The sequence below is a fragment of the Babylonia areolata genome, chromosome 4 (assembly GCF_041734735.1).
Source record: "Babylonia areolata isolate BAREFJ2019XMU chromosome 4, ASM4173473v1, whole genome shotgun sequence".
NCBI classification, from domain to species: Eukaryota; Metazoa; Mollusca; class Gastropoda; order Neogastropoda; family Buccinidae; genus Babylonia; species Babylonia areolata.
In genome coordinates, this window is record NC_134879.1 from 30,801,291 (window position 1) to 30,873,379 (window position 72,089).

Sequence of the window (72,089 nt, forward strand, 5' to 3'; positions counted from 1 at the left end):
TTTTTTTAAAAATATTATTTTAATGGCGTCCCTCGGCGTGTCGCTCCACAGTCTCGATTTCCCATTGAAGTGTCAGTTTCATTCTCGACCGCAGTCAATTTTCATTTTTCTTACTGTTCAGATCAGGATTTCGTTTCAAGGCCTGACACTCATCACCCGGCTTTAATTGCGAGCTCATGATAAATACATATCTTTACACACACACACACACACACACACACACACACACACACACACATATATACATATAGCCTATATATATATATATGTGTGTGTGTGTGTGTGTGTGTGTGTGTGTGTGTGTGTGTGTGTGTGTGTGTGCTGATATACATTTATTCGAAAGGAAGGGAAGAACTATGTATGTACGAAGATGTGTACACTTAGCCCGCATATATGTACATCAGTATACTCTCTCTCTCTCTCTCTCTCTCTCTCTCTCTCTCTCTCTCTCTCTATATATATATATATATATATATAATGATATATATATATATATATATATATATATATATATATATATATATATGACATACGCTGTGTAACATGTAAATATATGTATTATACGATAATATATAAGACGAAAAAAAAAAAATTAAACAAAAAAAAACCCGCGGCAATACAAGGGCATCCAACAAAAGAGGATGACACCCGTGAAATACTGAAGCGGTTGGACGAGCTAGTTGCCTCAGCCAGGATGAACTTCAAACCAAAGAATTCACGGAGCCTCTCACTGCGTAGAGGAAAGGTAGCTGAAACAGTTGTCTCGTTCGTCATTTATCAGATGGATTTCCTCGTCTCCTCGACAAAGGTGGCAGTTCGTTGCAGGTCCTCCAGTCCTCCGTAGAGCTTCCGGGCCGCTGGGATTGGGTCGGGCCAGGTTTTCTCTCGGAGCGCTTGGTGGTGCGGGCAGGACTGCAACAGATGTTCTGTTTTTGGCTGCCTGTTCTGCAGGGGCACTACTCTGTGTCGTCGATACGGAGTTTCGTGTATAGGTGGTGTTTCAGGCAGTTGTGGCCCATCCTGAGCTTGAAAATGGCTACCTGCTGTCGACGAGTCAGCAGGTAGTACGGGTCTGCTCTGTTCTGGCGTGGATGCTGCTGCTCCCACTTGTTCTGCAGCTTGGCCTTAATGATGGTCCTGGATTCAGAGTAGCCGGTAGACTTGCCCGTCTGCTCTTTCTGCTGAAACAGTCACACTCACTGTAGTCAACCAAGCCATTCCAACGGTGTCAGATGAACCAGTCAAGAGCCTTGGAAAATGGTATGACGAGTCCCTGAAAGATACAAAAAGAGGAAAGGAAACCAAGCAGACAGCAGAAGAAGGCCTGCGTATCACAGACCAGTGTGGCCTTCCTGGCAAATACAAAGTGTGGTGCCTACAGTCCATGCTGATACCAAAGCTCCTGTGGCCTCTCCTGATATATGATATCAGCTGTAGCACAGTCGAGTCGATTGAGGCAAAGATTAACAAGTACACACGCAAATGGCTTGGTGTTCCGCATGGTCTCACTGATGTGGCACTCTATTGTCGCCAAGCAAAGTTGAGGCTACCTCTGAAATCCCTTGTCGAAGAACACAAGGTAGGGAAGGCAAGACTTCTCAGCATGCTCGAAGACTCCGGAAACAGTGTTGTGAGATCCAACCAACCCAAGCTGAAGACTGGCAGGAAATGGAAAGTCGGGGAGGCAGTCGTTGCAGCGAAAGAAAGTCTTAAGACAAAGAAATGATAGGACACACCCAAACCAACAGACAGGGCCTGGAATCGACAAAGATGGAATGGTGGTCCAAGGCAAAGGGGAAAGCAAAAAGAGACATGGACATACAGGAGATCAGGAAGGAAGTGGATGATAAAAGAGTCCAGAAGGCAGTCCAGCAAGGCCAGCAAGGGCAGTGGACAACATGGGAAAATGCACTCCAAAGGAGCCTCAGTTGGAGTGACATGTGGAACATGGCCCCTCTGAGGATCAGCTTCATCCTAAGATCTGTGTACGACCTCTTCCCTCGAATACAAACTTGGTGAAATGGGGGAAAGCAGATGACCTTGCGTGTCCACTCTGCTATGGCAAACAAACAGTGGAACATGTCCTCAGCACATGCAAAATGCAAAACGGCGTTTAGCCAAGGACGGTACACATGGAGGCACAACCAAGTGCCAAAAGAAATTATTGCACACGTGGTGAACACTGTCCAAGAAGCACCATCCCCAGCAGAAGTTCCAGTAGAGTTCCGCTCTGCAGAAGGCAATAACGTCTGGCCAGGAACAGCTGTAACATCCAAAGCATGGAAACGTGGGCTGCTTGATGGTGCCGAAGATTGGGAATGCACAGTTGGCCTACCAGACGGCAATGAACACCCGGAAATCATCAGCAAGAGCCGCATAGTACTCCACTCCAAGGTAACGAAACAAGCGATTCTGATTGAGCTCACTGTGCCATACGAAAGCAGATTGGAGGAAGCCCACATCTACAAGACCGAGAAGTATGCTAATCTAGCCAGCAGCCTGAGAGAATCTGGCTTCCAAGCCAAAGTCCCGGCTTGCCATTGAGATTGGTGCAAGAGGGTTTGTGAGCACATATGTCTACCGCCTCATGAAACAGCTGTCGATTTCTGGCAGAAACAGGACACTGGCTCTCAATGTAATGGCAGAAGCAGCAGAAAAGAGTTCCAGCTGGATCTGGTCGAGGAGGAATGAAACTAGGCGTACGGTAGCTCAGTGGTTAAAACGTCTGCCAGAAAAGGTGACTCAGTCCTGAAGTGGCGACCAGCCTGGATGCGCGGGTTCGATCGAACCTGCTGAGGACCAGAAAAAAAAGGGAGGGGAGGGGGGGGGGAAGCGGCAATACAAGGGTATTCAGGAGTCATGACCTGGGGTGCGGCCCGGCTCCCTTAGAGTGTAAGCAGTTATGGGTCGAAACACTTGACTGAGGGGGGCTTCTTCTCTGAAGACCTTGTACTATCCAGCTCTCCCTAGAGTTTCTCATCACTGTATGCAGACTTTGACTGATGAGCCGTGATGATCTCAGGGAATTTGACTATGACAAATGCACAAAAATAAACGCATATACAAGCATGTGTGTAACATACATGCTGGTTATACCCAAGTAAATGGGCCAACTAATTTTTAATGTGCGTGCGCGTGTGTGTGTGGTGTGCACGGTGTGTGTGTCCGAGTCAGTGTGCGCGCACGCTTTCACTAGTGTGCGTGCATATGAAAGTCCACTGATCGATGCATGATAGGTTGTACCTTGTTCTAGTTATTATTATTATTTTTTTTTTTTTAATTTGTATTTGATTTGATCTAATTTAGCTGAAAACACATGACAATGGTTGTTATGAATGTGCAATATGTAGGATGAACTGTGCCAGTGCAATATGCAGGATGAATGTTCAATACAATATGCCTGATGTTAACTTTCATATCATAGTTTAAATATATTTATCAGTGTTAATAATTACTACTGACGTTGTAATGAGTCACAGTTAAAAGGTTGTTTTTGGCTTTTTAATTAAAAAAAAATTTTTTTTTACAGGAATGGTCTCCATGTTGTGTACTTGTCGTGATAATGCACCTGACCAAATTTCTCTAGCTGGAGATAATAAAGTTATTCTTATCTTATCTTAACGTAGGCCGGTTCGGAAGCTACAGCAGAACTGGAGAAGAAAAATAATAGTAATATGTAGCGTCTCAGTGCATGCTTTGACGCGTTCGTGAAAATCAAACTGAAAATCAGACGATCCCTGACATGAATGTAAACTTGTTCGAAGTCAGATATTTCGGTGTAGTCTATTGCACAACGAAAGCTACCCGGGTTAGCTTCCTGCGAAAAAAAGCTCTGAGTGTGTCTGCCAGTGTATTTGTGGGTTCACAGATCTCTTCTACTGGTGCTTCAGTCTATGTAACGTTAATAGTTAATTGCTTATGCTTCATCCCCATGGTGCCTGTTATTTTTGTCTGAACGCAGTGACGCCTCCTTGAGCTATAGTCTAAGAAAATTAAGAAAATACCTAAAAAAAAAATTGCAAGAAAAGTTTTTTTTGGCTCTATGTATTCGGGATTTTTCACACTATCACCTGTACTACTGAAACTGAAATTATGCTTCAACACAGTTAAAAATAGATAAAGGAAAAACCAACACACAAAAATAAATTGCTGACCAATGCACCGGAAGTACTTTGTCGCATGTCAATTTTCACAGAGACGCCATTTTGTTGTCAAATGCGCTGTCTAGAACTGAAAGCCACAAGTTTGAAAGCAAATCAAACTCTTTGGAAAGAATGCAGCGCCAAAACAACGATTTTTCCATCACAACTGGACGGGATGGGTCTCGGACATTTGGAGGTACTGTGATTGTGGTCTTCAAAATCCATTTATTTGTATTTTGTGGCAGAACGATTCACGGAACTCCCCACGTTTTAGAAAGATCATCCCGACTCGGTTAGTCTGGCAGTCAAAAACAAATATTTTAAAGATTTCGCAAGGTATTTCACATGTTTCAAATGTTGGATTCCTACCGTTGTGGGTAATCCACGTGCATATGTAGTTTCTATAAGCCGGTGATATGGTAATAAATAAGAAATTTAGTATTCGTTTTTTTTTCTTTCAGTCTCATGTGTTTCCCTTTTCTCAGGTTATTGTTCACAGCTTTCTTGCACACCCAGATGAAACGACAGAGAAATAATCCAGTGGACTGGCCGTGTAATGGATGAAGATAAAGGGGTTAAATGATAACGATTAAATCCCATGAAACAGTTTTTAACACTGAGGGACAAGGGACACAAAGTGAAATTAAATTAGAGAACATACTTATAAATTCAAGGTACTTTATTTGTAGTTTCATAGCAGTAGTGACTGGAAAAGTGGAGTGAACATAGTTTCATAGCAGAAGGGACTGGCAATGAGCCAAAGCCCCATTGCAGTGTCACATTTAATGATTTATTCTTGAAGATCTAGAGTGGGACATACTAGATACAAGACGACAGGAGATCCAATTAACAGAGCTCAGTAAAGTGCAAGCCTGAAAGGTCATCAACAGCATTGTGGACATCAGACCAGCCAACTACTCAATACCAGCATAACAAGAACTAGGGCAAACCATAGACAGAAATTGATTTATTCTGACATTTTCCATCCATTTCAGAATGAGAAATTAAAAAAAAAATTCCTCCAAATGTAGAATTCCCAACCACTACCAGCTGCAGTGCTGAGGCTCATTACTTGGCATCTTTCAAGCAAGAACTCCACATTCTATATTTTGATTTACTATTCTCCCCCCACTTGTGGGATCTATCATTCTATGAAGACTAGGGCTGTGCCAATTAGGGCTTAAGCCCAGGGACTGATACAGTAGCCAGATTGGCCTGAATGGAGTTGTGAAACACTGGGCTTCTAATTATCTGTCTTTTCTGAGTTTCTTCTCACCCAATTTGATTTATTGCTGTCTCCTTGTGGGCTTGCTTGCAACACAGAAAAGTATAATCATCAAAACGGATGGCACACTGTGCTTTTGTTTCTCTTTCAGATATATAATCAATAGTATAGGGTTGTGTTTCCGAACTAAATGTAAATTGTAGCATGGTGAAAAGACAAAACAAGTCGTGAAACTTTTAAATGGTATCAGTGACACCATAACACTATGATTATAAATATTTTTTATCTCTTTTTATTTTTCTTCTTCCACAGTTCCAGTATCAAATGTAATCTCTTTCACTAGTTCCAGTCTTTGCTCTGCTTTCACAGCTGCCTCATTTAGCTTTCTCAGTTTCTGTCAGTTTATGATGGTTTATCCACACAAAGCTTTGCATAGACCTTGTCTAGCTTGGTGAAAGATTGGGGTGAAGGGGAAAGGGTGGTTATAGAAATGTCTTTTGGTTAATATGCTTTTATGCTGTTTGTTGCTCTGGCAGTTGGAGTTCCTTGGCAAAGATCTGTAGGTCTATTCTAGGCCAGGAAAGTTAGATTAAAATTTGCGTTAGGTCAAAATGTCTGCAACAAAAGCGTTCTTTTTACGATAAAATAGAATAAATCATACTGATCACGCTGATATAAAGTTGACCACTATAGGGGGGTGGGAACATAGGTAGATTTTGATTTTTAATGTCCAGAATCGAATATTTTTATTACTTCTGCCTGTGTTAGAGCGCCTTACAAAGAGTCGCAAGGCAAGCACAGGCGAAGGTTACGCAAGCGCGGTATAAGGGGTCGCCAGAGGAAAGTGTTCAGCACGGTACAGTACATGTGACTGACTGCTGCCGCGCTGATGCTGATCTGTGAGCAGGTCACTGCGGCAGACAACTGATTCTGAACAGTAAGCTAGGAACAGAGCTCTTTCGGGTCAAAAGGAAACAAACATTTTCAATTTCATGTATTTTATACTAAGTGGTAGAAGACGCAAATCCGCTTTTATGAATGTTTTCCAGTTTCCTACCATTCATGACATATCATAAAGAATGAAATCAGTATTATACCGATTGCATAGGTGAATTTACGAAGGCAGCACGGGATCATTTAGTTCGTAAGTACAATTTTGTTGATATTTTACACAATGCACGTGGACCGGATATACTCCATGCTCTGCTTATTAACGTGTAGAATATAAATATCTAAATATGTGTTAACCCGTTCCGGTTTCAATGAATATTATCGGCGCTCTGTCCAGACAATAAATTGGGAAAGCATAGAGGGCACATGATGGCAAAATTGAACATCATGTCTTGATGTGAAAAGAACGGTATGAAATACATATTTTTCTTTGGAAATGAAGCAGTATTTGCAAATGTGACTCATGAACCCTGGCGCAGTAGACGTCGATTTAGCTTGGGATATAAATAATAATCATAATGATAACACTGGATCATAAATTTTATTAATGATTATGTAAAATGTTGTTGTAACATGTGTAACATTGAATCCAAGTTACCTAAACTAACTTTCCCAACGCAGATGTTTGTATTACTGGATTTATATTAATGATAGTAATGAATCTATCATGCGATCAAACAAAGCCTGTGCAAAATTATGTATTTTATTAATGATTACCTAAAACCTTATGACATATGTAACATGGAACCCAAAATACCTGAACTAACTCCCCCACCCTGGATGATTTTATTTATCAGAAACACTGCAGGCACTCCATTTTCACATCAATTCTCCCCAGTGTTTAACTGTTTAAAGTACTACCGTTCATCTTATTATGAAATGGAAATTGTATTATTTTTTCACTTGACAAGAGTTTTCCTCTTTATCTGAAGAATTGTGATCAAAACACCGGATTCTTTGTATCTTTCTATTCGGTCAATCAACAGAAAACTGATTAGCGTTATCCTCACAGTGAACAAATATGTAGGATTGCAGTAAAACAAAATGTAATAAAAGTAAGACTTTGAGAAAAAACAAAAACAAACAACAACGACAATAACAACAACAAACAACAACTAGAAATAAGGAATTTTATTACCTGTGTAAAGCAGAACCAAAGAACATGTGTTCCGTGTCCGAATGTGACACCTGACTTCATCTCAAGCACTACTAAACGTGAAATGCTTCAAACTTAATTAATTTTAAGAAATTCATTCACAGTCAGTGTATACTTTGGTTTTTCAGAACTTGAGTGATGTAAAATGTGGCTGTTCTAATCAAATTTTGCAAAACAATAAGCGTGTAGGGACTGACATTTTTCGGATACAACAATTTTTTTCGTTCCACACTTCGTCTGGCTTGTGAACTGAAAAACTACATCATTTCGTGATAAAACTTCACCAGACAGCAAAAGCCAAAATCAAGGTAATTTAAGGGGGTGATTTTCTACTTTGAACTTTGTTGTTTGGAACTTTTGATGCAACAAGTCTTCAACTGAAAACAGTCTAACTGAACTACATGCGTTGACTTGGTTCGAAATCTTACGCCAGATGGCTAAGGGCAAGGGCTACGCCTGACAGGCAGCATAGTCCCAGCTCTCATTTCTTTCGTCAGTTGTGTTGGAATGTGATTGTGCGTTGACGTAAAAGTTGTGTATGTACTTTATGATGGAGTGGAGTATACATTGGTGCTTGTTTTGTGCGATTCTGCCACCGGAACTTCAAGTTATTTGGACATGTTTTCTGTGTAACCTGGCAAGTATTCTTGCTTGTCAGAGCACGCCATTTCTTCACCATCCCCTTTCGCACGCGCAGCCCGCTCCGCGTGTTCCTGAAGCTGACCTCTACCACAGGCCCTTGCTTAATGCTCATTCTCCCCGTGTGTCTTACACACGGGACCAGCTCCTGTCCGTGCCTCCTGCAGCACTTGACCCTTCTGTCATCGACGCCATCAGAGGTGTGGGTATAGGTTGTCACCTCCCCCGTGTTCGCACTCATCGTGCAGGACGTCGCAAGCAGAGGAAGATAGCTGTTGTGTGTGGTACTGGACGTGTAACTTCCACTGACCACCCTGTTAAATGCATCAACTTTGATAACCATATTCGTGTACCTCTGTCCTGCTTTCCCTCCCACCGCTCAACTCAAATTTCTCTAGGTCTGTTCAACGCCCAGTCAGTTGGTCCTCGCCTCAAACGCTCAGCGATCAACGAACATCTGCTCTCAATCAGCCTCGACATCCTGTGTATCACAGAAACTTGGCTTCGCAGTACTGGGGATGAAGCTAAGTGTCGAGATCTCGCTCCCCCTGGCTACACTACCACCTCCTTCCCTCGTGTTACAACAACTTGCGGGGGAGGAATCGCCTTCGTTGTGTCAGACAGGCTGCTCCCACACACAACGTACACATCTGCCTTTCCCTTCAACCATGCCTCATTCGAACTGGCCCAGCTTTCACTGTCGCTGCCACATTCCCACCTCAATGTGTTCTGCCTCTACCGTCCGCCACCAAACAAGAAAAATAAACTTTCTGATACGATGTTCATAGAACAGTTTCCGGACTTCTTAGAATACGCTAATAGTTTACCAGGCTCCCTACTTATTGTTGGTGACTTTAATTTTCATTTTGATTCACCCACACAGTTTTATACCTCTAAATTACTTGAAATTGTCAGTTTGTTCGATCTTAACCAGTCTGTAACCGAGCCTACACACAATCGTGGTCACATCGTCGATTGGGTGTTGCACAGAAATGAGGACTGCCTCCTGAAGTCTACCACCGTCGATCACACCCTGTCCTCCGACCATCACAGTGTGACGTGTCAACTGAACCTCACCAAACCTCCCACGCCCCGTGTGTATAGGGAGGTGCGCACACTGACCTCAATTGACTTAGACTTACTTAAAGCTGACCTGCTGACTAATATCCCTTTTGAGCCGACTGCTGACCAGCTATCCACTGTCCTACGCGCTGCACTCGACAGGCACGCCCCGTCGACTCGGCGCCTGATCTCCAATCGTCCCCCGTCGCCTTGGTACAACACCGTGGGACCAGAGCTGTTGGAGGCCAAGCGGGAGAGAAGAAGAGCTGAGAGGCACTGGCGCGCCACTAGTTTGACCATCAGTAGGGACATTTTTCAGACAGCCAGGAATAATGTAACAAACATTGTTGACAGGGCAAAGTCAAAGTTCTACTCTTCTAAAATACTTGCATGCACCACAGCCAAACAGCTTTTCAACGCTACGAACAATCTACTAGGTAAAATGAAAAACACTCCTCTCCCTACAACATTTTCGGCGCAGGAACTCCCTCAAAAGTTTTCTGACTTCTTCACCGGCAAAATATCATGCATTCGTGAGAAGCTTGACTCTGTTGTGTCTCCTTCTTCACCCGTTCAAGAACGCGTGTACAGTGGTCCTGTTTTACATTGTTTCCAACCGGTAACTGAAGATTTTGTGAAGAAAGTGTGTCTGAGCGCTTGTCCGAAATCCTGTGAGCTTGACCCTGTCCCGTCTTCTTTGTTGGTTGAATGTATTGATGTTCTACTGCCACATATTACTCATGTCATCAATTCTTCCTTGCTGTCTGGTTGTTTCCCTGAAAGCTTCAAGTCTGCTATTGTACGTCCACTCATCAAGAAACCATCTTTGGATCATAATTGCTTGAAAAATTATCGACCTGTCTCTAATCTGTCATTTTTATCAAAACTGCTAGAAAAGATCATATTGTCTCAGCTCTTAGCTCATCTGGAGCAGAATGGCTTACTTAATTCCCACCAGTCAGCTTATAGACGTGGTCATAGTTGCGAAACAGCCCTTCTTAGAATAGTGAATGATTTGCTTTCGGGATTTGATGAGGATAAGATATCTGTTCTCGCTCTCTTAGATTTGTCAGCAGCTTTTGACACTATCGACCACTCTATCCTCTTGAACAGACTTAAAACTTCCTTTGGTATTCGTGACACTGCACTAGCATGGATCACGTCTTACCTGTCAGATCGTACACAGAAAGTGTGTGTAAATGGTACATACTCTAGAATATCTGCCTTGAAATATGGTGTCCCACAAGGGTCCGTCCTAGGTCCTGTTCTTTTCGTGCTGTATGCGGCTCCTGTGTCGGATGTCATCAGTCATCATGCGATGTCGCATGAGAGCTTTGCTGATGACACACAACTTTATCAGTCGGCTTCCATAGCTGAATTTGATGCACTGGTGACTCAAACACAGGAGTGCATTGCTGGCCTAAAGGACTGGATGACTCTCAACAAGCTGCAATTAAATGATGATAAGACTGAATTGATGATAACCTGTCCAAAGAAGTTTCGTCAACATCCTTCCTTTCCTGACTCTGTTCTGATCAATAGCACACCTGTTTCACTTTCTCCCTCTGTTCGCAGTCTTGGTGTAATCCTGGACCAGTCTCTTTCCTTCCAACAGCACATTTCGAATATCTGTAAAGTTGCCTATTTGGAACTGCGTAGAATCAGCTCTATCCGCCACTATCTCTCAACCGATGCAACCAAGACACTTGTATGCTCTCTGGTTCTCTCAAGATTGGATTACTGCAACTCTCTTTTGGCCGGCCTTCCCAAATACCTGTTAGACAGACTCCAACGAATTCAGAATAACGCTGCCAGACTCATTTGCAGAGCTTCTAAATTTGACCATGTTTCTCCTCTCCTTCAGTCTCTCCACTGGTTGCCTGTTTCTGATCGAATAGACTATAAGCTATCCACTCTGACCTTTTCTGCAGTCAACGGATCTGGCCCCAAGTATCTTTCTGAACTCATCCATATCTATACCCCGTCTCGCCAGCTCCGTTCTTCCTCTGATACTCGACTTCTCAGGATACCTCACGTCAGAAGTAAGACCTATGGACACAGATCGTTTTCTTTTCAATCGCCAAAGACGTGGAACAAGCTCCCTGATAACCTCCGTCACTCTGATTCCCTCGCATCTTTTAAATCTCGTCTCAAAACTCACCTTTTCCCTCAGCAATAAGTTCAATTGTGGCAGGTCCACAACTACATGCATGTATATGAATGTGTATTGTGTGTGCGTGTGTTTATGTAAGTTTGTGCCTGCCTATGTGTGCGTATTTGTTAGGGTAGCTGTTAGATACACATGTATGTTAAAATGTATGTATGCAGTGTGTGTGTGTGTGCGTGCGTGCGTGTGTGTGTGCGCGTACGTGCGTGCGTGCGTGTGTGTGTGTGTGTGTGGTCACATTTTGGTGTGTGTATGTAACATAGATATAATGTTTTATGTTATCAAAAGCGTTTTTGTAAAGCACCTAGAGCAGATTTCTGGATAGTGTGCTATATAAGTATCCATTATTATTATTATTATTATTATTATCCGTATATTACCATATCTCACCATGTGTCAGAAACAGTGATTGTGTCTAAACTTAATCGGATCAGAGATAAATGTACAAACAAACCATAACAATGACGAAATTAACATACACAGTTTTTTTGTTTGTTTTTTTGTTTTTTAAATATAGCAACCACGGGGTGCGAATGAACACATCGGAGATTTCCGTGTAACATATGTACATCTCACACGCAGTCAGAAACAACAGATTCTCTGAATATGTGTTCAAACACACACGATTGAAGGGTGTTTGTCAAACCGATTTACGCTTTCCCACGATGAATCCGCATAATTTATGTGGAAACAGTTCTAATTTTGTTTACATGTATATTTTTATTGGGTCGTTTACATGCACAGAAGTAACACAGAAAAGCGGAACTGAAAATTAATATAGGACGTCGATTGCATTTAAATAGTTAAATAGACTTTTTTTCTCAGAAAATGAGTGTATGTGCTGCAGAAGGTGGATGTGTTGACCACCTGTTGCAAGTAAAGAATGTGTAGTTTATTCATGAATGTGCTTGCCTTTGAATGAATAAAAATACGTCAAGAGGAACGGGTTGTTTTCATCTGTCAGGCGGGTTTTTTGCGTAATATTTCAAACTTAATGTACCATTTTTACTGATGATCAATGTTTTATTATCGCAACGAATGAATATAGATCAGGTCTTTATGTACTGGATTTTAATCAGGTTTGTACTTATTTGTTTCTGACCACTTCATGTTCAGACACATTGCCATGTCACAAAATGGCACCAAAATTTTGGATGTTTTTAATAATTTACAACACATTTAAGACACAAGAACAAACCATATTCTCACAAAATTGTTGCAGACATTTCTCTAATGAATTGCAATCCTCATAACATGTGAAACATTTGGATAATCATTGTAAACACATGTTTATACTGAATCAGACAGAGACCCCCATTTCCAACAAAGTTCTGGAGACTGACCCATTTTCATTTTCCAGGCAGTCTTTGCTCTTCATGACAATCTGATGCACTTCATTTTGCCACATTCATACTCCAGCCAGATACATTTTCTTTCCCACGCTAAACTGACGTGTGTACTGCGCCAGGGTTCGTGAGTCACATTTGCAAATACCGCTTCATTTCCAAAGAAAAATATATATTTCATACCATTCTTTTTACATCAAGACATGATGTTGGTCGATTTTGCCATCATCTGCCTTCCATGCTTTCAGAATTAATTGTCTGGACAGTGCTCCGACACTGTTCATTGAAACAAACCTGGTTAACAGGTATTGAGATATTCATATACTACACGTTAATAAGCAGAGCATGAAGTATTTCCAAGTTGTCCATTGCTTAAAATGTCAACATGATTGTTCTTACGAACTAAATGATCCCGTGCTGCCTTCGTAAATTCACTTTTGCAGTCGGTATAATACCGATTTCATTCTTTATGAAATGTCAGGACTGGTACGAAACTGTAAAGCAATCATAAAAGCAAATTTGCGTTTTCTACCAATTTAATATGTATGAAATTAAAAATGTTTGTTTCCTTTTGACCCCAAATAGTTCTCTTATTTTCTGTACGGTATCTGTCATCAGCCGCAGTGACCTACTAACGGAGGTATAGGGCAGCATCAGCGCGGCAGCAGTCAGCCACAAGTACTGTACCGCGCTAAACGCTTTCCTCTGGTGACCCCATATACCACACTTGCGTAACTCTGGCTTGCTCTTGCCTTGCAGATCTTTGTAAGGTGCTCTCTCATGGCCAGAAGTGTGACAAATAATTATTAAAAACTAAAATCTAATTATGTTCCCACCCACCTACAGCGGTCAAGTTTATATCAGCGTGATCAGTATGATTTATTCTATTTTATCGCGAAAAGAACGGTTTTGTTTCAGACATTTTGACCATTTTTGTATCTGTCCTGGACTATTCCTGGATCATGGTCTTTATGCAGGATCTGGGAAATTACTGGTGTGCATGAAAAGGCAGGGGCTGACCATAAACTTTCACAATGATGTCATATATCAGATGTTGGCTTGTATTAATTATGACTTCTTCTTCCTCGTTGGTGGGCTGCAACACCCATGTTCACTCACATGTACACAAGAGGGTGTTTACTTGTATGATCGTTTTTACCCCACCATGTACTGATGTAGGCAGCCATACTCCGTTTTCAGGGGTGTGCATGCTGAGTATGTTTGTGTTTCCATAACCCACCAAACGCTGACATGGATAACAGGATCTTTAACGTGCATATTTGATCATCATCTTCCCTATACACACGAAGGGGGTTCGGGTACAAGCAGGTCTGCACATATGTTGACCTGGGAGATTGGAAAAATCTCCACCCTTTACCCACCAGGTGCCATTACCGAAATTCGAACCTGGGACCCTCAGATCGAGAGTCCAACGCTTTAACCACTTGGCTATTGTGCCAGTCATATTAGTTAACGTAAAAAGTAGGTTCATACAATCTGGTCTGCATCTGAAGGTATTCACGAATATACTGTTAACTACCTTATATTGTTATCAATAAGTACTCACCCCCACTTTGCACAAATTTCACTCTAGTTGGTGATAGGCACTAGGTGTTTACTAGGTACTTTACTCTTTTCTGGAAATCCATTCCCTAAACAGTACTGGGCATTTACTCTCTCTTTATATATATATGTGTATATATGTTTCAGTAGGAAATTAATGAAATGTGTAATGGATGTATTACTGTACTTCTCTGTTTTAAAATATCTAATGGATGTATTTCTGTATTAAAGTCTCCTCTGTCTCTGTGCATGCACATACTCATTTGTGTATGCTTGAGAGAGAGAGAGAGAGAAAAAAAACAAAATCCTAGAACATGTAATAGAAACAAGACCGTGAGTCATGGAACAAAGCCAAGGCATCACTCAGCTTTTCAAATTGATTGACATCTCATGCAAGGGTTATATTCTTTATGTCAGGATTTGAATCTGCATTGCTTTTTAAAACATCACAAATACTGAATTAGCAGACTAATTTGATACCAGTTAATCTTTTTTTTCTTTCTTTCTTTCAAAGTGGTGGATGGGCATTTACAAAGTATTTCACCCTGTGCATAGCTTTTAACCCCCAAAGTGGTGTTCACATTAAATAGATCCTGGACATTTACAAGTTAGGTTAGAGTAACTGGAAATAGCATATTCTGACAGTGTGCAGTGTTAATGATATGGCTGGTCCCCAAGGGATTTGGAATTTCTTGCCTGAAAACAACATTCTTTTTTCCAGTAAATATCATTATCAAACAAAGTAGTTGTGGCTTTCTTCATCAGTGAACATGAAATTTACGTTGGGTAGATCTGTGTGTTTGTGAAACCAGAATGCAAGCATGTGACAGTCATGATGTTTATGTGTGCTCATGCAGGCATGTGTGATAATATTATAGATTTCACCTAAGTCATTGTTTAAGATTCTCCCTCTATTTAAGAATTTGTCTTGCACTCTGTGTCAGTCCTTCCTGTTGGAAAAAAGAATGCATGAAGCTCAGTTACATCCTCGTAAGTTCATTGCTGAAGATTTTACTAACCAACTTTGTTAACATCTGGATCTAGTAGTGTACATCGCAGATGCCACTTCTGGCGATAAAACATTTTTTGTTACTGATAATTTACGGACAATTTAGTATCAGATATCAGCCACCTAGATCCCCTGGGAAAGAGTGACCATGATATGTTGGTTTTTCAGTTCCACATTTCATTGGTGAAGGAAAAAGCAGAAAAAAAGGTGAATTTTTACTTTAAAAAGGTAAACTATAATGGAATGTGAGAGATGGTGAATAAAGTGGACTGGGCATCAATGGATTGGGATGGAAAAGACGTGAACAAGTGCTGGAATGACTTAAAGACTATACTTCACAAAACCATGAATATATGTATATACCAAAAGTGTCAAATAGGAGAAAAAAATCAAACCCTCATGGATGAACAATAAAATAATGAGAATCATCAGAAAGAAATATAAATTGTATAAGCGTTTCTTAAGAACTAAGTCAGGCCACTCCTATCAATGCTGCATCAAAGAAAGGAATAAATGCTGCAAAATCATTTTTAAAAATCTAAAAAAATAAAAATAAATTAAAAAAAAAAAAAGATTATGAAAGAAATTTAGCCAAAAAATGTAAACAAATGTTCTCGACGCGGTCGGGTGGCGTTAGAAATCACGTGATAACATGCAGAAAGCTGCCACGTTCACAACATTATCATGATTTTCTGACATCTAGGGACATAGACGATTCCAAAAATATATCATAACACTTGCCACTATGAGTGGTACCGATTAACCTGCTGGCTGATGGACTAAAGATTCCGGAGTGAACTGAAAACTTATTTTGTGGAATTTCCGTTCACGTGACATGCGAAACTCCCTTGTGACGTCACGGGGATTACTTGTCCATTCAGTCACGCTTCTCAGCAAGGAGCGTGTTCGTGTTTTCAGTTCTTCAACCATGGACATTTCAGCGAACCCGATCGAAAAGACTGCTGTCCATTTCATCCTCCACTCAAATCCTGAACATGAAAGAAGTAAGGATTTTATCTGCTTGTGGATTTTATTTTTTATGATCGATTGTCGAGTCGGTGGTTCACTAACTTTTTCCGTGATCGACCTCAGTGACAAAAGTGGACCGGTTTGCACGTTACTTTTACTTGTGTTAGGTTCAATGGATCTTTAATGAAAAAATTCTTATGGGTGATTTTTCAGATATGACTGAGAATAATAATCTGTTAAGTGATTATAATCTGTAATCTGAATGTATTTATGTGGTGCTCGGCACTGGATTTGAAACGATTTTTACCCTCATGCTGTTGGGTGTAGAGTCAAGTGAGCGTCTTGCTGAACATTAATGATTAAGAAGAACGAAATTGTATTATTGTTATGTATTGCAATAACACGTTAGACACGGGACACACTTTACAGCTTATTTTCGAGGATTGTTTACGCGAGACAGCCGGTCTTCCCAGCGTGTTTTCCCCACACAGCTGTGGCTTTGTTTTATGCTCGTTCGGAGAACTCCATCCGTCACGTGTCGTTTCGCAACCAGTGCTATTCTCAGTTCGGATCGTTCACAGTTGTGATGAAAAGGGTTCTCTTATTATGGATGGGATGGAAGTGACTCGGGGGAAGGGGGGTGGGGTGGGGGAGCGGGGTTGTGGTGGCACTGATCCGACAGTGATACCGGAATGACGGACTGACGACCGTACTGGGCCGGCGGTGACTGGTACATCCGAGGAAATCTCAATATGTGTCATTGTGTGAAATCCCGATGTACGTATTTGCTAAAGTCTAATGGGAAATGTGCCCCAATGACTCTTCACGGAGTTAGGGAGAAGAAGAAGAAGAAAAAAAGATGATCACAGAATCACATAAACAAATGTTCTCGACGCGGTCGGGCCACGGTGGGGTTAGAAATCACGTGATGTCACGTGATGGTACCAAGCTCAGAGCATTGACTCAAGAATACCAAAAGAAATGCTGTAAATAATGTAAATAGTGCAAATAAAAAATATTTGAAAGTTACAAACAACAAGAGTAATGGTAATGTAAGGGGTGATAGTTACAGTCCTGAAGGTCTGAAGTTTTTACTATTAAACGCTGATAATATTGGAAACAAAAAACAAGAACTGAATGCCTTGGCTTGGGATTTAAATCCTGACATTATTGCAATTACTGAACTGAAGCCAAAGACCTTGAGACCTGACTGGATGGGAACCTGTAACTGATGGATATGTTTTATGTACTAATGAGGCTGGGCGAGGGGTAGGCTTGTTTGCAAAGACGAATCTGAATGTGGTGCGTAATACACAGCTGTAAGAAGTCTTCAGCCCTTCTGTCTTCTGCTCCATTGCACTTGATAATGAGGAATTAAAAGTTGGAGTTGCATATAGATCTCCCAGTAGTTCATTAGAAGAAAATAAGAAATTAATTAAATGTGTATCACTGTTTTTTGAAGGCACAGGTAAGAATGTGTTGATGGGTGATTTTAATTATCCAGAAATTGATTGGGAACAAGAAGTGTGTACCAAACACATAGACCACCCTGCTTCAAAATTTCTGGAAGTATTGCAAGATAATTTTGTGGTACAGTTTGTTACGGAACCAACACATTTTCGTGGTAATCAAACAGCAAATATTTTGGATTTAGTTTTAGCAAACAGAGATGACTTGGTTTATAATGTTTTATATTATCCCCCTATAGGTAAAAGTCACCACTCTAGCATTACTTTTGAAGTTGATACTGGTATTCCACTACCTGATAAGTCGAAAGGCTGATTATTTTTATGATAGAGGTGATTATGAGACAATGAGGCATGCATTGGATGACTTTAATTGGAAAGAGACTTTGGAACTCAAATCTGTGGATGAGTGTTGGTCTTGCATTACTGATAAATTGAAGGAATTACAAGATAAGTATGTGCCATCTAAAGAGTTTTGGACTGGAAACAAAAGTTACAAAAAGACTGTCCCACTTTCTGTTTTGGAAAAGATACGACTGAAAAGAAGAACCTTCAGATGGTATAAGAAGTACAGGATGACTGAAAATCATAATGCTTATGCACATGCTCGAAATCAGGTTAAGAGGGCATTACGAAAAGCTACCAAGGAAAAAGAGATGTCTATTGCAAAGAACATTAAAAGTGACCCAAAGAGACTGTTTAATTATATTGCATCACAAACTAAACCAAAGGAGATTATTCCGAACTTAAGCACACCTGGTGGAACTTTAACTAACAATGACAAAGAAAAGGCTGAGGTCCTAAATTTGTTTTTCTCTAGTGTTTTCACAGTGGAAGATGTCACCAATGTTCCATCTTTTGAGTCAGAATGCAAGGCTTCAACAGATTATGTTGAAGTTTCAGAAAAGATTATTAGTGACAAACTTTCACAGTTAAAGGTAAATAAAGCCACTGGTCCTGATGGAATACACCCTTATTTGCTAAAAGAATTACATAATAGTTTAGCTATTCCCTTAAAGATTCTGTTTGTTAAGACTGTATCACATGGTAAGATCCCACAGGCATGGAAAGTAGCACAAGTAAAACCAATATTTAAGAAAGGTAACAAACAAGACCCTGGAAACTATCGACCAGTAAGTTTGACATCGGTTGTAGGTAACGTTTTTGAAGGTTTCATACGTGATACTTTGAATAAACATTTGATTGATAACGACTTACTGTCTGATTATCAGTTTGGCTTTACCAGTGGTAGATCCTGTGTGACTCAGTTGTTGAATACTGTACATGACTGGATAAAAGACCAGTACGTATCAGTAGGGACTGAGTCATCGTGTCCTGTTAAGGTGAGTAGTGGTGTTCCCCAAGGCAGTGTCTTGGGGCCCACACTCTTTGTATATTATATAAATGACATGCCTGACATACTAGACTGTTTTGTGAAAATCTTTGCAGATGATACAAAGATCTATGAGGAAGTAGATTCTGATGTTGGTAGATTGAAATTACAAGTTAGTATTGATAATTTAGTACACTGGACTGATAAATGGCAAATTAAATTTAATAGCAATAAATGTAAAGTTTTACACGTAGGCAGAAATAATCCACATTATAAGTATTATATGAATGGTACGGACTTGCAGGAGACTTCATCAGAGAGAGAGCTTGGAGTCATTATTGACTGTGGTCTCTCTTTTGATGTTCATGTTAATGAAACCATTAAAAAAGCCAATAGATTGACCGGAATGTTAGTTGGAAATATACAGTGTAAAAGTAAAGACATAGTGGTGCCATTATTTAAGTCATTAGTCAGGCCAGTCTTAGAATATGGGAATGTTGTTTGGAATATGGGTTTAGTGAAACATATAGACAGTATTGAAAATGTTCAACGAAGATTTACTAAAAGAATCATTGGCTTTGCTGATATGGACTATGAAAGTAGGTTGCAAGCACTTAAGTTACCTAGTTTAGAATATAGAAGACTGTGTGGTGATTTAATAGAGATGTATAAAATGACACATAGATTATATGACAGCAGAACTATAAACTCTTTGTTTACATTGAATGAGAACAGTGCCACTAGAGGCCATTCCTACAAACTATTAAAAGTTTCAGTTAAAACTTCCAGATTTGCACATTTCTTTACTATCAGAGTAACAAATGTTTGGAACAATTTGTCACAAGACGTTGTTTCCGCAGGAACAGTGAATACATTTAAAAATTATCTTGATATTCATTTAAAAAAATTTTAAATACAAAACTCATTTACATATTTATTGATTTTTCAAGCATTGCGCACTCAATGTTGAAAAATGCGTCAGACATATGTGGGGACTCTCTTTTTCTTCCCCACTTCAAGCGGGCAAAAGGCCTTGTCAGGCCTGCACGCCTTGATATTGATATGATATGATATGATACATAAATATTCGGCTATAGGCTAGAAGCCTTTTGCCCTCATAATAATGCCCATTGATGTGCTTTTGGATCACTATATAGTGAACTGTTCCAAGGTTTAATTAGGCATTGTGTATACTACATTTATTTTTGACTCAATAAAGATTTAAATCGATGGAAAATGCATGGTCCTTAAAAGTTTTGTCAATTTGGTTTTTGAAGGCGTTTACTGATGATGATGATGTGTGGTGGGTGTGAGTGTGTGTGTGTGCTAACAGTACAAGACCAACCAAGCAAGGAAAAAAAGACAAATACCAATTGTAATGATGAATATGATAATGATAACATATAATTGTTCATGATATGGAAATGGCTTAAAGAGATTTACTTAGTACCAGTATTCTATTTCTATAGAATGGGATTGGGAATATCAAGTTGTTGTTTTTTTCCCCAGAAAGTATCCCAATGATTGTTAACAAGGGGAGAAAGAGACAAACATTCTTTATTATTATAATTATCATTATTGTTATTATTCATAGTCAGGTAGTATAGTCCTTCATCTTATGATGTGATCAGTGAGTGCAGCTTACCATCAGTCATGGTCACAAGAAATAAGTGGCATATTCAGCATGTGATGTGATGGTTTCCTCTAGACTATGCATGCAGCGTCCTTCACAGTCAAAGTTCTCTATAAATTTTCTTTCACTAATGATAATGAAAATGATGATGATATAATGATAAATGATAATGCCAGCATAAACATGGGCTATAGAGTTTTATTTCCCAACTCAGACCCATCCTTCCACATACACCCTTGGGGATTTGTCTGAAAATGACAATCCCAGAAGAGGGACATGCCCCATTTCCCCGCACCCCCCACCCCCACCCCCACCCCCCACCCCAAAAAAAAGGTGTGTGTGTCGGGGGGTTCTTTATGAAGGCAAAAGGCCTTTTTAACCTGCAGTTCATTTGCACTGATGTATTCATTAATTCAGTTGGGGAGAGAGAATAAAAGGGGGCATGCATGTTTGGGACAAACATTCTATTCCAAAAAAAGGAAGCATCGAGATAGAGAAGATCATTCAGTTATAAAGAACAAAACAAAAAAAAGCAGCTGGGTATCCTCAGGTGCTTATGAACTTTTTTTTTCTTTCTTTTTTCTTTTTCTTTCTTTCTTTCTTGTCAAAAAGCATCATCAGATTTTAAACAAGTTTACCTGCCAAGAGGAGGGAGAGAGGAACTTACCTTAGGCATTTACATAAGATAAAGAAGATCATTGTTAACCAGTTGCATACCAGAGAATTTTCTTTAAAAATTATTCTCTCCTTGCCTGGGAATTCTAAGGATTCAGAGGTGATAGATTAAAAAAAAAAAAATTTCTAGCACAAAAGCTGTAGGAGATACAGAACAAAAGTAAATGTCTTGGTGAAGAAAAATGAATGTGGATTCTGAATACAGGTGGTTGTTTTTTTTTGTTTGTTTGTTGTTGTTTTTTCAGTTGTTTGAATCTAGATAACTATTGAGGCATTTCAAAGTGAAGATAATTATTTTTATGTATTAGAACATCTATTTCAAATTTAACCTCAACAGAGTGACACCCAGAAAGAAAACAAACAAAAATCGGATGGAAATACCATGCTTATTGTCTGAAAGTGATACATGTACAGTATATACCAGTTAAATGAAATGGGTTATAAGTATCTGATAACATTCACATACTTGTAGTCATATAAGTGAATAACTGTCCCTGCAACAACACATGTACGTGGGTTTCGTCAAGATAAAGAGTCAATCATGTTCTCAGAGAGTTAGCCATCAAGCTTTTCTTACACCAAACAGCATCCTCCTGTAGAGGAGAGAGTGCATTGGTGACATTGGCTTCTTCCTGGTTATTGCTGATCTGACAAGTGTCTGCTGTGCATCCGGTTTGTCTCCACTACAAATAAATTGTTCAACTTCAACCGATCAGTGACAAAAAAGCTTGAAAAAATAAAGAACATATTCCCATCTATTGTCTGTCATCCCTGGGTGTCAAAAAATCATGGATAATTGGCTGTTGGCATTCCTGGCAGTTTATCACTGTGAAAAGACAGTTCATAATAATTTTCTAACATTTTACTTTTTAGCAATAATGTTCTGATATAACTGAAACAGGAAACTCACAACCAGACATGACTCATTTATTTACTACAGTACTTTTTCAATGTTTTATAATCAGGCCCTTTCACGGATCTATCAATGCTCAAGCTAAATATAGAAATTTATATTATTATAAAGCGTAATAATGCTTGTCACTTCAGCAGTCACCAATTTCCAGTGACTTCAATGAGTAGGGCTTCTTATTTGATTTCCTTTTTTTTAAATTCCATAATTGATGTGGCTGATGACAGTTATAAAAAATAGTTTATGAGCGATAACATTAATAGATAACACAAAAAGGCTTTGTATGGAGTTCTTGTTACATTGATTAGAAGTCCCATTCAGATTTCGTTCGAGAGGTTATAGCACAATACCTTGTGACCAACTGTGAGTATTGATGCAGTTTACTTTTCTCTTGTTTTGCTGTGAAGCCGTGAGTAAAATTCTAGATAATCTGTAAAAAGTGCGTTCATTTGGAAAATGGGTTACAACATTGTGATTACAGACCATGATGACCGATGGATGGGACGTGGCCGAGGCAACAGATGGAAACACAACAAGAACTATGGTGGCCGAGGGTCTTCACGTGGTCGTGGTCGTGGGCGTGATTCAAACCAGTATTACTCTGGTAGTGGTGGCGCCAGTTACTTTGACCAGGAAGGTGATGTGATGATGGGTGGAGATGCGGAACATGGAGTGGCCAGACGATAGTAAGTGGTGGGCTGTTTGTGGATCTGATGTGTTAGTTTGGCCAGTTTACTGTTTAAATATATGTTTTTGAGTGTGTGTGTGTGTGAAATGTGATTTAAAGATTGTTCAAGCTGGATAAAAAAAACACAGTGATTTAAACAAAGAAACAATGAATGGACCACAGTTGTTTGCTTTTTAGGATTTAAGCATTCATCCGCAAGCATCATATTGAGACCATTGGTTTATTGTAAAACTGGTGAATCTGTGTTGTAAAAACTTTGATATGGACTGAATCATTTGTGGCGATCTTAGATTTGATGTCCTTGTTTATTTCCATCTTCTACCACCTGCATCTCGTGAAAATAAGAGAGAGAGAGAGAGAGAAGGAGACAGACAGAGACAGAGTGAAAGAGAAGGGTTGACTGGTTGTGCACATTTCACTAATTACTACGTTAGTAATTTTGTGTGGGTGTGTGAATGTTCTCAACCAGCTGGTGAAACTGAAAGTCAGTGTCTTCATTCAGTAAGTAGGCCTGTCATTGGTATTTAAGAAAGCAACATATTCTATTTGTTTTGGTCACTGCCAGAAAAGGGATAAATATAAAAATGTGCTTGTATCACAGTATACAGTTGTGCACTCGCATGGATTCAAGGCACATAGTACTCTGTATCTTGAGATGTCAGTGTTCTTGGGTCTTGGTTACTCAGTTGGTAGAGTGCTAGACTCACAGTATTAATGTTGCAATTTTGAGTCATGGAACACCTAACATGAACACTCGCATTTTTGAAAACCCACCTTCTTAACATGTTCTTTTAACTGAGAACAATCTTGCCCACTCTCTTTTCTTTTCTCTTAGCCCTAGTATTGTACAACGTGGTTTCTTAGCATTTATTCACTCATGTTCGAAACTGTTAACAGCAATCCATATTCTTCTGATCGTCCAATGTCGCGCCATGGAAGACGAAACCAGTACCAAGGCAAGAACAACCGACCCAGCCAGCAGCCTCACGATGGGTCACGAGCCAGAAGGTTGGGACTTCCATTGCAGAGCCAAGGAAGGAGCTGGTCCAAAGTGTCTGTAAGTAGCTTTCACTTGTTGTTGCACAACTCGTACAAATACAGTAAATTTTAACCCTTTGCTGACCAGTTACAAGTGCATTTGTGACAACTATCAATTTTCCTCCTCCATTAGACTAAAAGTAAAGTTGAAGTATGAAAACCTCACAGGAATGTGTTTCCTCATTCCTGACCAGGTCTGAAGAGCACTTTCCTTCAGCAGTGTGCACTTTCCCATCATGTGCAGTTTCTTTGAAGATGAACAAATTTTGAAGGTGGTGGGGCAGGGTCAAAGAGGGGTTTGGGGGGGCAGCCAGTAGTTTGCAAGCACAGATTTGGTTTAAGTAATCTTCACTTGCTGAACAGTTCATATGAAATGCAGATACAAGCAAAAACAAAAGAGCATCAACATAGAACTGTGATTTCAACACGACAGCTGATGAACCATATTATCATAAATATCAAATAACAAAATAAACATCCATAGACCGCAAAGGAAGAAATTAAAAAAAAAAAATCCTTTGCTGTCTATGGATGTTTGTTTATTTTGTTATTTGTTTATTTGTTAATAAATCAAATGATATAAACAAATAAATAAGATAACACTATTATCAATATCAACACTATTATCAATATCAACACAAAGTTGAATTTATTGTCACCACCAGTAATTGATGAACAGTTGATACCTTTGTATCATTTTGGAGATCAGGATTTCCATTCGACAGAATTCATAACTGGATGCAGTTGGAAGAAAAAATGTACTGGGGTCTTCTCCAGGTATAAGTTAACTTGTACCATGATCACTCTCCTTGTGGGCCAGGCATGAGTATTCTTGTACCAACACATTATTCTAATTGAGTTTATTCTTGCAAGGTACATTTAGCATTCCAAGCTGAACCATTCATGGATTACGGAAGTGTAAAAACGAAGCTTTGTTCAGCCTGTCTCATCAATAATTCTTCATCCGTTTTCGTGGTTTTAGTGAAACGCTCGTTTTGTTGTTGTTGTTTTTTATTGCAATGGTCTCATGTAGCATTGGTCCAGGGGAGTTGTACTAGACATATAGTTGTGGGGTAGAACGAGTTCAGATTGTGTTTGTTCAAAGAAAATTAAGGTGTTGAGAAAATAGCAAATAATCTTTATCAGTTTCCCTGGCAATGCCACAGGCACAGAGTGGGTCATTTATTAAATGGCAATTGAATGTATCATCTGTCAAGTCAATTCTCCTGAGATGAAGTCAGCGGTGAATGATTTGTTTTCCTTTCCATTCACCAAAGTAATGATAACTTGGCACTGCAGCATCATAAGCACTTAGGTACTGTTTGAGCTGGCTTATGGAGTACACATTAGAGTACCAAGCACAGACTTCATGAGGATAGTGTTGATAGTTTATGTAGTTCATCTGTTTTCTTTCAGTTCATGAGTGGAAACAGAACAATACTAAGTTTTACCCTTTTCTCTTTGTATGGATTATTAAAATATATGTAACACAATGTCATGATGCAAAAGCATGTATCTGCATGGCACTGAACAATAGGTGATGTAAGTGTGTATTTTCAGGTTTCAGGTGCGAAGAAGATTGAAAAACAGACCCTGTTGGATCTGTTGGGAAAGCAGGTGCCAGGAAACTTCCGCCCCATTCAGTTCACCTATAACTCAGAGACAGCTGTCTTCTTCTTGAATGACAGGGATGTCGCTGACTTCCTAAGGAATTTGAGATACCTCCCTGTTCCAAACTCCGATTTAAAAGTTAGTACTGTATCTGTGTATGCTTGCTGGAGTGTGTGCTGTGAGTTAAAATTCATTGGTTTGGGTTGATTTTCATCTTAAACTTTATCAGCAGATTTCTATTTGATTGTTTATTGTGACAGTGTTAGATCAGAGAAGTGACTTTTGAATGTGTCTGTTTGTGCCAATAATTCAAAATGATTACCCCAGAATGGTACTTAAAAAGTATGACAAAAATAAATTTACAGGTATGTGGTCTCCTGGCGAACTCAGCATTGTTTATTCTCTGTGGACTGCTGACACAGACCATGGGACTGCGACAGACAAACCTGGGTGTGGCTGTGTATGGGGGACTGGAATGAATGGCATGGGAGTAATGCCACTGAAAACTGTGCAGATGATCAGACATGGAGATATGTTTGTGTTCTTGTATCTATAGGTATGTGAACCAAAATGTATGTGTTGTGTTTGGACAGTTGAAAGTGCACGTGCGTGCCAGCAGTCCCCCATTCACAGTGATGAACGACGAAAACAAGGCCAAGCTGACAACGGCGATGAGCGCTCGTTACGACCCCTCCATCAAGGTGCTTGACCTGACTGCCTTCCATGATGAGCAGTCACTGATTCAAGAAGGCTTGTTTGTCCCCTTGAACAGGACTGTTGTCATCAGCAGTGTGGCCGCCATCATTGCCAAGAATATACCTGAGGTGAGTGTTTTCTAGGCTGTTTAAAAACTGGAGGCAGACTTTTTGTTGTAATGTTATGAATGGAGCTTTAGCTGAAAGTTTCCCATGCTTTGTTTTGTTAATAAAGGCTGAGGTGGGAGGTTTTCAGTTTAATTTAGATTTTAGACATTTTTGTTGGCATCTTTACAGGTTTCTTTGTTGCTTTTTTTTTTTTTTTTTTTTTTTTCATCTCATCTGATTTACTTTGTTTTGACAGTAAGACATGCAGTCCCTGGACCCTGGCCACAAACTTTTTAGTATTACAAAAACCAGTCACTTCCACCATGTAAAGGTGTTTAAAAACTGTAGCATGCTGTTATTTTGTTTTTCGTTTTTTTTAAACCTTTAGTTCTCAACTTCAATAATTATGACATGCAGCTGGTGGGGCTGAACCTGAGCAAAAACCGCCTGCTTTCCCTGAGCTTGCTGCAAGACATGACGTCCAAGGCAACCAATGTGACCTCTCTGAACCTTGGCCACAACCAGCTGAACCGCATTGACGAGCTGGACAAGATCAAGCAGTGGAAGCTGGTAGAGCTGGTACTGGATGGGAACCCCCTGTGTGACAAGTTCTCCTCCAAGGCAGACTACATCAGGTATGGTTCTCCCGTCACCTAGACAACACCGGGTGGCAACTGGTGCCAGGGTTGTACAGCTCTTTACAGCTGGATAGAGCAGTTCACTGTTGCAAGCAGAGAGAGAATAGGGAGGGGGAGGGGGACGATAGGAGCAATGACACGAGCAGTGTGTACGTTGTTTGGTTATGCATCTGAGTCAGAGGAAAGTTAAATGCCAAGTCTATTGTATGTATGTAGATTCTAATAACAATGAACAAAATATTGATAGAATTGATAGGTCTGAGATTATCTTTTGACTGTTCTCTGTAGTTTGGATTCTTCCAGAGTTGGCAAAATGTTAAAATGGTTTTGTTTTTATTAAAAAAACAAAACAAAAAACTAACCTTAAAAAAAAACAAAAAAAAAAAAACCCCAACAACAACAAAAAACAGGTACTTTAAGAGTTGTTTTCCGTTTCCTTTCTGTCAAAGGACCTCACACCCATGTTGTCATTTGATAAGGAAAAAAAGAAAAGGAAAAAGGAATATATTTCCTGATTCCCAACATTACAGAAAGAATTGATCTCGTAGACAGCTGAATTTGAGCTGGCTGATAAGACCAGAGATGGGGCTGACAGGTGGTGAGACATTCTACCACAGACACTGCAGGCTGGAGTTTCTTTGTTTTCCTCTTGTTCATAGTGTCAGGAAAGCTTTAATTTTCTTTTCTTGTGTGTGTGGCTTAGTTTGCTGTGGAAATAATAGAAATTGCACAATGTTTTTGGAGGTCAGCTTGCAGTACTGTAAGAACACAATTTCTTGAGGTTCCTTTCATTCCAGAGCTGCATCTAAAACACAATTACCTGAAAACTACAGAGTGCGGCCATATAGTTTCAACAAATCATTATGGGTAAACTGTACTTGCTGCAATAGACAATACTGCTGTTGAGGGTTTTATTATTTTATACTGAATGTCCAGCAAAATGTTTTGCTTGATCTCCTTAATTCAGAATTATGAAAATCTCAACATCACAGTCTCACACACGCACACACACCCTACCAAAATGCCATGTATTTCATGTTGTAACAGATCACAATTTGTGTGTTTGATAATCTTGGAAAGTATTGAACGAACATCCTCATACCTGGAGCATTGAAAGTCATGTTCCAAAGGAGGACAGAAAAGAATTTATTTCAGTACTGAATGGATGCATTAAGTAGCACCGGTTACTCTTTGCTGGTCTTCTATAATGAAAAGATATGTTTTGTTTTATTTCATTTTATTTTATTTATTTGTTAGTATGCTAAGAGCTATATCTTATCACGTCGGTATCTTTGTTATTTCTCTGTGTGTCTAATCCAGTGTTGTTTGTGAGACACAGGAGGACGTCTGAGTGGGTGGAGGAAGCTGGAGACACTGGTGATTGGCTGTCACTTGTCATCCTGCTTCACTGCATTTCCATCTTAGGACACACCTCTGTCTGTCTTAGTTTACACATGGGTGAAACTTTCTCTCTCTCTCATCTGACTTGAAAAAAACAAAACGAAAAAACCCAGCCGAATTCTGTATAAACATTGGTTATTTTATTTTTAACACATGTGCATTTGTTACATTGTTGGAAAGTCTTTTTGGTTTTGTAGGGTTGTTTCTGGTCTTGTATAGTTACAGAAAAAGCCATGTTTTTGGACTTGGGATTTTGAGGTGGTTTTCTTGTTGTTCTTTTAAGTTACCTCTCCTGGTTAAGAGGCTCGAACACTACACTTGATAGTGATGGTGAATCCTGGCCTGGTTTTCATGATGGTCAGTTTTGAAAGTTGATCACATGCTGATAATGATGTATCATAGTTGTGTATAAAATAACAAACCATGTTTTTGAATAGTGTGTTTACAGCCATGCAGTTTTCCGTCCTTGAGCTTGCTGCAGCATTCTGTAGTAGCATGCATTTTGTGGTTTTAATTACTGATGCGAAAGAACATAAATCAGTTAAAATCGTGATAAAAAAAAATCCCAGAAATTCTTATATATCCTCTCACTGAGCATGTGCATATACTTGTAATATTGAACCTGGAATTTGTGATTCACTCTTCTTTGAAATATTCAGAATTGTTTGAGTACTTGGAAGATTTTACCATTCTCTTCAGTTAGTGTTGCTGTATAGAGTGCTGTAATTTTTTTCAGCAGGACATACTTAATTATGGAACAGCTGTTACCCTTTTTTTTCTAACTGCATAAAAGAACCTCTGCAAGTGGGTTTCTGTCTTTAGCCTGACTACACCTCTGGTCTTTTTAGGTGTGAGTGTTTCCATGAACAGCATTTCTGCTTGAAATATCTCTCTTCCTTTCATCTTCCTATGTGAGTGCATGATTTCCTTATTTAGTTTCTATTGCTGTGTCAGCATAAAGGCCTGCTTGAAGAAGATTGACTATTTTAGAATTGACATACACACTTCCTTTACTCTTTACCCCCTCCCTTAAAAAAAAGGAAGGGGGGGGGGGAGTTGTGAGGCAAATGTGTATGTTTCTTTTGTTTGCTTTGTTTTGTTTTTGTTTTTTACATATTTTAAGTTACAAATCATGCTAGTTTCTCACTTCTTTTGTTTTTTGAGATTTGTGTGTATGTCTTTGTGTGTGTGTGTGTGTGTGTGTGTGTGCACTTCTTCTTTTTAATGTGGTTTATGTTGAGTGAAGTGAATGGTTTCAGATTTTCGTATTCAAATGATTGGTGTCAAGATGTGTTTTATGGGTGTGAATAATGGTTTGACATACATTTAAAGGGCATCCTGCATAAGCTATCTGTGTGATTGAGAGCATGTGGGTGAATGTGGATGGAGTGAGAAAGGTGATTTAGAGCATGTGGGTGAATGTGGATAGAGTGAGAAAGAAGGTGATTTAGAGCATGTGGGTGAATGTGGATAGAGTGAGAAAGAAGGTGATTTAGAGCATGTGGGTGAATGTGGATAGAGTGAGAAAGAAGGGGATTGAGAGCATGTGGGTGAATGTGGATAGAGTGAGAAAGAAGGCTATGCGACTGAAACTTTCGAGTTTGTGTCTGTGTCTGTATATTTGTGTTTCTGTATCTGTATATATATGTTTGTGTGTGTGTATGTGGGTATCTGTGTGTTGAGGGAGTGGTGTAAGTAATGGCTAACTAGCGAGGACAGTATGATTTTTTTTTTTTTTTAAAGAGAAAGACTACTTCTGGACATGCTCATGTTTGATGGACAACTGCACCAGCTGTATGGTGATATGCCTCTGCTCTGAGCTCTGTAGGGTACTAGATGGCACAAGTGGCAGCAGAAGCCCCTGTGGTAGTTCTAAACTCACAGGTGGCAACATCAAATGAAGATGCCCGCACATGCCTGTGTTTGGTGAAGATGACCATCTGTACACAGCCAGCTACCTGACTTGGAGCCCCAGCATGAGAACATGTCGACGAAAACAGGGGTGGTGTGGACAGACGGCTTGAATCTCCTGCTGTTGTGGTGGTCGGGGGCTGGTGTGTGATGGTGGTCAGGGAACCAGGGGAAAAAAACAAAAAACTACAACAAAGTTTGACACAAGGCATTGTGTAGAGTGCTCATCAATCTGCTGAAAAGCATGACTCGGAACATGCTGCCTGTGTGATTGACTCTGTCAGTGTTTGGTACGTTCCTTGATCTTTTTTTTTTTTTTTTTTTTTTTTTTTTTTTATTATCTTCTTCCCCCATGCTCCCTTCTGTAGCTTAGATATAAGAAATTGGGAAGGGAGCTGATTTTGATTTGATAGAATTACTCCACTTTCACTGCCTTCAAAAAGAAAAGTTTATTTGCCAAGGGAAGGACATGTCTTTCAAAGCTTCAGGTAAAAACTGTATTGTAGTCACAAGGTGCACAACGCATTGCGTCGGGGTGCAAGCAGTTACAGGTCAGTTATGAGATTTGAACGGTTTCCAGGATTTGGTGTTATAAGAGCACAGTACATTACTATGTGGTGCTGTCGGTGCAGCATTCAGAAGGACAACGATGCGAAGAGGCATGAGATCGAGCACATTTGGTTTTGGGATTGCAGCCAGAGGAAGGATGTTATTACCAGCAGCATCACACATTGTGATGGGATGCATAGGTGAAGGTCTTTTGTAGGTTAGGCATAGGACAGAGCACAGCACAGCTCATTGAAATGCTGCATATAGACTTGTGTCCATGATTTCGGAGAGTCCAAGACAAGAAATGGCACAACGCATTGCGACGGGGTGCTTAGAGTCTTGTCTGTGGTCCCCTGTTTGTTGTTGTGTATGACCCAAGACCTGCACAACGCATTGCGACGGGGTGCTGTACAAATTCACGGTCTTCAATGGTATCTAATGGAGTTATTTCCCTAGTCATTCTCTGTGTTTTCTGTAACTGTTTTATATGAATTTGCAACAAAATCGAAATTTGATTTTTTTTTTTTTTTTTTTTTTTTTTTTTTTTTTTTTTTTAGTTTGGTGTTGTTTAATCATGGAATGTCAGTTGTACACAAGGGACAAGCTCCTGTTTTCTTGGGATCCTGGAGAAAGTGTAACGCATTGTGACGGGGCACTGAAGGACCAGGATGTATTTGTGTTTGCATATTGTCTGATGTACAGTGAACCAATATTGGTGTGTTTCATTGTTGGCAGATTTTTTTTTTTTTTCTTAGTATATGTGTATTCGTTTGTGGTTTTATTTTTGGCAGACTTTTTTTTTTTTCCCTTAGTGTATGTATATTTGTTTCTTGTCCATTTTTGTTCGCTTTTGTCAGTTATTTGTTCCCATTAACAACAAAAAGTTCTTTAATCTTCCCTTTTTAATATCTACTTCCCACTTTCCTTGTATCTCTTGTCCCCTCAACCATCCAAGAGAATTTATTTTAGTTTGTTTAAAAAAAAAGTTTTATTATTGTCTGTATGTGTTTCTAACTCTTTAAAAAAAAAAAAAAAAGTTGTTATTGTTACTTTTTTTTCTGATAAAGTTGCCAGGTGTGATCTAACAAACAGCATTTTTGTGCTTTGCATATATTGTTATGGATTAGACAGCTTTAAAATTTTGGTTTACTATAGCTGAAAGATGTGTATGTGTGTTTGTTTGTTTTAATTTTTTTATTAAAAAAAGAAAAGGGAAAAAAAAAGCATTTGATGTGTCTGTTTCTAATCAACATTCTCGTCCCACCCCCGCCTTTTTAATTTTTATTATTTTTTTTATGGTAAGCACTTGAGTGTGGATTGTGTGTGTGTGCTTGTTTTCGGGGTTGTAGTTAAATGTCCCCATTCTTTAAGTAAATTGTCCACTTGGAGTCAGATTCATGTTTGTGTGGTGTGCTTTTTTCTTTTCTTTTTTTTTTTTTTTTTTTTTTTTTAAATTGATGTTTGTAATATTCATGTCACTGGGACATGAAAACAATAGATTTTTTTAATCACATGACAATTGTTTTGACTCTCTGCAACATTCATTGCTCAGAGCAGAGTGCACCATCAAATAGATGTGATGCTGTCCAGATGATGTATAGTCTGCTAGGACCCATCATGTATATTTGTGTTAGATTGACAACTGTGCAAAAGATGCCAGTGCATAATTTATGTGTGTGTGTTAGATTGACTTTAATGCATAAAAAAGTGTCAGAGCATGATTTGTGTGTGTGAGAGAGTGTGTATGTGTTATATTTGTACATTGATGTGTGCATGAGTATGTGAATGTGTGCGTACATGTTCATTTTCAAGCTGTTGTATTTGTACATTGATGTGTGCTTGAGTGTGTGAATGAATGCCTATGTGTTCATCATCATTCATGGACATGCCTGTTTTCTGTTTTCTGTTTCTGCGTTAAGAAAGGTTTGGGTTTTTTTAAAGGGGGCATTTGAATTGAAAGAAAACGAATAAGTTTAGAGGTTGTTGCAATGGTCACAAAAGATATCAGTACACTATTGAAAATCTTCTTCAAGTTTTTGTATCATACATAGTCATGGTATTTGAAAATTAGCAGTTGTACTGAGAACCGTGAAATCATGCGCTCACATTTTAACTATACTTCCAGTAATTTTTGTAAATTTCTGTCACAGAGAGTGCCTGGTTTGAGCCATTCTAGTTCTATGAATATGATTTTTTAACTAGTATATTTTCTCATGGGCAAAAGCACAATTGATGGATGGTGACAGAAGAACAAAGTTTCTTGTTTTGGCAACGGTGAAAACTTTTTTAAGCCATTGGTACATCAGTTTGTGTGGAACTGAACAAGGAAGTAGGTAAGTATAGCACATTTGATTGGTCCAGGTTTCTGTCACACGCAGTTGATTTGTCTTTGTTTCACCCTTTTCCTGTTTCTTTCTTTGTTCAAGTTCACTTCTGTCCTGTGCTGTCTGAGGAGTGCAAAAAGATGGGTATATCGTCTCATTTGATCACCTCCACCACTTTCTCTTTCCTCCTCCCCTTTATATTTTTGATGGAACATGTTCAGGGTTTTTATTGTCTTTGAGTTTGACACTTTTTCGTAGCAGTGGATAACTTGAAGAACAGGTTTGTCTGCTTTTTGTTCCTTACCATCTGTTGTCTGGCAGTACAAGAAAGGGGTCTTTTGAGTTTTTCCTCTGAATAGTTATGCTGTTTTCTCATGGAAATAGGGTCAGAGGATCAAGCTGCATGGCTGTAAATCATTTCTGCACAGTTTGGAAAAAAAACAAAAAAACAAATAGCACAGCTTTTGAACAAAGACTGTTTAGATCCTGAGCCTTCATCTTCTCTGATCTTTCTTTTAAACTTTCTATTCTTTTTTCTCTCTCATTTTTTTTTTTTTTTAATTTTTTTTTTTTTTAAGTTGTTGCGGAAGCAGAAACCAGCAGTTATTTGATACTTCCCTTTTTCACTGCCACCCCCTTTTATTTTTCTTCTTTTTTATTTTTTATTTTATTTATTTTTTGTTGTTGTTTTTTTTGTTGTTTTTTTTACTGCCACTTGACACTGGAAACAAAATATTGAAACATACAAAATCTTTCAAAATCACACCTATTTGTTTTAGAACATTTATCAGCAAACAAATTAACATCTCTGGTATATAGTTGGACTCAGAACACTGCTACTTCAGTGGTAAATAAATAGTTGAAACAACTGTTGAGCGAAAGGAGACTGGTCATGTTATGTTGTTCTGTTACTGACCGTCTGCACTGTAATTTTTTCTCCACATGGTGCATCCTTATCCAGTGCTGTCCGAAAACGGTTCCCCAAGGTGGTCAAACTGGTGAGTGAACCTTGAATTTTGACTGTTGAATGTTTTAGACAAGTATGCCTGCTTGGAGTACATGTCTGTCAGTGATCCCTAACATTGTGGATGTGTGTATGCTTGTGTACATATGGTATGAAAGTAAACATTTAGACTCGATTTTGCTAAGTTTGAAGAATAGAAATATTCCTTTAATTATGTTTTTTTAAAAGAAATAGCTTATGGATGTTTATTCAAAAATTAATAACCTGTAGAGTTTCTAAAAAGGTTTCGTTGTACTTCCCCACAACATTTTTCTTTTTCCTTTTCCTTTTCGTTTGATCTTTTCTAAAAATGAAATCAGATGTGGTAGCTGAATGCTTTAAACAGGAAATGAACGGAAAATTCTACAAGGAGGGGAATAGGGCAAATGACAACCACTCCATATGTCTTGTTTGTAAGTCTTGATCATATTTATAGTGTCCTTTGTTCATTTCTGAAACTATATTTTTCCATTTTGATGTTAGTTGTTGGCACTCCCGGCCCCTGTTGTAAGAAAGTGGAGCACATTGTTATCTTTATTATTATTATTATTATTATTATTATGGTGATGAGTATTATTATTATCATTAGTATTATTATTATTATCTTTATTTTGCTGTGATGACCAGGATGGGAACGACCTGCCACCACCCATCACGTTTGACGTGAGCACGAGCGTGGTGCCGGCCTCCAAAGGGTCATACTTTGTGAACAGCGAGGTGCAGGACCTGGTGGTTCGATTCCTCAAGGAGTACTACACCATCTATGACTCTGACAGCCGCCAGCCTCTGGTGGATGCCTACCATGAGATGGCCGTCTTCTCTCTGACCATGGCCACCAACCCCTCCATTGAAAAGCAGCCCACTCTGGCCGACTATGTCTCAGAGAGTAGGAACGCCTTGAGGATCAGGGGAGACGATAGGAGCAAAGGTAAGGATTGGAGGATTGCACTGTGTCTTGTCTGTGAAACTGTCAAACATGTCCCTGTTTTTCCTGGTGGTGGTGGTAGAGTGCGTCGTGAAAGTGTGTCAGATGTGGAGCAGTGAAACAAACTTTTCTCCTTTTAAGAGGGGGGAATATTTTCTTTTGTTTAAGAAATGGTTTGTTTTGGGGTTTTTTGGGTTGTTTTTTTTAATGAAAATGGTTTTTTCATTTGCAAAAATTGTTGAATGTTTTGTTCATTCATTTGCAAAAATTGTCGAATGTTTTGTTCATTTGCAAAAATTGTTGAATGTTTTGTTCATTTGCAAAAATTGTCGAATGTTCATTTGCAAAAATTGTCATTTCCTCATTTGTGACGGGAGACGTGTTGGTGATTTAGCTGACATAAGTCAAAAGGATTAAGTCCACTGTAGGGTAACTGGTGTACATTGTGTGTTTGTATGCAGCTCGTACAATGGAAAAACTTCTGAAGCATGGACGGCTGCAAGTGGTATCTTCTCTCTCATCACTGCCCAAAACAACCCATGATGCAAATTCCTTTGTTGTCGATGTCAGCTTGGTTTCGGTAAGTGGATAACAGTCTTACATCAGTCGTTTCTGTCTGTAGGTTCACTGTGCTTAAGTGAACAGAAGTGTGTTGGGTTTTTAGGAGTCTGTGCTGCTCTGGCATTTACATTCAGGGATAGTCGAGAAGTTTCACTGAAAATGGAGAAGTGTTCATACACATATTTTTGGGGTTTTTTTCTTTTCTTTTTTTTTTTTCTTTTTTTTTTAATTTAGGTTTTTCACTTTCATGTTATTAATTGATTTATTGACAAGCAGTTTGCATGGTATAATATCTTAATGCTTTTGAAAGGTTTGGATAAATTTCACACTTTACAAGTTAGGCGGAAGTGAATCTGGAAAGTTTTTTTATTCATTGACTGTTGATGAAAATTAAATTTTTCTGTTGGAAGTCAGTTTAGGATCTTTACAGAAATCATCAGATAATTAAATACATGTATGTCAGCCTCAGTAGAAAATGACAATAAAATGATAAAGTTTTCCTTGCATGTAACACAGTGTACACACTCAATTATAGTTAAAAAAAAAAAAAAGTTGAGACAACATTGATTGTTATGCCATCACATGTTACAGTGTCTTTTTCTTCTGTTTTGTTTTCAGAGCACCCTCTTGAGTTTTGTTGTGAGTGGCCTGTTCAAAGAAAGTAAGTATTTGGTGTCTTGATGTTTTGGCAAAGAAATGAAATTGTTGACTGCAAATCTAAATGTGGTACAAAATAAAGAAGAGTAATTTTTGCTTCGATTCTTTTTCCATTAACTCTCTGAAATACATAACAAAGATAATGCATGTAACAGTATATCAGTATGAGAATCAGCTTTTTGAATCACTGTATTTTGTGAATAATTTTTACATTGAAAACAGTCTTGCTCTGGCTTTTGGACAGCACACATCATGCATCTAAACAGTGAAAGTGAAGAGCTCAGTTGAACTGTATGACATTGTGTCAGTGACTGTTGTGTGCAGCAGACAACAAAGCAGACAAGCCACCTATACGTGCCTTCAGTCGCTGCTTCATAGCAGTCCCTGCCAACGGCGGTGTCCTCATCAGTAATGACATGCTCACCATCACCAACGCCACGCCGGAGCAACAGCAGGCGGCCTTCAAGAGCACCGGCCCCACCCCATCCTCCAGCCCTGTTTCCTCCAACCCCCCGGCTCTGACCTCCCCTGTCCCCTCCACCAGTGGCGCCACCTCTCCAGTGGGGCCGGTGTTATCCCCCCAGCAGCAGTTAGAGAGTTTGCCGCTGGTGCGTCAGCAGATGGTGGTGTCGTTCAGCGAGCAGTCCGGCATGAACTACATTTTCTCCTTCCGGTCAGTCACAGTGGCTGTAGTTTTGGTGTTTAGTGGGTTTTTTTAGAAGGAAAGTGCCAATACAGTGTGTGTGAAGGTGCGAGTTCAATACCTGGTCTTTGCCTTTCTCCCAATTTTGACTGGGAAATCAAACTGAGTGTCTACTTATTGGATGAAATGATAAACGGAGGTTCCATGTGCAGCACACACTTGGCACACTGAAAAAGAACACATAGCATCATAAGCGTTGTCCTCCAGAAACTGAAATTCTGTAGAAGAAATCCACTGATATGTACACAAATATATATGCATGCGCTCAAGGCCTACGTGCGTTTGGTTATGCTGCTGGTCAGGCATCTGCTTTGCAGATGTTTTGTAGCATACATCGCATTTGTCCCAATGCAGTGACAACTCTTGAGAAACTGAAACTTGTTAGTTACATAGTACTCATTTGTAGTAAGAGGCAAAGCTGTAAACTCCTTACGAACATGGAGTCTTCTGCACAACACGCTGCGCATCTCTGCAGAGCCAGCTGAGAGCTGCCTTTTGGTGTTCATAATTCGTTTACTCTGTCAGTCCAGTTTCAGTCATGCACTCACATGCACGATGGGTGTGATGGTTTGGATATCAGTTCAAGTAAAAAAACATTTCCTGTTTATCATGACATTGTAGTATCAAATCACTGACTGAGCAACATTGCCAGCATGTGTGTCTGAATTTTGTTGGCTTTCATTTGATTAATGTTGGAAATAATAGTTCTTTGTATGTTACAACACCATGACTAGATATTAATGACTGTGATGTGTGTACAGGTGTCTTGAAGACAATGGCTGGGACTACGAGAAGTCTGCCCAGACCTTCATGAACCTGAAGACAGAAGGCAAGATCCCCCCAGATGCCTTCGTCAAGTGAAGTGTGAATCCAGCAAGTTTCTATATCCTGGGAGAAAGCTTGAGACTCTGTGGATTAGAAAAAAACTGGACCTGCAACTGTGTGCTGGTGTCAGAAGTGTGACAAAGGTTCTTTTGACTTTGTTAGTTGTGGTGAAAGCAGCACCCGTGGATATTTATGTATGGCTTTTAAAAAGCAGAATTATCATCAAGACATTTCATCACAGTGGCACAGTTGTGGACAAGCTTCATTGGACAGTTGTAATGTTTTGAAATAACTTTGATAGACATGTTCAAAGCATTTTCTTGTTCATCAATCAAAGGTGATGTGTGAAAATGAATATCTCATTAAATGACGCTGTTTTTGTTTTGTTTTTTAATCTGAAGAAATGCCTTTCTGGTTCTTGAAAAAGTGTTACATTTGCAGAGTTGTGTGTGTGTGTGTGTGTGAGAGAGAGAGAGAGAGCATGTGTGTGTATGTTTGTACTTGTGTGTTTGTGGAAGGAGCCAAAAACAGGTGGAATCAGGGAGGGCATGGGCTCATCATTGGAATAACTGTTGAAAATGATGACTGACTTTGATGTTGAACGTGATGCAAGATCACAGAAGTTCAAAGGACATAATTTTTAGTATATGGTACTCCTGTGTGTACTTATAAAAATCTGCTTTTAGTGACTTAGATGAAGACTGGCAAGTGTACACACAATGATATTCCTCCGCTTCAAATCTCCACAGGTGACATTAATGTCAAAAGGGATATTTTCCCCTTTTTTTTTTCCTTTTTGACTCGCTTGTGTAAACAAAGTGAGTCTATGTTTTAACCCGATGTTCGGTTGTCTGTGTCTGTGTGTCCGTGGTAAACTTTAACATTGACATTTTCTCTGCAAATGCTTTGTCAGTTGACACCAAATTAGGCATAAAAATAGGAAAAAATCAGTTCTTTCCAGTCATCTTGTTTAAAACAATATTGCACCTCTGGGATGGGCACAAAAAAATAAAAAATAAGCCTAATTATATGCAAACAGCATTTACTATTATATTTATATTTTTTGTATTCTCTAAACTTGGCACTTTGATCTGATATTCTGACCCAACAACAAGAGCAGTCATTATTTTCATTTTTTGTTCAAACAGGAACTTCTTTTGCTAAGCATGGAAGTTTTATTTATTTTGCAAACGTTTTGGTGCAGACAGTAAAAAAGGGAAATTACTCTGTAATTAACTTAATTTGCTTTAAACTGATCTTTCTCATCTTAAACATTACATTTTGAAATTATACTCATTACATAAAAAGCTTGGATTTTTTTTTGTTTTTTATGTTTTTTTTGTTTTTGTTAAGTGTATCACAAGTGAGTCTTGAAGGTCTTGCCTCTCTTTTTTTTTTTTTTTTTTTTTTCATAATTTTTTTTTTAAAGTGATATGTTTTAAGAAAACATGGTAGTCTTGTGTTGTGACAAGTTTTGATGGGGAGGATGAGACATTTACAGGGAATTTTGAAATTAAGAAAGTTTGAGTTTATGGTTGTTGTTTTTTTCAAGGAATAACTCTCTCAAGGTGTGTTTGTGTGTGAGAGAGAGAGAGAGATCTGATAAGCATTTTTGTCATCTGCCATGTGTAATTGGTCTGAACAGTGAACTCATTGGTGTGTTGACATTTTAGTGTGTGAATAATCTTAATGTAAAGGGAACTGAATGTGAAACATCCAGTTGTCTGATGCAGATGGCTTGTGCTAAACATGTATATGTACAAACACACACACACACATGTTAGTCACAGGCACTTTGATATTATCTCTTTTTTTTCTTTCTTTTTAAATTGTTGTTTGGAAAACGTACACGAAAAATCCTTCAGAACTTACAGGTGATGGGACTGGATAATTTTTTTACTTGGAAAAATTAGCACAAATCATTGTTCATTTCATAATAACCTGCTTCATTCTTAATCAGCTTGTTTTGATTTTGTCTTACAAAATATTTTCTGAGATGTCACAGATGAGGTTTTGCATTTGATAACTCGTCAGTCCAGATGAGATTTATCCCCCCCCCCCCTCCCCCCCAAAAAAAGAAATAAATCCCTCATCAAATTAATGTTGGAGTTGAGTACTGAGCAGGGCTGTGCTCAGATCAGGCAGCTAGCCAGAACAGTCTATGGAGTCTCCCGTCGGACTGACGGATGAGTAGGCAGGCAGGCTGGCTTATCTGTCGGTGTGTGTCCTCATATGGGAGAAGAGGTCGATTCTGGATGCACAGCACTTCCCACAGGTGTTGCAAGGGAAAACATCTCCAGAAGTTGAGCCCTGCTTCCTTCGCTCACACTTAATGGCCAGCGTTCTCTTGTTTTCAAACGTCTTTATGCCACTAGAGCACAGCATCCTCCAGCGACAGCGGTCAAGGGCATCAGTTTCCCAGGAAGCGATGGCTATGTCACAGGCTTTGAGGTTTGTCTTCAAGGTGTCCTTGAAGCGCTTGCAGGGTCTTCCAAGTTCGCAGTGGCCTTCCTTCAGCTGGCCATACAAGAGCATCTTCGGGATCCTGCTGTCTGTCATGCGGACAACGTGTCCTGTCCAGCGTAGCTGTCACTGAATCAGTAGGCTTTCAATGCTGGGCAGGCTGCTCCTCTCCAGGACCTGAAGGTTGGAGACCCTGTCTTGCCACTTTATGCCAAGGATCTTTCGTAGGCATCTCTGGTGAAACTGCTCAAGTTGTTGAATGTGATGGCGATACGTCGTCCATGTTTCACAGCAGTACAAGGTGGTCAGCACAACAGCTCTGTAGGTTTTGATTTTTGTGCTGAGCCTGATGCCTTTGTTGTTCCACAGTCTGTTGTTGAGTCTGCTAAAGGCGGAGCTGGCCTTGGCGATGCGCAGCGTCACTTCTGCATCAAGGGTTCCGTTGCTGCAAAGGGTGCTGCCCAGGTAGCAGAACTTGTCGACTGACTTGATATCTGTGTCATCGATCTTGATTGCAGGTTGGGGGAAGGCACTAGCGTTGTGAGCTAGCTGGTTGATACATGGACGGTCTTGCTGAGACTGATGGTGAGTCCAAAAGCACCTGCAGGAAGTTGAGAACCTGTCCATGCTGAACTGCATGTCCTCATGGGTGTGTGCAGCAAGTGGAGTAAAACCAGTGTGGATGTTCCTGCCCCAGAACGGAGGCCCTCAACTCTGAAGGCAGTAGAAGTGAATCTCACTGCATTGCCTGCCCAACAGGTTGATTAGTGGTGCTGAGGTTCAGCAGCAAAAAATTGTTGGTCCTCATGGACAGAGGTGGACGAGAAAGTCACAGTCAGGTGAACTTTCACTTTATTGTCTGACTGTGCACCTCTGTTCAGTGTTGAAGGAAAGAAAGCAACCATTTCAAAGAGGGGGAAACAAAAACAGCAAAATCATCTAAACCTGTCAAAAATAAGAATTAGAAAATAAAGAAAATAAATCTTCTATTTTTTAAAGAGCATGAATAGTTGATTATGATCTTGTCTTTTCAGTAGTAGGACTGTTCAGTTAAATTTGTGGTGGAGGGTCTTTAAGACATTGAGAACAGAATATCCACATGCACAGTGACATACCAGACACAGACACAGGCTTCTAGAAAATATCAGTTTGGTTCTCCAGAAGAAGTTCTTGCAAAAGATGGCCATGGACTACGTGTATCATCATTGCAAGTTTAAAGTGTGTTTTGTATGAAATTGAAAATCTCACTTTGTGCTTGTGCTAGGGAATGGTTCACAAAATGATAAACCTGTTTCCCATCATTTTATCATCCTCCCCTTCCTCCCATCTTCACAGAACATAATGTGCCACAGGTATTCGTCGGGGTCATTGTAAGATTGGTATGCCTAAAGTGAGAACATTTGAGAAAGGAAAGGCTGTCCCATGACATTTTCCATTGAACTTCCCCTTTCACCCACTTCCCTTCCCCACCCACCTGTCCTGGCTCCCACTTCCCCAGACAGTGATACACATGACCCTTGCTTCCACTCCCTCAGCATCCCCTGCATCATATTCATCCTCCTTTCTTACATCCATCCAACTTGTTGAACACCTAACCACTCCCATGCCAACCTAGGAAAAATCTCTTATTGTTCTGTTTTAGCTGCTACAGAAAATGCCTTGATGCTCTTTCCTGGAGGCTCACATTTACCGCTTTGGGCAGCATTGTATGTGGTATATTACTGGACGTGAGGTGCGAGTCTTAATCATCTGTAAACAACTAGTTCTTTTGTTGGGTGATTGTTTTATTCACTGAAACAGTGAATCTGCATTAGGAATGATACGATGAAAAGGAGAGAATGAAAATGAATTAGATTCACTGAGAATGGTACGCTGAAAAGGAGAGAATGAAAATGAATGAGATTCACTGAGAATGGTACGATGAGAAGGAGAGAATGAAAATGAATGAGATTCACTGAGAATGGTACGCTGAAAAGAAGAGAAAGAAAATGAATGAAGAGTTGCTATGACTGGTTAATGATTTGAATTTTCAACCGCTGATTGCAAACTGCTCAGAAAACTTGCCATGAAGTATGAATGTTCTGTTTATACTGTAATAGTTCAGACAACTTGACTGTGAAGTGTGAGAGCACACTGTGCTGAACCTCGGCAGACTGTGTGTGATAAAACTGAATTGCGCAAAGCGGTTAAATCAGTCAGTCAGTTTCATTAGGGTTTTTTTTGTTGTTGTTTTTTTTGTGTGTGTGTGATTGTGCAAGTGCATAAATGTTTATGTTCATGAGTGTGTGTGTGTGTTTTATAACTCGTTGGCTCACATGTGTCAGCAAAGTGAGTCTGTGATGCTTTTAAAATGTATTAGTGTGTAACTGTAATATTGTCTTCTTTCTTAGGAAGCAGAATCGGTGTATATTATGTAAGGTGGGTTTTTTCATGTTTGATGAAGGTTTTTAGGGTTGGTTTTTTTTCAGTAGCAAGAGCAGAATTTGTTTTATATATATATGTATATATATATGAATAGGGGAGTTGAGTGTGGGTGGGTGGACTTTGTGTCTATGTGCGTATGTGGAGTTTGTGTATGTGAAATGTTGACCGTGTGTGTGTGTGTGTTTAATACTAAGTACGTTAAAGAAAGAAGATGTTTCTGTTGATGAGAAAGATTTGTGCACATTAAATGAATCCTTTCACACGGTGGTCTGCTCTGAATTGTTGCATTTTGGTTGAAATATCTTTGATTGGTTGACTGGCAATTAATGAATATTTTAAAAACAAATGAAATCAGTTTGGCTCATTTAATCATTGTCATTAATGCTCCGAAACCACTGCAATTTTATTGTGACAGATTGATTTGTGTTGGATCATTTGACTTGACTATTGGCAACAAAATCAGTTTTGTTGGAAAATGGTTGTGTTTGTGCATATGTAAATGACCATCAGTGTGTACTTTCAATTTGTATTTGTTTGGGGGAATAGGATGTTGAAATGAATCTGTTTTTCAGCACATATTTGGATTTCTTTAGTTTCCACTGTTCAACTTTTGATTGACATATAGCTTTGTGAGCTGTCAGTTCTCGATCAGTTGAAGATACTAAACTACAACTTACTCAGGTTTAGGATCACTTTGCAGCAATTTCGAGAGACATTGGTCCATTAATTTCACAATGAAAATTTTTTTCTTCCATTTTGAGCAATCTGGCACAGCATCAGTGCACACATGACATTTGTATTTTGTATGTTAATGCAAATTACAAAGGTACCTGTTGTGTTATTTGATCATATAATGTGACTCGTGATGATGTGTATATGTTGATGGATATGGATGATTGATTCTGTTTGCTTTGTGGAGAAATAAAAATCTCCAAGGTTGAGTCTTGTGACTGGTCTTGTTGCTTACACCCCCATTCAATTTCCCTGTCTCTGCTCTTCCTTCTTCCTGTCTTTCTCTTTCTGTCTGTTCTCTGAACATCTGTATTTGTGGCTCATTGTCTGCCTCATACATGTTTTCTTTACTTTCTGTATCTCTAGCTTACTGCTTGGACAAGTACGTACACATCTGTAACAAATTTAGCAACAAAACAATGTTAAACAAACAAGAATGTTTAAAAAAGAGTAGCCTGTTTTGATGAAGAGAGCAAAAGCAATAAAGCACAATAGAATGTTATGGATAAAAAAAAATTAAAAAACAGACCCAGATATGTATGACTGAATGCATGCACAAATATTGGAGCATGCATGTAACTGTGTGATTGTCTTTCTTTAATGTTTCTCCAGTTACCTGGTATTAAATGGATCTGAAAATTGTAGACACTGGCTTTGTAATACACTCTGTCTTAACACACGTTGAAAACTTGCTCCTTACATAATATGTGTCCATGAATAATGGAAGAAATGCTTCAAAGGGGGTTGAGGAAGGAATTTTGATGTAGATGGCAACCTGGGACAATGTATATATCTGCTTCGGTGTGTTTACCTCTGTGTGTGTGTGTGTGTGTTTGCTTTTGCAATATTTAGCTTATGATCACTGATAACAAGATATAATGATAATGGGTTTCCATCATCACCAAAGGGGATTTCAAATTCATTTGCTGACAGGTGTTTTAAAATATGGTCAGTGATAATCTCTTCATATATCAACTGTTCAAGGGAAATGAAACTGAATGTTGAATGTTGATTATTTCTATATGGGATGGGTAGCCACAGGACAAAATGAATAAACGTTGCACTTTTAATTTATTTCACTGACAGTCATCTTCTTCCTTCTCATATTTCGGGTGCCACACGTGTTTTGTCTGCACTTTGTTCTTCAAAACCGGCCCCCTCAGAAGTCAAAGGGTCGTTTTGTCTACACTTTGTTCTTCAAAACCGGCCCCCTCAGAAGTCAAAGGGTCGTTTTGTCTACACTTTGTTCCCCCTCAGAAGTCAAAGGGTCGTGTCGTCTACACTTTGTTCTTCAAAACCGACCCCTCTGAAGTCAAAGGGTCGTTTTGTCTACACTTTGTCCGTCAAAACCGGCCCTCTCAAAAGTCAAAGGGTCGTTTTGTCTACACTCACATTCGTTTCAGTCGCCTATGCACACACGTTGGATTCACTTCCTGGTGAAGACATGGGGCAATCCTTATTTCTTCCCCTGTGTTCTTTCCACTCAGTTTCGTTCCGAAGACGGAAAAAAATGTAGATTTGTTTGAGTAACATTGTAATATATAAACTACATTTTATTCCCTTGTCGAATGACGTAAACGAGGCCAGTCAAAGAGTGGAGGGGAAGAAACGGAGAGTATATTATTACAATGTTATTAACTAGTTTACAACTTTTTGCGTCTCATAAAGGGAAATGTACAGTGGAAGAAATGAGGGTCAGTAAATGCCAAAACATGCTCACATTTACTGATAGAAATGTTTTTCAACTTCTAAAACAGAATCAGGCCATGCATTTGCACGCATACAATACTCCTTAAATTCATTCATCCGACTCAGTGGAAATTATCTATTGATTGTAAAACTGATCATATTGTGGAATTTCATTGTTGATTGTGCAACCGCGCTGAACATACACCTACTCCGAATATGCATTAGTGATAAGACAACTGAAACTGAATCTGCATCCAGTCTTCTGAATTCTGCTGTTTGTGAACACGAAAACCTCGACAAGGATTAAAGATATGTTTACTTTTGTAAACGGGCTAAAGACTGATGGCAAAACTGGCACATGTTCATATCTTTTAGAATGCACACTTTAATATGTGTTAATGCCATTTATAGATCCAAATTTATTTGGGTGTTTAGTGTTGACAGTCTGTATGTGAAACGCGCGTATTGGAAATGTGGTGCACCGCTCCTTTCACGCCCTCCGAGCCCAAAGATTTTGGAAGGGAATGAGTGTGTGTGTGTGTGTGTGGAGGGGAGAGGGAGGACACTGAAAAAGATCCAGCGATGTTTGGACAAGAGTGGACAAAGAGGGGGAAAGCCGGACGAAGAGGGATCAGCGAAATGGGTTCTGTGCAGAGCGCCGTGTGTGGGTGAAGTGAAGCGTCAGCCCAGACGATTGCCTGCGGCCCGCAGTCGACATCTCCCTCAGCTGCCCAGCAACGAATAAATCCCTTTCTCGCTGTCAGCTTTCCTGGGATTTCTGTCCCCGGAATGAATCCCTTCACAACCCCGCCAGTTTTGTCATTGAAATAACGGCCAGATCAGGTTTGGAACGAGCTTCCTGTTCACACAAAATACAAGCATTTTGCATGATTCTGTGCTTTTCAAATTTTTATTCATTTATTTTGATAACCATTTGCTCATTTCTCTCCATAACACTGAGAAGTGATATTTTTGTCACCTTGGGAGAGCCATTCTGTCTATCACAGGACATGTGATAAGAATAGTACTTTTCATTTTCACGTAATTCACAAACCATAAACAAGGGAAACTAACTAAAATAGTCATTATTACACAATATCATTAGGAAAATATAAGACAGAACAGTTTTTTAATGTGTGTGATATACGATGTAAATGGCCAGTATCATAATCATATAAACAGAATGATTAAGAGAAATGTATGAAGTACAGGTTGCCACGAAAACTTTTTTTTTTTCTGCTTGAAAACAAAATCTTCAAATTCTCATAAGTGAAACCTTATCCTATCAAATTCACTAGAAACGAAAAATACTCGCAATCGTGACCATTGATATTCCATGAGAAGAATGAGAAGGTTCGCTTGGCGAGACAGAAGGGGGTGGGGGCTAGAGAGTTTAACTGAAGGCGGTGGAGAAAGGTAGCTGAAAGTCAATATAAGACAGCTGGAAAGATTAAAATTCAAACAATTCTTGAATGGGAAGATGTGAGGAGGATCTGAAGAGCCTGTGTTCCTTTCCTTTGCTGTCTTCGTGTGTGTGTGTGTGTGTGTGTGTGTGTGGTTTTCTCGCTCACCCCCTCATTTTTCTTCCCCCTTAATTGGTTTTCTTTCAGAGGCGTTTGGGGAAGGGACAGTTGAATTGAATGAATTTTATTTTCTGGAGGTGGCGGCTTGGGAAGAGAGAGAGAGAGAGAGAGAGAGAGAGAGTGTGTGTGTGTTCACGGGGGGATAAATCTGGACAGAGCAAGAGAGTGGACAAAGAGGGGAGGGCCGGATGAAGAGAGATCAGTGAAATGGGTTCTGTGCAGAGCGCCGTGTGCTGGTGAAGTGAAGCGCCAGAACGGACCTTCCTCACCGAACGGTCGACATTTCCATCAGCAGCTGAGCAACGACCAGCAACGGGGATGTTGGAAGAACCGACTCCTCTCCCTCTGCGGCTGTTGGGGATCTTTTTTTAAAATAATTTATTTATCATTTGTTTATTTATCTATTCATTTATTAATTCATTTGTTTATCTATTTATTTATTCATTCATTTATTTATTTATCTATACTTTTATTTATTTATTTATTCGTTTACTTATTTATCTGTTTATTTATTCATTTATTTATCTATTTATTTATTTGTTTATTTATTTATCTATCTATCTATCTATTTATTTTCTTCCAACGAATAATTCAAATGATTTTACATCAGCATCATTGCGACTGATGTACTTTTGCACACATCAGGTTTTATCTTGCCATCAGTAGTGCTGCAAATCCCGCGGACGCTAGAACATACAGCACAGAACAATTACTTCAGTCAGGATTACTACAGCAAAACTCCTTATATAGCCGACATACTTTATGCAGACAACAAACGTTTTTCTCACTGACAGCAATAGTCTTGAGTATTTATGTGAAATTATGTAGCATTTCAAGGTTTGTATATGCTTTGAAAATATAAATACATGTGTGTGTGTGTGTGCGCGCGATCCCGCTGTACATAGTTCTACACAAAACAGTGTGTATGGTATACGGTTGCGCGCGTGCATACGGGTTTATCATAGCAACGCCTTCCATCAACACCTCATCTCACTCCCATCTGTACACAGATCCTCTCTTGCCGGGGAAAGAGGAGGAGGAGGAGGGGAAGTCTGGAATCTGGTAAGTGACTGGGGACCCCTCCTCCCCCTCACCTTATTCCCCCACCACCTACCCCCGCCCTCTTTCCCCCTGACGGTGACAGGAGGAAATGAACGATGTGGTCAGAAATGTTTTAACGTCGCCTCCACTCCTTTCACAACCAGCCACGCAATTATCTGCCCTCGTCTGATCCTCCTCACATCAATTCAGGCTTCGTCTCTTGATTCCTCCACCTTTTCCCCACTCTCTCTCTCTGTCTCTGTCTCTGTCTCTCTCTCTGTGTCTCTCTCTGTCTGTCTGTCTCTCTTTCTCTTTTTCAGCCCCCGTTTTCTCTGCTGATCGCCTTTTTTTTTTTCTTTTTTTTTTTTTTTTTTTTGCTGTTTTCTTTTTCTTCTTCTTCTTCTTCTTATGTATGCCGTTGGATAAGAGATTGGGGTTCCAAGTGTGGTGTGCGAGTGCGTGGACAAGTATGTGGGTGTGCCGGTGTCGGGGGAGAGGGGAGGGGTGGGGGCGGGGTGTGGGGTGGGGTGTGTGCTGCACACACGTGTAGGCGAAGAAAGCGTTCCATAATCGTGACCAGCTTCTACAAAATATAAATATGTCGATTTTTTAGGATATCAAGATATATGTACTATTGGAAAGAAGACGAAAGGACCTTTCCAATGATGTATAAAGCATGTTCCTACATTTAAAAAATGTAGAAGTTATGGTAGTTCAAAGTGTGTTAGTAGTGCGGCAGCAAGTTTGAGAAAAAACGCTTTAAAGTTTTGCAACTGACTTGATATTTTTGCCTAGTAACGGGGGTTTGCTTTAGCTGTATGCCTGTGAAAGTTAGGCAGATTATCAAACTACGGTCTGTACATTCTTTGGGCATGATATTCACACTTGATGATAATAGTAATGTAATTTTGAAAGGTTGTTTTGGGGTGTAAAAGAGTTTTTTTTTTCCTCTTGACCCTTCAACAAACAAAACTTATTTTGTTTTCATTTCCTTTACATCAACATTAGAATGATGCAATCTAAATTTTGATTTTGTTAAGAATTGAAATAGACTTGTGATATATTTTTTTTTAATTCATTTATCATTTTTTGTACTTTAAATATGACAGTATGGGTGGGAGCGCAGGGTTCGCTGAGTGTGGCCCGTTTGTGTTCATTCTTTATTTCAGTGATTTGTCCTCAAAGTATCTTCCATTTCCACTTTATATTATGTTTTTATGTATTCACCTACATGTTTAGTTTTTAGTATTTCTTTTTCTTTGATGTTAATGCATTCTATCAAGATATCGAATAGATATTGATGAAAAATATGCTGTTTTTCGGGATAATTGCTCTTCAGTCAGGTACGGAAATTAACTAGATTTTCAAATTTATAGTTTGAATTCGGCAAAAACAGCGAGATATAGTTGTAATCTAGAGGCTGAACTATGCACTGGTGCAAAAAACTCGATTTACCCCAGATGGACCCTCAGCACTGTTTTTGCCTGTAGCGCAATTGAATGCAGTATGAGTTATCTGTCATTTCGTGGGAGACGGTTAAAAAAATAAAATAAAATAAAAAAAAACAGACTGAAACAACACAGAACACTTTATTATCTCAACAAGAGAAATTCAAATCGATGTGGGTGCACTATTATTTTTGTGGGGAAAGAAGAAAGAAAGAATACACAAAGGCGCTTCGGAAAGTCCGAATTTAATAATGGCTATGAATAAGTCTGGTGCACGTGTTGCCACCAGCCGGTGAATCACGGTAATTGGTATGTTCTATTGTGATGACGGACAGAGAGATCACATCAAAGTAGGTCAGTAATTTGTTGGTTGCTGCAAACGGTTGTGGGGACGTCAGTGTGTGTGTGTGTGTGTGTGTGTGTGTGACATAAAATATTGTATTTGGTGGACGATTGTACGCGCGCATGTAGATTAATAATCGCAAACCGGTGTGCATACACACACACGTGAGTGTGAAGTTAATGTGCATGCGCGCGCGCGCGCGTGCGTGTGTGTGTGTGCATGCATGTATGTGTATGAGGTTGGAGTATAAGGTGAGGATGGAGGCGGTTTGAAAACACTTCTTGCTGATGCTTTTGAAATGTTTGGTCAGTGGAGGCAGTCGACTCCATTTGGAGCCGACTTTCACAATGATTTGGTGCTGAATAGCCTGCCATTATCCTTGTCTGATTCTGAGCTGATGCCTTCGGTTAAAGGCAGCAAAACAGACTGTACATCCAGAGCTGCAGAATGTTACTCGGTGTATATTTAACTTCAGAATCTTCTGAACTCTCCTGATCTCCGCTCTCGTCACCGGTCACCAAAAACTTGTACCAAACTCCTGGGCAACTTCAAAATTGTTCAGCTGTAATCCATGGGGATTCGTTGCTGCAAAAAGGACCAGTTTCATTAATATCTGGCCTTCGCTTGAAGGCACATTCATACTCTTATGGCCACTTATGTAGCAACAATTTTTTTCCACTGCCTGCACAAACTTCGGCTTCACCGTGTGCACAAAGAAGACTGAAGTACTGCACCAACCAGCTCTCGGGAGACTACGAAGAGACTCAGTGTGGTGACCATGTTCACCTCTCTTGGCAGCACGCTGTCCCAGAATGCCACTATTGATGACGAAGTGATAGCCATAATTACAAGAGCACTGGAGCAGAAGAGACAGTTTAGAGACCAAGCTGTGTAGCCCGGAAAGTGTACCAACACCACGCCCACGCCAAGAAGCTGAACCCTCCCCCCACACCCTCACCCCCTACAAACTGCCTCAGAAAATATGTCAACATCAACTGGCTGGAAAAGACACCAGACACTGGTATGCTTGCCATTGCAGAATCTACCCGGCATCCACACCCCTTGAGGTACCGTGCCCAGCTTTGTAGGGCAGGACATGCAGCTTGAATGCTAGACTGTCGGTTGTCCAATAGACTGTTCTACGGTTAGTTTCAGCAAGAAGTGCAGTCCTGTGGTGGTCAGATTAAACGCTTCAGGGATTGTCTGAAAATTTCATGAAAAGCGTTTGGAATGAACCCTGACTCTGGTAACAAACTGTCATGGATCAGCTAAGGTAGCGCCTCACTTCATCCGTAAAGGTACTAAGACGTGTGGAGTGTTGGCCCAGAGGTAACGCGTCCGCCTTGGAAGCGAGAGAATCTGAGCGCGCTGGTTCGAATCACGCCGGCAGTCGCCAGTATTTTCTCCCCCTCCACTAGACCTTGAGTGGACGCTAGTCATTCGGATGAGACAATAAACCGAGGTCCCGTGTGCAGCATGCATTTAGCGCACGTAGAAGAACTCACGGCAACAAAAGGGTTGTCCCTGGCAAACTTCTGTACAAAAATCCACTTCGATACGATAAGAAAACAAATAAAAATTTCAGGCAGAAAAAAACAAACAAACAAAAAAAGAGAGGCAAGGCCTTCAAGACTCACTTGTGATACACTTAAAAAAACAAACACAAAAAACCCCAAGCTTTTTATGTATTGAGTATAATTTCCAAATGTAATGTTTAAGATGAGAAAGATCAGTTTAAAGCAAATTAAGTCCCCTAGCATTAATTACCCTTATTAGTAATTTCCCTTTTTTACTATCTGCAACAAAACGTTTGCAAAATAAATAAAACTTTCATGCTTAGCAAAAGAAGTTCCTGTTTGAACAAAAAAATGATAATAATAACTGCTCTTGTTGTTGGGTCAGAATATCAGATCCAAGTGCCAAGTTTAGAGAATACAAAAAATATAAATATAACAGTAAATGCAGTTTGCATATAATTAGGCTTCATTTTTTATTTTTTGTGCCCATCCCAGAGGTGCAATATTGTTTTAAACAAGATGACCTGAAAGAATTGATTTTTTCCTATTTTCATGCCTAATTTGGTGTCAACTGACAAAGTATTTGCAGAGAAAATGTCAATGTTAAAGTTTACCACGGACACACACACACACACTCACACACAACCGAACACCGGGTTAAAACATAGACTCACTTTGTTTACACAAGTGAGTCAAAAATGAGTGGCGCTGTCAGTGTAACGACGCGCTCTCCCTGGGGACAGCAGCCCGAATTTCACACAGAGAAATCTGTTGTGACAAAAAGAGTAGTACAAAACAGGACAGCTGCAGTACAGCAGAACAGACAGACCAGGAAAGCCCATGCTAGCAGCTTTCAGGAGGACGCCCCCTCATCCGCTGCCTGTGCTGTCACTGCACATTCCATGCATGGTACTGATACTAATACTGTCTCAGTCCCTTTAACACTAGGATGACTCAAGTCGTCCACGTCGACTAGACGGATGAACACACATGTGTATCACTGTATGATACTTTGATAGTTGTGTCCGACAAAGGCCATGAGGACAGCAGACAAGGCCACTGCTGTCACGACTATCTGGGCTAGAACTGATTATAGTGGAGAGTGTCTTGCCCAAGTTGCATACCCGCTCTCTCGGCCAAGAGGGTTTTAGGACAGTCGGCGTTTGGAAAGTCCCCAGAGGCCAACTTGCCCTCATGGCTGTAGCACTAAGCGCCACTATAATCTTCCCTCCTTGTTTGGGAGTCATACTGAGCAGATCAATAAAGTGATACTCTATTATACTGCATTTGTGTGTGTGTATATATATATATATATGTGTGTGTGTGTGTTGTGCATTGAAGGCCATTGTACAGCACTGCATAATATTACATCGTGTTGCATTGTTGGTCGATCGATCGCCACCACGCCTTTCACTCAGGCTCCACCAATGCCCCGTGCAAAGCGCGTGGATATAAAAGCTTGGACCCGTAACCCGCTGACCGCACTGCGTGGAGACTCGTGTGTGAGGGGAAAGTCTGACCGTGGGTGAGCGAAAACAGGTGAGCTGGATGTCACTGTTGATAGGTGTTATCGGAGGGGGAAAAAGGAATAAAAACGCATACATACACGCGCGCTTCACCCAGCAAGATTAGATTACTGATGTGTATTTTTACAGTTTCTTATTACTGTCGTTTAAAAGAAGAAAAAAATATGGGAATTTTAAAAAAAGAAGAAGAAATTATTCATTTATCGTTCCTGTGGAAGAAAGAAATGTTTAGACATTTCAGCATACCAAATTTTCAAAAAAGAAAAAAAAAAAGCGCCATTTGCTCTATAACGTCACTTATTTTGTCATTGAACGTCAACTGCGTTTATTCTTACCTCACTTGATCACATATGGCTGAACCAGGGTACACTGAATGTCAACAGACTGAAGTTTGCACTCTTAAAGAGACTGGAGTGTCGGTACATACATTTCTGGAGAAAGCAGAAAAACGAAAATAAATCTAAATTAACCTTCTACAATAATGTTTCTAAAGAATACAGACTTGAACCATATTTTAATCTATTCAAGAAAAACTGAGCATAGAACCGCCATGTGCAGACTTCGCATAAACGCACATGATCTCCAAATAGAAAGAGGCACAGAAACACATGCAAGAAATATCATATGTAATTAACAAGCTTTATGAAGACAACTTCTCTTTAACAAAAAGGGAAAAAAAATCAAGATTTATATCATTATTATTATTTTAAAGATCGTCTGCTGCGGTTTCGCACTCGCTCTGACGCAAAATCGCTATGGTCGCCGAACTGTGATAGATTTGCAAGTCGATGAAATTTGCACAAAACCTTTTTTTTTTTTTTTTCAAAACCAAATTTTGCGTATGTGTAGAGGCCATCGACATTATAACTTGGTAGATGTATATTGATTATTTATTCTATCATATTATTCGGTCCCTGCGAACAATGGCAACTGTGTATCTATTCGATGTAACATATGGTTTGTCAGGTGAACTGTGTGTAGACTTTCTTTTCGATGTCAGCTTACCAATGGGTTATTTTTTTTAACCATTATTGTGTTGTTGTTATTATGTGTTTGTTTTTTTGTTTGTTTGTTGTTGTTGGTTTTTTTGTGAAAAGTCCTGCGCCATCTTCTGCTGAAACAATAGAACTTGACACACTGGGAAACTAGAGGCAAAGCCTTCATGGCTCACATGTGAGCCCTGCTGTACAGCAAGCAAAGCCATAACGCTGTCCATGGAAGGGAGGGGGGACCCTCGCGACGTGGGGTAGATCGGTACACCGCCGATAATTCGGTTTCGTTTCATTCAAAGTTTGTTCAGCATTGTTTGCGTTCTTAAATTTTGATTAACCCGACCTACTTAAGGCGTCAGTTTGGAAAGAGGACAAACTTGAGGAAATTTGGGTCTAATCACAGAACCACTGCCACCTTTTTATGCCGTAAGTAATTTTTTATGCTGCTTTCGTATATCTAATAGCTATTTTGTTTTCACACACACACACACACACATACACACACACACACACACACACACACATAGGTAACAAAGCAGATTTTAATTTGATATTTCGTTCAGGAATACTGAAAAATAATTGATTCAGTTGGAAAACGCAGCGTGTCCTTTGGGTAAATTGATCTAATTCCGACCGATTTTCATGGATCTAAACCACACCGCTTTTCACAGTCACCTTCTTCCCATGACAAGCAATGCCCATCAATTCACGACAGTAGCCCGGAAATCCTTGTTCAGTTCGCCAACGGAAAAAAACCGATCATTTTGACCAATGAGAACATCACGGAAAGCCGATGGTGACGTATATTGGCGCGAAAAGCGCCCCGTATGTGTGCTGGCGATTTACTTTCGACGAGTTTTGGCGCCAAATCGCTGTGACGTCAACGCATTGGTGTGGCAAGTGTCGCGTTACCATCATTATAAGAAACAGTTGATTCGCTAGCTTTGTCTCACATACCAGTGAATAGAACATGAGTCTGTGAAGTGATTGCGTTGTATTGCAGCTGGTTTCAAGGATATTTTTGTCCAGGCAGTGACAAATTCGGTCGAAGTTAGATCCATTATTTCAATCGGTGGATCTAATTCCGACCAGTTCAGATGTGACGTGGACTTTGTGTGTGTGTGTGTGTTTTGTTTCCAGTGAATATACCCCCTTTCTTGCCCATATATATAAATATATATATATATATATTGGTATAGGGATCACACACACACACACACACACACACATATATATATATATATATATAATATATATGTGTGTGTGTGTGTGTGATCCCTATACCAATTCTTACACACTGCACAACACACAAACACGCATATTTACAACAGTGGAGTGGAACAACCTTCCTGATATCACGTCAACTGGCTTCAGGCAAACGGTTCAGAGCCAACACCAGTTGACCCACTCCTGTGCGGATCCCCAACTAACCCCTTCCCCGTTGCAGTTACAGTCAATTTCAGTCCCAGCAACGTACATATTCAGATGCAGACTCACATATTCAGAACTCTCGTCGGCATCAGATCAACATGGTCGGGTTTAGATCAGGATGGTCGGATTTAGATCAGGTACACCAACATTCTTAACGGCTTCTGAAGAACTGAACATAGGACACAGAAACATGACAGACATTCTACAATCACAGACAGTCTGCGAACCAAACTGATATGCTGTCAGTTGATAGTAATGCCTTCAGAACCCAAATAAGTGACCAAATCGGTCGGGTTTAGATCCACCCTGTCGGATTTGGATCAAGCACACCAACGTTTTTGAACGGTTTCTGCCGAACTAAAAATAGCACATAGAAACACGACAGGCGTTGTATTCGATCACAGATAGTCTGACAAAAGTTACTGACTGCGAATCATATAGGTATGCTGTTAGACTACAGTGATTCGTTGAGAACTAAAGCAGGTGACTGCTTTAGATTAGATTACTTTACCCTAATCAATTTTGATTTGTTTTGGAAGTAGGCTTGGTACAATTTGTTTAGATGAGAACTGGATAAAGTGATCATGTAAGAGGGGTGAGGAGGAGGGGAGTGGAGACTGAGGGGGCGTGGCCCCACATCCATATTATCACTTGGAGAAGTCACAATGCATTGTGTATCTGTCTCTTTTAAAAAAAATATATATATTGTGGTTGTTCAAGTATGATTTTGTGTGTGCAGATATCCATTTGCCCAGAAAATATATTTTAGTGCAAATTACCTGACTAATGTTTGCAATGAACAAGTTGAAAATATGACAAAAAACAAAACACTGATTTCAAAACAACAGCATGTCACTAAAAATATATAAAATGGGAAAACATTGTGTTTTGTATTCTTTATTCATTTACCTTTCAGAAAATATATACTTTTATGGGTGTTTCTCAAATAACAAAGAACACAGAATTTTTTGAAAATTTATACCCGTTTTGTGTGGAAAAACCCTGGCAAATAGATTTCACTTAAATCTTATTTTCCTGGCAGCGAAAGGGTTAACGGACTAGGTCGCAACAAGCTGTCTCGAAGTGCCCTTATGACGGGCGCAATAGCCGAGTGGTTAAAGCGTTGGACTGATTCCAGTCCAGCTGTCAGCCTGTCAACCATTCAAAACCAATTCAAACACTATACGGAACAAAGACCAACACTGAAGTTCTTTGTGGCGATCATTATAAAAATTCTCACCCAGCAGAGGTTTGCATTCAGTGTGATAACTAGCCTGTAAATTCGCAGTGTGTGCAATATGGATGCGATTAGCTTTTCTCATGGTGAGACTGGCAGTGCTAATTAATTTTGGACCTGTATTAAATCAAAATGCAGCATGGAAACCCCGGACGCGGAATGTGCAAACGTCAAAACGTGACAAGACTATTGACGAGATCAGTCGTGCTGAAGCAGCTTCAGGTCAAGGTTATGTTCTCAGTATGACGGTAGAAATGCTGGAGTGATGAAAGTTTTATTCGTTTTCGCTTGTCTGTTTAGTTTGTTGGTTTGCTCTGTTGCTTCCCCCTCCCACTCCCCCTCTCAGACATACCTTTCTGCACATCTTCCTGAACACGTGTCCCTGAGTGTCTCTTACAGTCTACATAGGTATACATATTTTCAGAGCTCGTGTACGTTTACGTGTAGTTGTTTGTGCTTTCATATCTGTGAAACTGCATGTTTGTTGCATATCTGTTGTGTGTGTGTGTGTGTGTTGTGTTTTACATTTATTTGCTTATTTGTTTATTCATTATCATTCTTGTCTTTTTGTTTTCATTTTATTTTAGTAGTAGTAGTAGTGTCTTTTTTGTCTTTTTTTTCATATTTAGATATTCATTTACTTCTTTATTTGTTTTTTGATTTTTTTTCTTTCCTTTTTTTTTCTGAAGTCCTCGGTTACGCTGCTGATCAGGCATCTGCTTGGATTTGCCCGAACGCAGTGACGCCTCCTTGAGCTACTGATACTGATACTGATTCTGGAGACATAGGTATGTTTGCTCCCTGATGGGCAGTGTGAGCTATTTAGAGGAAGACGGAAACGCTCTGAAGTGAGAGGTGCTTTTTAAAAACTCACAAAGCCTCTCTCTGTTCTATCGAGCATTGTTGCAACACTGCAATGTACGCAGCACACACACATCGTTCATTGTGCTTCATTAGTCCCCACACACATCGTTCATTGTGCTTCATTAGTCCCCACACAACCTCGTTCATTGTGCTTTATTAGTCCCAACACACATCGTTCATTGTGCTTTATTAGTCCCCACACACATCGTTCATTGTGCTTTATTAGTCCCAACACACATCGTTCATTGTGCTTTATTAGTCCCCACACATCGTTCATTGTGCTTTATTAGTCCCCACACATCGTTCATTGTGCTTCATTAGTCCCCACACATAGTTCATTGTGCTTCATTAGTCCCCACACATCGTTCATTGTGCTTTATTAGTTCCAACACATCGTTCATTGTGCTTCATTAGTCCCCACACATCGTTCATTGTGCTTCATTAGTCCCCACACATCGTTCATTGTGCTTTATTAGTCCCAACACACACATAGTTCATTGTGCTTTATTAGTCACCACACCTCGTTCATTGTGCTTTATTAGTCCCAACACATCGTTCATTGTGCTTCATTAGTCCCCACACATCGTTCATTGTGCTTTATTAGTCCCAACACATCGTTCATTGTGCTTTATTAGTCCCCACACATCGTTCATTGTGCTTCATTAGTCCCCACACATCGTTCATTGTGCTTTATTAGTCCCCACACACCTCGTTCATTGTGCTTTATTAGTTCCAACACACCTCGTTCATTGTGCTTTATTAGTCCCCACACATCGTTCATTGTGCTTTATTAGTCCCAACACACATCGTTCATTGTGCTTCATTAGTCCCCACACACCTCGTTCATTGTGCTTTATTAGTCCCAACACACCTCGTTCATTGTGCTTTATTAGTCCCAACACACCTCGTTCATTGTGCTTTATTAGTCCCAACACACCTCGTTCATTGTGCTTTATAAATTCCCACACATCGTTCATTGTGCTTCATTAGTCCCCACACATCGTTCATTGTGCTTTATTAGTCCCCACACATCGTTCATTGTGCTTCATTAGTCCCCACACATCGTTCATTGTGCTTTATTAGTCCCCACACACCTCGTTCATTGTGCTTTATTAGTCCCCACACACCTCGTTCATTGTGCTTCATTAGTCCCAACACATCGTTCATTGTGCTTTATTAGTCCCCACACACCTCGTTCATTGTGCTTTATTAGTCCCCACACATCCTTCATTGTGCTTTATTAGTCCCCACACACCTCGTTCATTGTGCTTTATTAGTCCCCACACATCCTTCATTGTGCTTTATTAGTCCCCACACACCTCGTTCATTGTGCTTTATTAGTCCCCACACACCTCGTTCATTGTGCTTTATTAGTCCCCACACATCCTTCATTGTGCTTTATTAGTCCCCACACACCTCGTTCATTGTGCTTTATTAGTCCCCACACACCTCGTTCATTGTGCTTTATTAGTCCCCACACGTCGTTCATTGTGCTTTATTAGTCCCAACACATCGTTCATTGTGCTTTATTAGTCCCAACACATCCTTCATTGTGCTTTATTAATTCCCACACACCTCGTTCATTGTGCTTTATTAGTCCCCACACACCTCGTTCATTGTGCTTTATTAGTCCCAACACATCCTTCATTGTGCTTTATTAGTCCCCACACACATCGTTCATTGTGCTTTATTAGTCCCAACACATCCTTCATTGTGCTTCATTAGTCCCAACACACCTCGTTCATTGTGCTTTATTAGTCCCAACACATCCTTCATTGTGCTTTATTAGTCCCAACACATCCTTCATTGTGCTTTATTAGTCCCCACACATCCTTCATTGTGCTTTATTAGTCCCAACACATCGTTCATTGTGCTTCATTAGTCCCAACACACCTCGTTCATTGTGCTTTATTAGTCCCAACACACCTCGTTCATTGTGCTTTATTAGTCCCAACACACCTCGTTCATTGTGCTTCATTAGTCCCCACACACCTCGTTCATTGTGCTTTATTAGTCCCAACACACCTCGTTCATTGTGCTTTATTAGTTCCAACACACCTCGTTCATTGTGCTTTATTAGTCCCAACACATCGTTCATTGTGCTTCATTAGTCCCAACACATCGTTCATTGTGCTTCATTAGTCCCAGCACACATCGTTCATTGTGCTTCATTAGTCCCAGCACACATCGTTCCCTATGATTTCTTAGTCCCAACACAAACCGTTTGTGTGCGCGCGAGTGTGTGCGTGAGAGAGAGAGAGAGAGAGAGCGAGAGAAAACTGACCCGTGCAACAAAAGAGTTCATCCACTGGCGAAATTCTGCAGAAGAAATCCCCTTTGATAGGTACTTAAATACATATTATACACATGCTGTCAAGGCTTGGCTTAGCGCGTGGCGTTGTGCTGCTGGTCAGGCAGATATCTGTGTAGCAGATGAGGTGTGGCGTTATTTGTCCGAATGCCGTGACGCCTTCTTCAGAAACTCCGGCCACTTCTAACACCTCGACCTCCCCCCCCCAGCCTCTGCCTACCCTCCCTCCCCTCCCCTCCCCTCCGTCCATTCTCCCCACCCGCCCCCCTTCCTCATCCAGCACGTTACGGGTGTTCCAGTTGCTGAACTATGAGTGAGGTCAAGGTGGAGGATGGACACGGGGGGAGCTGGGTGTTTCACGAGATGGAGGGGATGCTGTACCCAGCCTTCCCCCTGGACACCTTGAAGGGCGTGCGTCACCTGGACATCCGACCTGATGACGTCATTGTCTGTGCCTTCCCCAAGTCGGGTCGGTGGTGATGCGGCACTGTGTGTGTGTGTGTGTGCGTGGTGTGTGTGTTGTTGTTGTTGTGTGTGTGTGTGTGTGTTGTGGTGTGTGTGTGTATTTGTGTGTGTGTGTCTGTATGTATATAGTGGTGTGTGTGTGTGTGTGTGTGTGTGTGTGTGTTGGTTTGTCCTGTAAACATACTGTGTTTCAAGTTTAATGATAACATTCTGTGATTTGGATTATCATGTTTGTTGTTATAGGTTGGTATGTTAACATTGTGTGTTCTATGTTGTCATGGTAACATTCCGTGTTTAAGGTTGTCATGATGATACTCTGTGCTTCAGGTTGTCATGGTAACAGTCCGTGTTGTCTGTGTTACCGGCTGACTGCAACAAAAGAGTTGTCCTCTGGCAAAATTATGTCGAAGAAATCCACCTTGATAGGTATATAAATACATACACAGGCTATCAAGGCTTGACTCAGGATGTAGGGCTATGCTGCTGCTCAGGCATCTGTCTAGCAGATGAGGTGTCGGGTATATTACTGATTTGTCTGACTTTGTCTGTGTTAGTGAGTAATGTTGATAACGTGTGACGGTGCTGAAAGTGAAGGGGACCTCTATATAGTTTCGACATGAGTGATGGGAACTGTTGTCACAGGCACTCACTGGATCTGGGAGATGGTCCGACAGCTGCTTGCCTTGAAGAAAAACCAGGATGGCGAATACGGTGTGTGTGTGTGTGTGTGTGTGTGTGTGTGTGTGTGTGTGTGTGTGTGTTGTTGTTGTTGTTGTTGTTGTTGTTGTTGTTGTGTGTTTGTGTCGGTGTGTGTGTGTGTGTGTGTGTGTGTGTGTGTGTAATGGTGTGTGTATGCATCACCACACACACACACACACACACTTTTAATAGACTTTCATACCTTGACATATAAACAGTAGGCACAGATGTGTGTTTCACCATTTTCGCTAAATCATCCGAGGAAAAGTTTCCGAATAATGTCACAGCTGTTCCAATATCAATCTCTAGCCGTGGCTGTTTTGTCTGTACCATATGTTCCCAACTGATTTCTCACGTCACTTGAAGGAACCCATCGCTTCATCATGAGTAATGGCGGGAGTGTTCACGGACTGTAACGGACAGTGATTTTTCCTTCAAAGTTGTGACGGTCGAAGATACAGGAAGTGAGGTTACCGGGGTTCGATTCCATCAAGGACCCGATTCCTCCTCCCCCCCCCCCTCCCCCTCCCCGGGGTATAGGCCTTGTGTTGCATGGCCTGGGTGTCACCTTTTGGATCAGACTTTAAACCGAACTCCCGTGTGCAGCATGCACCCATCGCACGCAAAATTAGGAACCCATGGCAACAAGAAATTGCCCTGGAAAACCCTATTAGAGAAATCCAAAGTGGTGGATAAAACAAATCCAAAGGCCTGCACGCAAACAGAAAAAAAAGACTGAAAATAGGTGTCGCGCTGGATCAATGCATCGCACTTTCCACAGGAACAGCAGCCTGAATTTATCTCGCGGGAAAACATGTTGTGAGTATTTTGTGGGACCTAACAACATACAACCATGCGATGCAATATAATGCATTGCAATGTAATGCAAAACAACGCATACAATACCATGCAATGCAGTTACGTACAACACACCAGGCCTACAGTACATTACAATGTAATGCAGTACAATACTGTACTTCATTATAGTGAATCCTTAATTGCTTGCAATAAACTCTTCTCTTTTTTTTTTTTTCTTTTTTTTTTTTAGCCTTTTCCCAGACGTGTTTGCCATGTATTTTCAGTTAAAACACGGTGAAAATAGTAGTTCAGTGAAACGTCCTTGTCAGAACTCATTCATGCGCCCACCTCTCCAACAAGTATACACACAAAAAGACCTTAACTCTTTCCATACGAACGGCGAAAGAGACGACGTTAACAGCGTTTCACCCCAATTACCACCATCAAAATATTGCAAGCGGAAGACTCTTATACTGAAGAGGTGAATGTTGACAAAGAATACCACAATTCTGACGACGGAAGCTAAAGGTTGGGTCATTGAGACACCCACTGGACATCCGAGGGGTCTGTGTAGAGGAGAAGAGAGGGCTGGCCGTACTGAGTGAGTTAAGAGTTCCCTCTTCTTTACTAACTCAACTTTAAAGGAAAAAATTCCATCACACACTGTTACGCAAGAGTGAAAGACAGTCTAGACAAAAGGGGGGCAACAAACATTCACATGCGAGTTCAGTCTCATTCTCCCGCCCTCTTCCGTAAACAAAACAGACAAGGTATTGCCCCTGAGCCTACATAATTTAATTTTTTTTTAAAGAAAAAAAAGAGGAGTCACAAATTGTTCTGCTTAACAAGCAATTAGTATACACACACACACACACACACACACACAAACGCAGGCATCCGATTTTGAGTCTGGGGAATGCCGACTTCTGTTCTTCAATGTTTTTGTCGGTCCACGAACTGAACAGTCAACACACACCACCTGTGGTCTTGTGCCGCACACACACATTTCGTGGTTCTTTAAGGGCGTGTCTTCGGACTGGGCCGCTACCACGTCTCCTCGGACAGTGGGTTGATCCCGTCTCCTCGGACTGGGCGGTCTCTACGTCTGCCTCGGAACTCTGGGACGGTGTATTAAGACCCGTAAGATATATGCTCTCTATATAATTTCCACAATCCCCTTACACCTAATTCATCCATTTCCACTTACTATTTTGGAATATCCACGGCCTCTCCAATGATCGAATATCAATTTTCCATAAAGTCATGCTGCTTACACGACACAAAAAGAGGAAAACTTTTATTCGTTATCCATGCGTCGGGACTAACAAGGAGAACGGAATATTTAACAATGATTACGAGGTTATTATGAAAAACATGGCCACGTTTCTCAACATCTATAAATATAAAAATAGCATAATTCTGTGCTACCTTTGCTCTTTATGCCAGCGATTATATGTACAAATACTGTCCTTTTGTCAATTTGCAGTGTAGCCAAGCTTACACAATATATCGCAACGCATAGTTCCACCAAAATATGCACTAAAATATTGACTACATTTACGGTACATAAAAAGACATGCCTGCACAAAAAGATTAACCATATCTTTAAACTCTTATGAAAAATAATATGTAATTACCTGTAGCCAGAACCACAGAGCACCAACACTACAGCGAGACCTTTTTCTTCCAAGCCTCTGCGACAGACTGTGTGTCGCTGGCCAGTTAAACCGGGCAGAGAAAAATATACTAACTGACCAGTACAAAAAACACATGCAAATAAACACAAGCACTTGAATTCCCCTGCACGAAGAAATCAAACTGAAACCATTGAAGTGATTCTAAAGCACATCAAAATTTCCAGGTAGACTGTTTAATATAAAACAAAATGAATAAGTGCATAGATTATTATAAAAAAAAATTATGAAAAAAAATTAAAAAAATAAAAACCCCTCTCGCTCCGCCCATCTGAGATAACTGGACAGGTCTTCTTCTGCGTTCACTCGTATGCACACGAGTGGGCTTTTACGTGTATGACCGTTTTTACCCCGCCATGTAGGCAGCCATACTCCGTTTTCGGGGGTGTGCATGCTGGGTATGTTCTTGTTACCATAACCCACCGAACGCTGACACGGATTACAGGATCTTTAACGTGCGTATTTGATCTTCTGCTTGCATATACACACGAAGGGGGTTCAGGCACTAGCAGGTCTGCACATATGTTGACCTGGGAGATCGTAAAAATCTCCACCCATTACCCACCAGGCGCCGTCACCGTGATTCGAACCCGGGACCCTCAGATAGTCCAACGCTTTAACCACTCGGCAATTGCACCCGACTGGACAGGTCTGAGTTGTCTCAGTTCCAGAGATCCGGTTTACTGGGCACGTCGTTAGACATACGGGTGGGGGTGTGTGGGGGTGTGGAGATGTCGGGGACTGCCAGACCTGTACGGTCATCGGAAACGTGAAATCACTGGCCTCCCCGCTTGCAGTTCTCTGATGGTGTATCAGGCCACCAGGAATGGCGAGCGAAATAAAATTGCGTACCGTATTGTCACGAAAGTGGCCCCAGAATTACCAGTCACACTGCCGTAGAGGGAGACTTAAAAAAGGGTATATATATATATATATATATATACAGAGAGAGAGAGAGAGAGAGAGAGAGGTCCTTGTCTGAACCTGAGAGTTTCGCTTCCTTGTCAGGTGCTCTGTTCGAAAGGACGCTATTGGTGAAATAATGAAACGTTTTGATTATAATTATGTAATAGTGGGTTTTGTGTGTGTGTGTTTGTGGGGGTGGGGCCGGGCGGGTTGATGCAGTTGTGCATGTATTCATATATACGTTAATTGTTGCGTGTGTGTTCATATATATATATAGAGAGAGAGAGAGAGAGAGAGAGAGATTCATTTCGTTTTCACTTTTTTTTCCTTCCCTCTTTTTCATTTATTTATTTTTTTTTAATTACCAACTTATATATCTACATGTCTTTCCTACACGATATTTATTTATTTACTTACTTATTTGCTGTAAGTTGTTGCTCTTGTTTGTTGCCTTTTATCTATGTGTCTACCTATCTCTTACATCCTACCCCCCACCCCCACCCCCCTGACAAGAGCTGGGTGATGTGCCGGTGGAGGAGAAGGACGTGGGATTCCTCGAGTACACGCCACAGGAGAAGGTGGTGGCGATGTCATCCCCCCGGGCCCTCAACACACACTTCTACTTCCAGCACCTGCCCCCCAAGGTAACTCACACCACCGGCCACAATACTAGGCCACAACAACAATGATGATGATAATAATAATAATCGATACAATGATAATAAAAAAAAAGATGATGATATTAATAATGATGTAATGATAATCCACAATGTTAGGGTCTGACATCACCGGCCGCAATACTAGGTCACAACAACAACAATAGTAATAATAATACTAATATTAATAATAATTGAGTGCATGCATATCATATTTGTGTACCTATCGGAGCTGATTTCTTCCACAGAATTTTGCCAGAGGCCAACACTTTTGTTGCCGTGGGGTTTTATTTCCAGTGCGCCAAGTGTGTGCTGCACACGGGACCTCGGTTTATCGTCTCATCTGAATGACTAGACGTTTAGTTGAAATTTCCAGTCAAACTTGGGAGAAAGGGCGAGAGCGGGATTCGAACCCAACCTTCATGGACTCTGTCATGGTCACAACAACGAACACAATTAATTTATAATAATAATGATGATGATGATGACAGCAAAAACCCTAACAGCAATAACAATGATAATAATAGTCGTGATGATGATTTTGTACCATAACAAAATTAGAAATAAAAAGGGGTCTTGCTCAGCAACAACTACGATTGTGATTAAAAATTAAAAAGATTTAATGGGGTCTTGTTCAGCCCTTTGCAGTCAATCACAAATGAAAGTACTTTTAACAATGCACTTATCACTCGATCACATGCGTACATCCGTCGATGGATGATAAAAAAAAAAAATTTAAAATTTTTTTTTAAAAAGCACGTTCTGTCTATGCCTGACATTACTATCACATTTTTCATTAAAATTAAAAACTTCGCGGGAGAGAGGGTGGGGAGTGGTGAGGGGATGGGGCAGTTGGAAGAAAAGATGGCCCCGTTTGTAAGCACGCACTGAAAAGAGGAGCCCGAATTTCACAGAGAGAAATCTGGTGTCGAGATGGAAGCGGAACACGTTACAGCATGGCTCGGTACGATACAACTCGCTGTAGTAGACCTTCAGGTTATCCTCAAACTACTTTTATCTTTACATGCAGACAGAAATAACAGATCTCCTCTCAACTCTCAGCCGCGTGACGTTAAGTGCCGATGCAACAGTCTTTGTCGTCAGCACTTGTTCTAAAACATTCCATGGAGATGGTAGTTCAGTTTCTCATCCCTTGCACTGAGCGACGAGATCTATTCAAGCGAAGACCAGTGTGCAGTAATAGGCGTTCTGCACTCAGATAGGAACGTTCAGATCAGTTCAGACCCCTATGGAAAATACAATAAGATAAAATGAGATACATAAAAATTGATAAGTAAGTAGATAAGCAATTAAATTAATTTCCCGCCGAGTGACGCGGTACCGGCTGGTGGTTCGCGGTGTCAGCTGGGGAGTGATGATTTATATTTGGAAGTCTCTACTGAGGTTTTATATTTCAAATTTATAATTATTTCGCTCTGTTTCGTCGCCGGCGTTAAAATGAACTTTGATTACAAAAAAGACGTTCTACATCAAGTTGAATCCTCATTAATTAGACATACGATTCGCGCAGTTCAACGTTTTTTTCGAGGATACCGGCAATGTTCGAGGTCAACGGCACTGGAGTCATGGTTCGGTGAAGGTTGCGTTGTTCGAAGGGGTGAGAGCACCTGGACAACACAAATAACTCGGGTCAACCTCAACCTTGTCATAAAAATTATTTCGCGGTCTGTGACACAGCCAGTACACTACTGCCCGACTCTGGGAAAGCTGCTGTTTTATGGTCCTGTAGGTTTCTCTCTCTCTCTCCTCTCTCTCTCTCTCTTTTACTACATGAAATTTCAGTGTTTGTGAATGAATAGGGAATTGTGGTGTATTTTTTTGTAATTTAAAATAATAAAAAATTACTAGTTTCTCATACCATTGGTAAAATATCATTTTTCGTTACTTGTCATGTGATTATGAACTAAGGCATGACAATCAAATACATTTAGACTGACGAACTATCTTACTCATTTAGGGGATAAATGGAAGAGAAGAGAAACAGGACAGAGCGAAGTAAAGAGTTGACGATATGAAAGAATGAAATGCTCCCATTTTTTACTTATCACATACCATCCCACCCTCGCACAGACAGAAATTTACTTGAGTGTAATAAACCAAAATTTTATTTCTGCAACATGTATGGATTGTCAGTGTTATGATCTAGATTCTGCAGTGATAGCCTTCAAGATTATAATTTGACGTCAGGGTGCCGCGTAGTGCTGGTGGTGCGAGACATCCGGGACGTGGCAGTGTCTTATTACCACCATCACTCCAAACTGAAACACCTCTACCACTACCATGGCCAGTGGGAACACTACCTGCCCACCTTCCTGGAGGGAAAACGTGCGTCTGTCTGTCTGTCTGTCTGTCTCTCTAAGATAAAGAATTGTCTTCTCTCTCTCTCTCTCTCTCTCTCTCTCTCCCATTTCATCTTTTCTTCTTTACTCTGTCCTCTCGCCCCCCCCCCCCCCTTCCCCCTCCCCCCACCCTCTTTTCCTCGCTTCTGGTATGAACTTTCTCTCTTTATTTATTTCTGTGCGTTTCTGTTGTTGTTTTTTAAATTTTGAACCCCGGCAGGGCAGGGTGGAAAAAAATACATTCTTGTTACAACGTTTATCTTGATACCCTGGAAAAATATAATTTCGTTCGTTCGTTCTCTTTCTCTCACTTCTGTTGTTATGAACTAGAGGCTTGACAATCAAAACATCTTTTGACTTTGACTTGTGTGTGTGTGTGTGTGTGTGTGTGTGTGTGTGTGTGTGTCTCTCTTTGTGGAGGGGGAGGGTACCTTGGGAGAGAGGGAGTGCAGTGCATTGGATGTGTGAGTTTGCTCAGGTGTGCTGATACTGTCATAGTAATCCAGCATGCCTCCCAGTGTCATTTAAACCTCTATCCACATACGCATCCTCCTCTCTCTGACAGACAGAAATAAATTATTTCATGAGTGTAGTGCAGAAAGCAAAGATAGAGAATCATTCGTGTGGTCTGCGAACAGATGTTTGGTGTGTGTGTGTGTGTGTGTGTGTGTGTGTGTGTGTTTCAAGATGGTAACTGAATAAGCAACAACTGCTGTTGTTGTTGTTTGTTTTTGTTTTTTTTTTTGGTTTTTACATCAAGCCATCTAGATAATAGAAAACAAAACAAAACAAATCTGATTATAGATAATGGGGAAAAAAAAGTGAGAGAAAAAAGAGGAGAAACATAGATTTTAAAAAACTGAAAAAATAGATACATACATACTAGAATCGCGCGGTAATGTGTGTGTGTGTGGTATACATGTATGTATCCCGAGTTATTGCGTACAGGCGCTAGTGTTGTTTAGTTAGATTGCCGTTGATATTGTATGTGTTGTGTGTGTGAACGCGCACCTGTGTGTGTGTGTGTGTGTGTGTGTGTGTGTGCGTGTGTGTGTGTGTGTGTGTACGCACATCCGCTTTTGTGTGATTTTATGTGCATTTGTTGTGTGTGTGTGTGTGAGTGAGTGTGTGTGTGTGTGTGTAAAAAATGTTGGATTTGCCAGCACGCATGAGCCTGCCCATGATTGTACCAGTACAGCATATATCTTATTAATTGATTCCTTCCACAGTGGACTACGGCAGCTGGTTTGACTACCACATGTCGTGGGAGCGAGGACTGCGTCAGCATCCCGAGCTGCCCGTGCTGGCCCTGTCCTATGAGAACGTGCATCAGGTCAGAGGCCAGGCTTGGACAGCCGCTCTTTGCAGTCCCCTTCACGACATTGCTTCTCTTGTTTCTTTGTCATCCTGGCTGTTGGTCTCGGTCCATCGGCCTGCCTGTCTCTCTGTGCCTTTCTGTCTGTGTTCTGTAGTGTTTGTGTTTCTGTGTCTGTCACCCTGTGTCTTAGTGTCCCCTGCTCTGTTTCTCTGACTGTCTCTGATTCTTGTCTATATTTCTGTCTCTCTCTCCCACGAGTATTTTACAAATGTCTTTTCTTTTTTTTTTAAAGTTTTTTTTCGGGACCGTTATAATGTTCCAGCCCTGATATGGCCCTGTATGGTGCACTGGCTATAAGCAAGATAAAATTCTAAATAAAAAAAAAATAAATAAAAATCTCCCTCTCCTTCTCTCTCCCTCTCTTTCTATCATATTACGTGGCGTTCGTCCATGCTGACTATCATTTTACTTGCGCTATTGACTTGGACGATGCTTAATGGAAATGGTATTTTTCTTCTCGCTGCTTTACCCAGTGCGCTGACCTGTCCTTTAAGACGTTAGATTTCCACCAGAACAAACAAATACGGAGCTTGCTGCTCCCCTGACCTTTGCAAAACGATAGGGTTAGGGTCTGAATTAACGATTAGTTTGGTATTTTCTGCGCTGTCCAGTGACCCCGTGTGTACAGTTATGAGACTTGTTCAAAAGGTACAAGTTACACCCCCCCACCTCCCACCCCCCAAAATAACGCATTTGTGCATGCGCGGATTCCTTTCGCTCCAGGTAGCAGCTAACCAGTAGCCAGTAGCAAGTCTAATAACTCTTTACTGACTGTACGCATTTGTGCGTGACTCGCAACCAACTTTTTTTTTTTTTTTTTTTTTTTTTTTTTTTAAATTGTTCCACACGGACATGCCCTTACCATGAGACAGTTATTGGTGTCCAGCCAGGTCACAGTGCTTGATTGGTGCTGATTTACCACATTGGCCGCGTTGTTTGTGTGCGTGCTTAAAGTCAGATAATCATGTTGATATATATGAAACAAGAAAACGAATCTTTTCCAAGTTTGACTTTTTTCACACAGAAAATAACACAAATTTCACTCGCTCTCCCAGAGAAGAGCATCCTGAATTCCATGCAGAGAAATCTGTGTGACTGTAATAAAGTGCAGTGCAATGCAATGCAACGCAGTGCAATACAATACTATACGCAATACAATACGGTGTTTGATACAGTGCAATGCAATCCAAATACAGTACAATACAGCGCAAAACATTGCATTAAAATGCAATGCAATGCAATTTTATTGGGGAAAGAAGTATAATACAGACCTTTAGAAACGCCAGATCTCCAATGTACACCATCATTTCTGCTTAAGTGCGTTGGGTTACGCTGCTGGTCAGGCATCTGTTTGGCAGATGTGGTGTTGCGTATTTGGATTTGTCCGAACGCAGTGACGCCTCCTTGAGCTACTGATACTGATACTGATACTGGTCTGCCTGCAGGATTCCATCGGGGCACTACGTCAGCTGGCCCAGTTCCTGAACGTGCCGTACAGCGAGGAAGCGCTCAGAGCCGTGGACAGAGTCTGCTCCTTTGACGCCATGAAACAGACCAAAGGATCTCAGGAAGTTGACGAAACCGGAATGCCAATCATGTACCGTAAAGGTGTGACGTGTTGCTTGTGTACCGTGAAGGTGTGACGGGTTCCTTGTGTACCGTGAAGGTGTGACGCGTGGTGTGTGTACCGTGAAGGTGTGACGCGTGGTGTGTGTACCGTGAAGGTGTGACGCGTGGTGTGTGTACCGTGAAGGTGTGACGTGTGGTGTGTGTACCGTGAAGGTGTGACGTGTGGTGTGTGTACCGTGAAGGTGTGACGTGTTGCTTGTGTACCGTGAAGGTGTGACGGGTTCCTTGTGTACCGTGAAGGTGTGACGCGTGGTGTGTGTAACGTGAAGGTGTGACGCGTGGTGTGTGTACCGTGAAGGTGTGACGCGTGGTGTGTGTACCGTGAAGGTGTGACGTGTGGTGTGTGTTCCGTGAAGGTGTGACGTGTGGTGTGTGTACCGTGAAGGTGTGACGTATGGTGTGTGTACCGTGAAGGTGTGACGTGTGGTGTGTGTACCGTGAAGGTGTGACGTTTGACATGTGTACCGTGAAGGTGTGACGTACAATGTGTGTACCGTTAAGGTCTGACGTGTCATGTGTGTACCGTTAAGGTCTCTGACGTATAATGTGTGTACCGTTAAGGTCTGACGTATAGTGTGTGTACCGTTAAGGTCTGATGTTTGACGTGTGTACCGTTAACGTTTGACGTGTGTACCGTTAAGGTTTGACGTATAATGTGTGTACCGTTAAGGTCTGACGTTTGACGTGTATACCGTTGACGTATAATGTGTGTACCGTTAAGGTCTGACGTTTGACGTGTATACCGTTAACGTTTGACGTGTGTACCGTTAAGGTCTGACGAGTGGCGTGTGTGCCGTAAATGTCTGAAGTGTAGCGTGTGTCTTGGTCGATTTTTTTCCACCATTTTGATATTTGGCTAATTCGGTTTTGCTGATGGCAGAAGAAATTCATATAAAGCTGATAAACAGCGTGTATCATCAAGAATGGTAGTAGAAACAAAAGACATCGTGAATGGCAGAAACATCACTAGTTTGTTCGCTTAATTTTGCTTCATGTTGAGAACACAAATACTGTGTTATGGATGGTGGTGTGTTTTTTTGGTTTTTTAATATAATGATAATTAGGTTTTAAAATCTTAATTGTTTAATCCTTGACTTTATCTTTCAGTTGTATGGTGTCAGCTACACACACACACACACACACACACACACACACACACACACACACACGTATGCACTCGGACTTGACTTGAGTGATCATATTTCATTGCAGGCAAGACAGGCGATTGGAAAACATCGTTCACAGCGGAACAGGCAGAACTGTTGAACAAAGTGTACAAAACCTGCATCTCTGACTTCCTGGCTCTGAAGTCCTCCTGTGATGTCAGCACGCCCCTCACCCCTTTGCTATCAATGTATGAAGTAGACGAAGTAGAGAAAAACTGAGCGAGGTGATTGTGACAGACAGTGGTGAAATATTGCCTTGTTTGGGGCGAATCTTTGTTGATGTATTCAGCTGGTTTTTTCTTCTTTTTTTTATTATCTCAGAAATTGTGATCATAAAAATCATTCTTGTTCAGATGTTATAGTTGTCTGAGTTGTATTGCCTAGACTTTACGTGTTAATATCTGTTGAACTGGGTGTGTGGTTTAGAATTTAGAATAGTTACATTGGCGGGTCAAAAGTCTTCCTCTTCTGTTGGTAACAATGTAACTCAGTTCTACCTGCTGTATGTCGGGCAGATTGGGCTCGTTAACGTTGTCGGTAGGTCTTTTAAGTGAAAGAACCCCCGCTGCCATGCGGCCATACCCACCCATGGGAAAGGCTTTGGGAGTCAACCTAAAGGAAAAGTCTACAGCCAAAGTCCCTAAGCAGTTTGAAGCAGTATACGGCAACAACATGGCAACGACTACCCTGAAACTAAGAAAATCGGCTTCGGCCTTTCAATTGAACTATTTCAACGACGTGGTAAGGGAGGGGAGGGGGCCTGGGTGGGGGGGCTGCTGCATAGATAAAAGTCTGTGCTTCATATCCACCTTCCCAGGGAACCGAGCAAATCTTGTCTCTCCACCCCATTGGGA

At 40.5% G+C, this 72,089-nt stretch overlaps 2 protein-coding genes across 3 annotated transcripts; both read left to right on the forward strand.

Annotated features, from left to right (window-relative positions):
• Positions 1-4,206: 4,206 nt before the first annotated feature.
• Positions 4,207-37,957, forward strand: LOC143281042 (nuclear RNA export factor 1-like). Of its 2 annotated transcripts, none has more exons than XM_076585947.1 (12): positions 4,207-4,338; positions 22,728-22,932; positions 23,832-23,991; positions 25,533-25,721; positions 26,177-26,407; positions 26,804-27,021; positions 34,171-34,207; positions 34,840-35,140; positions 35,599-35,717; positions 36,317-36,359; positions 36,680-37,028; positions 37,820-37,957. In XM_076585947.1, the coding sequence occupies exons 1-12, from the start codon at positions 4,275-4,277 to the stop codon at positions 37,917-37,919; spliced, it is 2,016 nt and encodes a 671-aa protein (XP_076442062.1). In that variant the 5' UTR covers positions 4,207-4,274; the 3' UTR covers positions 37,920-37,957. The 2 variants fall into 2 exon arrangements, with proteins under 2 accessions (XP_076442062.1, XP_076442061.1); XM_076585946.1 differs by lacking the exon at positions 4,207-4,338 and adding an exon at positions 16,135-16,264.
• Positions 37,958-59,793: 21,836 nt separating this feature from the next.
• LOC143281435 (sulfotransferase 1C2-like) lies at positions 59,794-71,454 on the forward strand. Its single transcript, XM_076586647.1, has 8 exons — positions 59,794-59,953; positions 60,592-60,660; positions 64,560-64,690; positions 65,733-65,835; positions 66,911-67,048; positions 68,292-68,395; positions 69,886-70,048; positions 71,282-71,454. Exons 1-8 carry the CDS (start codon positions 59,794-59,796, stop codon positions 71,452-71,454), a joined length of 1,041 nt encoding a protein of 346 aa, XP_076442762.1.
• The last annotated feature ends 635 nt before the right edge of the window (positions 71,455-72,089 follow it).

Excerpts from the sequence above, each read along its gene's own strand:
- LOC143281435 (XM_076586647.1), top strand. The coding sequence starts at position 59,794 with ATGAGTGAGGTCAAGGTGGAGGATGGACACGGGGGGAGCTGGGTGTTT. Across the intron at positions 59,954-60,591 it reads CTGTGCCTTCCCCAAGTCGG|GCACTCACTGGATCTGGGAG; the intron begins GTCGGTGGTGAT and ends CTGTTGTCACAG. Across the intron at positions 68,396-69,885 it reads CCTATGAGAACGTGCATCAG|GATTCCATCGGGGCACTACG; the intron begins GTCAGAGGCCAG and ends GTCTGCCTGCAG.
- LOC143281042 (XM_076585946.1), top strand. The coding sequence starts at position 16,189 with ATGGACATTTCAGCGAACCCGATCGAAAAGACTGCTGTCCATTTCATC. Across the intron at positions 26,408-26,803 it reads TTGCCAAGAATATACCTGAG|CTGGTGGGGCTGAACCTGAG; the intron begins GTGAGTGTTTTC and ends TATGACATGCAG. Across the intron at positions 36,360-36,679 it reads GAGTGGCCTGTTCAAAGAAA|CAGACAACAAAGCAGACAAG; the intron begins GTAAGTATTTGG and ends TGTTGTGTGCAG.